Source organism: Stenella coeruleoalba (assembly GCF_951394435.1).
Source record: "Stenella coeruleoalba genome assembly, chromosome: 8".
NCBI lineage: Eukaryota > Metazoa > Chordata > Mammalia > Artiodactyla > Delphinidae > Stenella > Stenella coeruleoalba.
Window position 1 is genome coordinate 62,916,125 of NC_137154.1, and position 72,089 is coordinate 62,988,213.

General features: G+C 37.5%; 1 protein-coding gene across 2 annotated transcripts; it reads left to right on the forward strand.

Moving 5' to 3' along the window:
- Positions 1-21,780: 21,780 nt before the first annotated feature.
- EED (embryonic ectoderm development) lies at positions 21,781-55,834 on the forward strand. 2 transcript variants are annotated; one of them, XM_079928302.1, is made up of 13 exons: positions 21,781-21,945; positions 27,185-27,337; positions 29,298-29,390; positions 32,697-32,762; positions 34,034-34,159; positions 34,809-34,890; positions 39,802-39,893; positions 41,696-41,829; positions 44,317-44,422; positions 45,586-45,660; positions 52,911-53,069; positions 53,798-53,871; positions 54,288-55,834. In XM_079928302.1, the coding sequence occupies exons 1-13, from the start codon at positions 21,832-21,834 to the stop codon at positions 54,412-54,414; spliced, it is 1,401 nt and encodes a 466-aa protein (XP_079784428.1). In that variant the 5' UTR covers positions 21,781-21,831; the 3' UTR covers positions 54,415-55,834. The 2 variants fall into 2 exon arrangements, with proteins under 2 accessions (XP_079784428.1, XP_079784429.1); XM_079928303.1 differs by lacking the exon at positions 45,586-45,660 and having other exon boundaries at positions 21,784-21,945.
- The last annotated feature ends 16,255 nt before the right edge of the window (positions 55,835-72,089 follow it).

The following is a 72,089-nucleotide window of genomic DNA, read 5'->3' on the forward strand; positions in this document are numbered from 1 at the left end:
CACAGTTGTTGGTTTTTTTTTTCAATTAATAGGACTCATTACTTTTATTTTTTTATATATTTTTGGCTGTGTCGCTGTGCATGGGTCTTCATTGCTGTGCACGCAGGCTTTCTCTAGTTGCGACGAGCAGGGGCTACTCTTCCTTGCGGTGCATGGGCTTCTCATTGCGGTGGTTTCTCTTGTTGTGGAGCACGGGCTCTAAGCATGCAGGCTTCAGTAGTTGTGGCACGTGGGCTCAGTAGTTGTGGCACACGGGCTTAGCTGCTCCGTGGCATGTGGGATCTTCCCAGACCAGGAATCGAACCCATGTACCCTGCATTGGCAGGTGGATTCCTAACCACTGTGCCACCAGGAAGTCCCAGTTTCACAGTTTTTAAATAGTAGAGCTGGAACTATAACAGGTCTTTTATAGATCTTCATTCCACCATGCTGACTCTAAGTTGCTTATGATTCATAGATATACAGACTAGCAAAACCAGGAAAGCAGATGTGGGAAAGAGATGATGCTAGTACATTATCAACCTCCCTCAATAACCCCGATTCCCAAGTTTTTTATACAGTAGGAATTTAAGGCTCGGAGAAGTTACAAAGACACTGTGGGCCTTCCCTGGTGGCGCAGTGGTTAAGAATCCACCTGCCAATGCAGGGGACACGGTGCGAGCCCTCCACCAGGAAGATCCCACATGCCGCGGAGCAACTAAGCCCATGCGTCACAACTACTGAGCCTGTGCTTTAGAGCCCGTGAGCCACAACTACTGAAGCCACCGCAATGAGAAGCCCGCGCACCGCAACGAAGAGTAGTTCCCGCTTGCCGCAACTAAAGAAAGCCTGCATGCAGCAACGAAGACCCAACGCAGCCAAAAATAAATAAATTAAATAAGTAAATTTATAAAAATATATATATATATTAAAAAAAAAGACGCTGTGGACTAAGGATGCCATACCAGTAAACAAAGGATATTGTGTCCATCAGGCCATCATGTTACAGCCCCCCTCCCCACGCTGAAGGTGAGGCCTGAGGGAACTTTGGATGGGAAACAGCCGAATACTGGCCCTAGACAGCTAAGGTGAATATCAAAGGAACGATTTCAATGAGCCAGACTCTTGCACCTTCCCACAAATAGAAAAGTTCTAAATTCTTAACTTGAGATGTCTGGTTTTCTTTAATTAACAGTAACCTTTTGATGTTCCAATTACCTGGTTTTTGTTGCAAAACTCCTATATATCCTGGCTCTTCCCTTACCTCTTCAGAGCAGTCCCTCAGAGCTATCTGAGAGGCTGACTCGGAGGCTTGAAGTCCTCAGAATGTCCGCCGAATAAAACATAATCTTCAACTTTTAGATTGTACATATTTTTTTTAAGTTGACAACACTGATACTGGGCAGGGCCCTGTGGCACTCCTGGGCACAAAGCCTTTCTCTGTCCTCCATTTCTTTGATTATAGGGAACAGCCTTCATTCAGCCTCCATGACCTTCCTTGGGTTCCAATGGCAGATTCAGGCAGTTGCTAATTAGGGAAGGGAGGGGATGCAGACCAGGGAGAAACAAACAGTCAAGAGTAGCCTTGGGGCAAGGTCCTGTTTCACCATCAATAGAACACACAAAAATATCTTTGAGTTATTTTGCAGATGTTGAAACCCCCTCTAGGTGAGAGAAGTTAAGGATTCATGATGGTATGCTGCCCACAAATATGTAGACCCCAGACCAGTTGGACTTGAAGGTTGATGATGCTGACTCCTACTTACCTCACCACCAACCCATGAGAAGAATGCATGACTATTACTACCTTGATCCTTATCGCATACGCCTGACCACGAGCCCCGACTGTAAGACCTCTCCCTGTTCCCCAGGGAGGGGAGCACAGTTCTTGAGGCACTAGCCTACTGTGCTCCCCCTTTGCCTGGCAAAGTAATAAAGCTATCCTTTTCTACTTCACCCCAAACTCTGTCTCCGAGATTTGATTCAGCATTAACACCTTACCTTAAAACTCCAATTCTTATCAAAAATTACCTAAAACTCCAATCCTTTAGCATTCACAAGCAAAAAGGCATTAACGGTTTGCATACAAATATATGTGCTCAGAACATAAACTAAATAGCATCTTTTCTATATTATAATCAGTACAGCACAAACTATGGGACTTCTTAAGGCCTTGTTCTACCCCACACAATGTTCTTTATTTCATGCAAATGTACTGGCCATGGGAGATACCCTGTGTTGTTTTCACTAGCATGACATGAATGAGTGATAGAGATAAGTAAACCATCTCCTTATGCAACAGGGAAGAGCCAATTCTGACTCCATGTTGGATCAGTTTCTTTTACTTTAACCTTTGCTTTTCGTTGCTTTTGTTATTATAATCACTGTCTATAGCTGTAAGAATACATAATGGCCTGTCACAGGGAACCCTACCCCTCTCCCTGACTGTTAAACTAAAGTGTCTTTGTTCAGCTCACAGAAAGATATTCTGACCCTGCCCACCTGTGAATGGCTGCAGAAAAGAAGAAATTAACACATCTCCTCCCCGATGCAGGCCTTGCGAGATGTTTTGTAAGATAAATAGCCTTTTTACTTTACTTCCTCACCTCCTCCCCTTCTCTGTTCTATAAAAGAAACTGGCATCCAGGCCTCTATAAGATGGCTTTGGGGGGACCCTAGTCTGCCATCTTCTCGGTCTGCAGTCTTTCTGAATAAAGTCGCTATTCTTTGCCTCAACACCTCATCTACTGATTTATTTGCCGGTTGTGCAGAGAATAGGGGGAGCTTGGACTCGGTAATACCTATAAAGATATTAACACAGCATTATTATTATGGACCTGCAAAAGCTTAGAAATACTTTCACTATAATCCACCCTGTGATAGTGAAAAATTGTTTCCCAGGAATTTGACCTGAAAGAACAGAACTTGGTCATCAAGTTTCAGCACAGATCTTGTGGAAATGAAACAGGAGGGAAGGGGGCAGGGCACAGCCTTTAAAAGAATGACATAGCCGTTGAGGATATGACATAAACTGGTTAGAATCGGTTAGGTCCAAGATGTCAGAAGATTTGACTTTCAGTAGAAGTCAAATTGAGCCTCATTATACACTCATTGTAATACATTAGCATGCTAAGTGACACACCCACGGGTGCCATAATAGTTCCCAGGCCGACAATAAAAGGCCAGAAAAGTGGGCGGTGGCCCAAATTCTGGAAATCCCCGCCCCTTCTCCAAAATACTTAGAATAATCCTCTCACTCGTTAGACTATGAAATTATGCAGCCCATAAAAACTAACCACCCATATTTCTGGGCCTCTTACCCTTCTGAGATGGCCCACACTCTGTCTGTGGCGTGTGCTTTTCCCAGGGCTGCTCTCGCCTTTTGAGACGGACTGCATTCTGTCTATGGAATTTGTATCTCTCTAAATAAATCCACTTCTTATCTATCACTTTGCCTCTTGCTGAATTCCTTCTGCACTGAGACATAAAGAACCTGAGCTTCATTAAGTCCTGAGACCAGGTGTGCGATTTCCATTAAAAGACAATGGGTGTGGGCTTCTCTGGTGGCGCAGTGGTTGAGAGTCCGCCTGCCGATGCAGGGGACACGAATTCGTGCCCAGTCCGGGAGGATCCCGCATGCCGTGGAGCGGCTGGGCCCGTGAGCCATGGCCGCTGAGCCTGCGCGTCCGGAGCCTGTGCTCCGCAACGGGAGAGGCCACAAGAGTGAGAGGCCCGCGTACCGCCAAAACAAAAAAACCATAAGATACCATTACATACCCACCAAAATGGCTAAAATTAAAAAGACTGACAATACCAAGTGCTGAGAAGGATGTAGAGTAAATGCAACTCTCATACATTGCTAGTGGCAATAAAAATATGGTACAACCACTTTGAAAATGGTTTGATAGTTTCTTATAAAGACAAACATACATTTACCACATAACCAAGAATTCCACTCCTAGGCATTCATCCAAGGAAAATCAAAACATACGTCCACACAAAAACTTGTCCGTAAATATTTATAGAAGCCTTATTCATAATAGCCCCAAAGTATAAACAGCCCAATTGTCTATCAACAGGTATATGGATAAACAAATTATTATGTATCCATACAATGAAACACATACTCAGCAATAAAAAGGAATGAAGTACATATGCATGCAACGACACTGCTGAATCTCAAGAAGTATGTATGTGTAAAAGACTACATACTGTGTGGTTCCATTTATATAAAATTCTAGCAAATGTAAACTAATCTATAGCAACAGGAAACAAATCAGTGTTTGCATAGGATGGAGGTAGAGGAGGAAAATGAGTGCAGAGGGGTGCTAGGGAACTTTTGGGATAATGGAAAATTCTATATCTTGGTGGCAAGGGTTACACTGGTGTCAAAACTCATTGAACGGTATACTTTAAATAAATGCAGTTTATTATATATAAATTATACCTCAATAAAGTATAAGAGATACTATGCATGCCAGGTGCAATGTTAGGGCCTTGTGGAACACACAGATGATTAGATATTACAGTTCCCTAGGCTTCCCAGCAGAAAATGAAATGTGCATAGGGTTCAGTAAAGATAGAAGTTTGTTTTCTTTATACTGTCCCTCCTAATTCACCTATCCAACAAATATTTTTTGAAGTCCAATTACATGCCAGGCATTTGGCTCAAAGTTAGAAGTTTACAAAGTCATGTAAACAATCTTCACAAGGTCCCTGACCTCCCGGAGCCTCCAGTTTCAAGGGGGAAATGGCAATGTGAACTACAATCTACAATGATGATTTCTGTGATTGGGAGAATATAGGATGTCAGTGAAGTGCATTTGTGTGGTTAGCGATGACTGCCTGGAACAGTTAACATCTAAGCTCATGTTGAAAGAGTGAGTTTTAGTTAACCAAAACAAAGCTACCTGTCACCCCAGAAATGTCATCCCTTTCAGTATCAACAGTGACATACAATTTTTTTGTGTATACTGTTTTGGATTAATGCTTCCCCAACTAACCAGTTTTTCAAAAAGTTTTTCAAAATTGGGGGTAATTTATCCATGCTTTTAGTTTAATACCAAAAATGTACATGGGTGTTAACCAAAACCCTAGTGGTTTCATGACTGAAGTCCTCACCCAACTTTGCATAACTATGTATATAGTTGATTTACAATACTTTGGGTGTATAGCAAAGCAATTCAGTTATACATATATACATCTATTCTTTTTCCGATTTCTTTTCTTTATAGATTATTATAAGGTATTGAATATAGCTCCCTGTGCTATACAGTAGGTCCTTGTTGTTTATCTATTTTATATATAGTAGTCTGTATCGTTAATCCCAAATTCCAAATTTATCCCTTCCCCGCAGTTTATATGCTAAACCTTATTTTATATAGTTTAATTGCAGATTTACATATTACTTACTGTGAAATAATCTGATACAATTAATTACACCGTCAAATCAGAAAAAAAAAAAGAAAGTAATAGTCTGCATTTGAGATATAGTAAAAGTAACCTTATTAAATCTATTTCTTCCTCTATAAGAGAGTGGGGAGTGGTTCCTAATGAAGAACCCTACCCTCAGGTGTTTGGAAATCTGAGGGATGGTTTTGTCACAATGACTGGGAGAGCTATTTGCATTCAGAGGTTAAGGCCAGGGGTGCTAAATGCCCTGCAATGCTCAGGACAGTCTCCCACATACCAAAATCACTCTGCCCTCAACGCTAATAGCATCTGCATTGAGAAATACCATTAGAAGGTCTCCAATGGCCTTTCCAGATCTAAAAGTTTTTTTAGTGAATTCTAGTCATTCATTTCCACTGGTATTGCTTTATTATTCTAAATATCAAATAAAATAAGCAGACAACATCAGCCAACTAGGCATCTGTGATGATTAATTTTACATGTCAGCTTGGCTTGGCAATAGTACGCAGATACACAGTCAAACATTATTCTGGATTAAACATGTGAAGGTGTTTTGGATGAGATTAACATTTAAATCAGTGGACTTGAGTAAAGCAGATTGTTCTCCATAATGCAGGTAGGCTTCATCCAATCAGTTGAAGGCCTGAATAGAACAAAAAATGACCACCCACAAGAGAGAGAAAATTCTGCCAGCAGATGGCCTTTGAACTTGAACTGTAGATTTTGAACTTTCCAGCCTTCATAACTGAGTGAACCAATTCCTTTAAACACCACCCCTCATACACACACACACACACACACACACCCCTACTGCTTTTGTTTCTCTGGAGGACGCTCACAAATATAGCATCCTTGTTCTTTGTCATAAGATTTAGGAAATGTGGAATGGATAAGTGAAGTTAAGGGAAATTATCACGTTTACCCTAGATATGGATGGCCATGGTCTCATTAAGTGCACACCTCAAATCTGAAATATTTCAAGTATTTGAGTTCTAGACTGCCCTTGAGCATTTTACAGAGAATGTTTTCCTCTACACTTTTAAACTCATGGGCACTTCGAGGAGTGTAATCCATATGTTTCTGATTCATTTATACTTAACTCATCAAAATCTCTTTTCACAGTTGTCAATCTGAGCTTTCTGAAGGCTTTAGCTCTATCAAGTCTTTGTTCTAAGAACCACAAGTCACCTTTTGCTCAAAGAAATGAAATAAAGTCAGAACTCAAGTTGGAGTAAAATTCGAAATGTACAATTTGTTTTAATTTAATTTTTTAAAATTTTTGGCTGCGTTGGGTCTTTGTTGCTGTGCACGGGTTTTCTATAGTTGCAGTCAGCAGGGGCTACTCTTTGTTGTGGCGCGTGGGCTTCTCACTGTGGTGGCTTCTCTTGCTGCGGAGCATGGACTCTAGGTGCACAGGCTTCAGTAGTTGTGGCTCTCAGGCTCTGGAGTGCAGGCTCAGTAGTTGTGGCGCATGCGCTTAGTTACTCCACAGCATGTGGGATCTTCCCGGACCAGGGCTCGAACCTGTGTCCCCTGCACTGGCAGGCAGATTCTTAACCACTGCGCCACCAGGGAAGCCCAAAAGGTACAATTTTTAAATTAGTTCTTACCCCCTTTTTAAAATCACATTTATTTTTGCTTATCACATCTTCACTAAGCAAAAACTGCCTTGTATCTAAAGCCTATTGAAGGTTCTCAGGCATATTTTTAAATACACACAGATCTTCAAAAGAAGCAAGTAGTTTTTGTATCAAGCATATTTACATTAAGTATATTTCTTTTCTTGCCTTGGTTATATATACTGATGGTGGACTGTTCAGTGAATCCAAGGATACGCTGTTCTAGAGGCTGTTTTTTGTTGTTTTTTGTTCCCAAGTGCTCATGTTTTTTGCAAAGTCCATGTAATTTAATCTATGTAATTACCTTTTCAACACAAAAACTTCCGTGATGTTGTCTTATTCCAACAAAAATAGCACTATCTGATCCAACAGATTAACACTCCTGAGGCATCATACAATAACAAGCCAATGTGGGCATGGGAAAAAGGAAAACGAAATATTGGCAAAGAAATTAGAAATACAATTTTGCACTTCTACGGTGCTAACTCACATTTTTAACTTAAACATCAGATCTCAGGACTGTTTGGGCACTGACTAACTTATAGATAGTAGTGAATTTCTTAAGGCTGATTAACAGTCTTTCAGACAATTTAAAGATTATAAATGTTAAAAAAAAAACAACTCCTGTTTCTCTGGCTTTGATAGCTAAACTTTTATTTCAGAATTGTGCATTTATCTCTAATATTCCAGACTCTAAGATAATGACAGTTAATTAACCTGGCAATAATTGTAGTTTATTTTTCAGAGAATTAAGCACACAATATGAACCACGTGCCAGACAAAACCTGGTCTTCAAACAGCAAGGTACTTAATGCTTAAAATCAAAATTAGATACAGAGGTGGTTTTTTTCAGAAAATGAATGAGAATTGGGCTATTTAAAATTAATTCATTTAGCTGATTGCTTTTTAAATTAAAATAACCTTTTTTTCTCAATCCCAAAGTAATACATGCTTATTACCAAAAACACAGAGAAGTAGAAAGAAAGAAATAAAGGATATACTCAGGTCCACCCACCCAGAGATAAACATGTTGACATTTCAGTGGGAAGCCATACGGTGCAGAGATGAACTCAGGTTCCAGCCTTAGGCTGTGTGCATTCAAACCTAGCTCCACCACTTACCACCTCTGTGAGCTAGTAATTTAATTTCTCTGTCTCATCTTCCTCATCTGCAAAATAGAGGTTCAAGGATGTGGTGAAGATTATGAGATAAATCATGCAATGTCCCTGGCATATAGCAAACTTTCAATGAATGTTAACTCTTTGTTCAACTTTCTAGATTCTTTTTGTCTTAGCATTTTCATCCAGGGACATCGCTGGGTTTGATTTACATTTGAAAAGAGCACTGAGTGTCTCAGAAGATAGTCACTGAAGATAGTTATAATCAGTAGTGTCTCAGAAGATAGTTATAATCAAAATATGTTTTTCTTCATACTTCTTTTTTATTTTATAAGGGGAAAATTGTAGATAAAATCTTGCTATTCCTAAAATCAAGGCTGGTGATTTTAAAGCACAAGCAAGCTTTTCTTTCATAAAACAAAACAAATTTATCATTCAACAATTTTTCATGCAATACAAATATTTCAAGCTCTTCCACACAGATTGTCTCATTTAATGCTCATACAAAACTCTTTTGAAAGCACAAGACATTAGAATTAACTCCATTTTTTGAGCTAACTCTTCCCTTAGATTAATGATAGGTCATTGTCATTTCCACTTGCCCTTGAAGACTATATTTAGATATGGGGAGAAGTAAAATTACATGTCTCTCTGCTCAACACTAAAAGTTAAAAAGTCCACCTGCTTTTCCTCCCTTTTTTCTTATTTAGAGATACCACCACTCAGGAAGTCAGCCAAACTATAAACCTGTCACTCTATGGCCCTCTCTCTTCATCCCTCACAGTCCATGAATTACAGAGTCCAGTTGATTATATTTCTTAAATACCTCTGGAAACAACCCTTTACTTTGCACCTTCATTGGCACTGTCTGAGTTCAGGTCTGCAGTGTTGCAGTGGCCTTGGAGTTCCCCTCCCTGCCTCCAGTGTTACCTGCTGATATCTGCCAAAGGGAAAACTCTTCTTTGACCACCCATTACCCACAGACTAATGGCAGAAGGCTTTTCATAATCCGGCCCCTTCCCAACTAACAAGATACCTATTTATAAACCATCTACCCAAGTATTAACATTATGCTGTGAAATATACCTCTCCAAGACTAAAATACGAATATCCACTCTTTAGGGCACTCCCTTCCTGTTATCAAGGAAACCAGAAGGTTGAACTAGCGATCATAAGGTAGTACTTGGTAAGCAAAGTCACTGCATAATCACGAGGGAGATTTTATTCTGGCTATAATTGATCCCAATACACTTTCCTTTATCCACAATAGAGTGTGCTTTTCCAGTGTTTGGAATACAGTATTTGCATCCACTGTGTTGTCTCTGTCTCTCAGACTCTATTAGGAAAGACTGATAAAAATGTATTTTCCTAGCTAATTCCCACCTCTTTATGAAGCCTTCTCGTATTTCCACCCAGTTAAAATTACATATTCCCCTGCCCATCCTATCCTAGTCCCGTATTCAGTGTTGGGTATTTCTACTATAGGACTCGTTAGTATTTTTATCACTATAGTTATTTATGAAGGTTGCTTTCTCCTAGAAAGCTGCGAGTGTTAGTGATAAAAAGGACTAGCACTTGGGTCAACCAGATGTGGGTCTGAATTCTGATTCTCCCACTTACTTGTTGAGTGGCCTTTGTCTAGTCCCTTAACGTCTCTGAGCTACTGTTCCCTCATCCATAAAGTGTAGATAATATAGTACTAGCTTCACAGAGTTATTGAGAGAATTAAAAGACAAACTGCATGGAAAACAATTTTCACAGTACTGGATGCATGGAAAACACTCAATAAAGTCAATCTTACTGATCACCTTTGCATTCAGCATGGCAGTGAGGAATCCTGTGACTAGGATGGGATCGATTATACAGCCTTGCTTTTACTTTTAGTGGTTTATCGATTTGGGAAAGCAAGAGCATTTTCCCTTTTAAAACATTTTGTCCATCATTGAGTGAAGAGACTTTCTCAGACAGTTAGAAATATTCATTTGGTTTACCTCTGTCTTCTTACCAGACTGTAAGTTACTAGAGGAGAGGCAAGATGTTTTGTTTTGTTTTTGGTGTTTTTTTTTGTTTTTGAATCCCCAGAAACTAGAAAGTACCTGGCACATAGCAGGTCCTTAAAAATATGTTTACTGAATGAATAGATAAATTTCTAGAAGCTGTTCATAAGACAGTTCTGAGTTTATCATCTAGACCAGTGGTTCTCAAAGGTGGTCCTTGAATCAGCTGCTCGGGCATCACCTTGAGTTTGTTAGAAGTGCACACGAAGGGACCCCACCTCAACATAGCATATCAGAGGTTCTGGGGTGGAGCACAGCCAACTGTGACTTAACAAGCTATCCAGCTGCTTTTATGCCTGTTACAGTTTGAGAACCACTGACCAGATAGTTAACACCATTCTATAAATCTCAAAAACATTATGCCAAACAAAAGACATCAGAGACAAAAGAATTATTCCTTTCACATGAAGTTCTAGAATAGGCAAAACCAATATAAGGTGAAAGAAACCGGAATACTAGTTGCCCTGGAGGGTGGGGTAAGGAGTCGGGGTAGGGATTCAAACAGAAAAAGGCATGAGGAAAGCAGATGGCATGGGTTTATGCCTATGTCAAAACTCATCAAACTGTTTACTGAAGACCTGTGCATTTTGCTGTATTTAAATGCAATGCCAACAAAAAATTAAAGTAATGCCCTTTGAATTCTTTCTGTATAAGTCTTAACAGCAGGAGATCTATTTTTACATTGCAATCTTAAGATGATCTGCAAGGTCCTGCATGATCTGACCCCCTACCTACATTTTCTAGCCTTATCTGTCACCACTGCTTCTGTCACTTTTTCAGTCTTTCATCAACATTGACCTTTCACTTTCCCAATGGCATGTATTTCTATCCTGCTCCAGGGCCTTTGCACAGGTTGTTACTACTCCCTTGAATGTTTCTCATTCTTCCTTTTTACCTGGTTAACTCCCATTCTTCTTTGGTTCTCATTTTTTTGTCTGTTCCTCAGGGAAACCCTACCAAATCTCACTTTGTTGTATGTCCATGGAAACTTTTGTAGGGTTGCTGTGTACACTTGTTCAGGTTGTTCATCTTAACAATGGTTCCCAGCTGAGGTAATAGTGGCTAAAATCCAATTTGTACTCTACTTACAAAGACTTACACATGGAGCAGGGCTGTGTTGCCTAGGAAAGGGCTGCCTTTTTCTAATTCATCAAAGGCATAGTCTGCTTGCCAAGCTGTGCCTACTTTAGGTTGCTTCTGTCTATTGAAGTGCCCCTTAAAATATAGCACAAAGATACTACACAGGCTAGCAGCAGCCCTGGCCTTGTACTTCCTCTTCATAGTATTTCACAGTTGTAATTTTACATTTATTTGTGTGATTATTTGGTTAATATTTATTTCCCCCACTAGACAGTAAGCTCTAGTTTTGCTTATCAAGTATTTCCAGCACCTAGAACAGTGCTTGGCACAGAGTGAGTACTCAGTAAATATTTATGAAACGCATGAGACATTTTTTACTGCTGGAAGAATATTATGCTTTTTGAAGGTAGAGTCTGTATCTTATTTTCCCTTTTTCCCTCCTCCCCCACTCCACCCCTTACAATTACCTTACTGCTTTGCACATAAATGGCATTCAGTAAATTCCTCCTGATTGATTTAAAAATGTTCAAAGAAGCCATAGATGTTCTATTCACAGAAAAGTGGATCTGCAAGCATATGATTACACACTGCCTGGGTGATGATGAACAGCTGCTATTTATGAAGCAGAAGAGACAAAAATCGTTGAATGAATGAGAAATAGACTTCAATTGAAATGATAAGGATTTAATTTAGCTTTTGAAACTCATTTCCTGATATGAAGTTTACAAGATACTAGAAGACAATACAAAGTGAGGCTGTGAATTTTCTTTTTCTTTAAAAATACATGATCTTTGAGAGTTTCCCAAGATAGATCAACTACTTGTTTAAGGGCTAAGGGGTATTTCTTTTTTTAAAAAAAATAAATTTATTTATTTTTGGCTGCACTGGATCTTTGTTGCTGCGTGTGGGCTTTCTCTATTTGTGGCGAGCGGGGGCTACTCTTTGTTGTGGTGTGTGGGCTTCTCATTGCGGTGGCTTCTCTTGCTGCAGAGCACGGGCTCTAGGCATGCAGGCTTCAGTAGTTGTGGCATGCGGGTTCAGTAGTTGTGGCTCACGGGCCGTAGAGCGCAGGCTTAGTAGTTGTGGCACACGGGCTTAGTTGCTCCGCGGCATGTGGGATCTTCCCGGACCAGGGCTTGAACCTGTGTCCCCTGCATTGGCAGGCGGATTCTTAACCATTGCACCGTGAGGGAAGCCCTAAGGGATATTTCTGACTTGCGTTCTCAACAATCTAAGATAGACTTTTTTTTTAAATAAGGTTTTTCGTAGGGGATAATTTTACAGAACTGTTGCAAAGTTTCTCTCATTAACATCTTACATCACCATGGTACATTTGCCAAAATTAAGAAATTGAAACACATAACTATTAACTAAACTCCAGACTTTATTTGGATTTCCCATTTCTCCAGTTATGTCCTCTTTCTGTCTCAAGTGAGACAGCTTTTTGATGTTCTTCAGTGGTGTATAAAAGATTGGGTACTCTAAATATCAAGCTCTGAATAGAAATCCATAAATCTAGAGTGGCCTGTGTCCTTCATCTTGAGGCAAAAGTACTTTCCAATCAACCAGACTTGAATATGATCCCTAGCTCTGCCACTTTGAAAAGCTGTGTGCCTTTGGGCAAATCGTTTAATTACACTAAGCAATGGTTTCCACATTTGTAAAATGGAGGTGGTAAGACCTCTCCAACTGCGATGGTTTCTGAAATCTTTCACAGTAAGGGAATTCAGTGTTGAAAAACATGACTTTTGGGCTTCCCTGGTGGCGCAGCGGTTGAGAGTCCGCCTGCCGATGCAGGGGACACGGGTTCGTGCCCCGGTCCGGGAAGATCCCACGTGCCATGGAGCGGCTGGGCCCGTGAGCCATGGCTGCTGAGCCTGGGCGTATGGAGCCTGTGCTCCGCAACGGGAGAGGCCACAACAGTGAGAGGCCCGCGTACCGCAAAAATACAAAAAAAACAAAAAACTTATGACTTTTTATAGGTAACTAATCTTTTGCATTTATTAAACTAATACCATAAAAATATCACTCTAAATAGCATACCTGTGATGTTTTATATATGTTAAATTAGAAGAGGGCTGGGGGGAGGGATAAATTGGGAGATTGGGATTGACATATAACACTACTCTATATAAAATAGATAACTAATAAAGACCGACCATATAGCACAGGGCACTCTACTCAATACTCTGTAATGACCTATATGGGAAAACTATCTAAAAAAGAGTGGATATATGTATATGTATAACTGATTCACTTTGCTGTATACATAAAACTAATGCAACATTGTAAATCAACTATACTCCAAAAAAATTAAAAAAAAAAAAGAGGGCTCAGAGGATCCTGACTAAAGACTCCTTAACCAAACTTTAGTCAGGCTCCTATGAGCCCTGTTCTCAACTAGACCTTATCCTTCGACCTGCCTCGTTCAGTTGTAGCAAGAATTCTGCTAAGTCAGTTTAGAAAGAATCCTCCACCTTTGATACCTGATAACCCTGGCAAGTCAGTTTAGGAAGAATCCCCCTACGTTTGAGGTCTCCTCTAATAAATTTCCATCCATCAACCCCCCTGTAGGGGTGGAAAGACTTTCCCTCTATCGTCCTATGTTTGAAAGCTGTATCTATGAAATAAACCAAAAACAAGCTAGTTAACAGGAGAAAATGTTTACAAATTTATTTATTTTTAATAGTGTATGCACAGGAGCATTGCCAGGGGAAAAAAGTGAATATCAAAAAAAGCAGCGATATTTGAGAGTTTACATCATCTCAGTAGGGAAAGGGGAAAGAGGATGTATGCCGCTTAGAGGAGAGTAATGTTTTGGAAAGATGAATGGGCCCATAGACTAGAAGGGAGACAATGGTCATTTGTGACAAATTTTCTCTGGATGTGGTGTTGAGTTCTGACTTCTAGTCTCCTCTTCCATGATAAGAGTCAATCTTCCCTGGTTGATGAAACTGCTGGAGAGGGGATATATGAGAGTTGAGTTCCTTCTGGAGGATCTATCTTTAGGCAGATAAGTGGAGCTCAGAGAAGTCTGTGTTTCAGGTGCCTTCAGCTCAAAATAATTAGTATGCCAGACTACAATTCTGCAGCCTGTGGAACAAAAACCACATTGACAGAAAGATAGACAAGATGAAAAGGCAGAGGGCTATGTACCAGATGAAGGAACAAGATAAAACCCCAGAAAAACAACTAAATGAAGTGGAGATAGGCAGCCTTCCAGAAAAAGAATTCTGAATAATGATAGTGAAGATGATCCAGGACCTCGGAAAAAGAATGGAGGCAAACATTGAGAAGATGCAAGAAATGTTCAACAAAGATCTAGAAGAATTAAAGAACAAACACCTAGAAGAATTAAAGAACAAACAGAGATGAACAATACAATAACTGAAATGAAAAATACACTGGAAGGAATCAATAGGAGAATAACTGAGGCAGAAGAACGGATAAGTGACCTGGAAGACAGAATGGTGGAATTCACTGCACAGAACAGAATAAAGAAAAAAGAATGAAAAAAAATGAAGACAGTTTCAGAGACCTCTGGAACAACATTAAATGCAAAAACATTCACATTATACGGGGTCCCAGAAGGAGAAGAGAGAGAGGAAGGACCCAAGAAAATATTTGAAGAGATAATAGTTGAAAACTTCCCTAACATGGGAAAGGAAATAGCCACCCAAGTCCAAGAAGCACAGATAGTCCCAGGCAGGATAAACTCAAGGAGAAACACACCAAGACACATAGTAATCAAACTGACAAAAATTAAAGGCAAAAAAAAAGTATTGAAAGCAACAAGGGAAAAATGACAAATAACGTAAAAGGGAACTCCCATAAGGTCAACAGCTGATTTCTCAGAGAAACTGTACAAGCCAGAAGGGAGTGGCATGATATACTTAAAGTGATGAAAGGGAAGAACGTACAACCAAGATTACTCTACCAGCAAGGATCTCATTCAGATTCGAAGGAGAAATCAAAATCTTTACAGACAAGCAAAAGCTAAGAGAATTCAGCACCACCAAACCAGCTCTACAACAAATGATAAAGGAACCTCTCTAAGTAGGAAACACAAGAAAAGAAAAGGACCTACAAAACAAACCCATAACAATTAAGAAAATGGTAATAGGAACATACATATTGATAGTTACCTTAAACATGAATGTATTAAATGCTCCAACCAAAAGACACAGGCTTGCTGAATGGATACAAAAATAAGACCCATATATATGCTGTCTACAAGAGACCCACTTCAGACCTAGTGACACATACAGACTGAAAGTGAGGAGATAGAAAAAGTTATTCCATGCAAATGGAAATCAAAAGAAAGCTGGAGTAGCAATACTCATATCAGATAAAATAGACTTTAAAATAAAGACTGTTACAAGAGACAAGGAAGGACACTACATAATGATCAAGGGGTCAATCCAAGAAGAAGATATAACAATTATAAATATATATGCACCCAAAATAGCAGCACGTCAATACATAAGGCAACTGCTAAAGGCTATAAAAATGGAAATATATAGTAACACAATAATAGTGGGGGACTTTAACACCTCACTTACACCCATGGACAGATCATCCAACAGAAAATTAATAAGGAAACGCAAGCTTTAAATGACACAATAGACCAGATAGATTTGATTGATATTTACAGGACATTTCATCCAAAAACAGCAGATTATGCTTTCTTCTCAAGTGTGCATGGAACATTCTCCAGGATAGATCACATCTTGAGTCGCAAGTCAAGCCTTAGTAAATTTAAGAAAATTGAAATCATATCAAGCATTTTTTCTGACCACAATGCTAAGAGATTAGAAATCAATTACAGGGAAAAAAATGTAAAAAACACAAACACTTGGAGGCTAAACGATATGTTACTAAATAACCAAGAGATCATTGAAGATATCAAAGAGGAAATAAAAAAATAGCTAGAGTCAAATTACAATGAAAACACGATGATCCGAAACCTATGGGATGCAGCAAAAGCAGTTCTAAGAGGGAAGTTTATAGCTATACAAGCCTACCTCAAGAAACAAGAAAAATCTCATAAACAATCTAACCTTACACCTAAAGGAACTACAGAAAGGGGAACAAACAAAACCCAAAGTTAGTAGAAGAAAAGAAACCATAAAGATCAGAGCAGAAATAAATGAAATAGAAACAAAGAAAACAATAGCAAAGATCAATAAAACTAAAAGCTGGTTCTTTGAGAAGATAAAGAAAATGGATAAACCATTAGCCAGACTCATCAAGAAAAAGAGAGAGAAGACTCAAATCAATAAAGTTAGAAATGAAAAAGAAGTTACAACAGACACCGCAGAAATACAAAGCATCCTAAGAGACTACTACAGGCAACTCTATGCCGATAAAATGGACAACCTGGAAGAAATGGACAAATTCATAGAAAGGTATAACCTTCCAAGGCTGAACCAGGAAGAAATAGAAAATATGAACAGACCGATCACAAGTAATGAAATTGAAGCTGTGATTAAAAATCTTCCAACAAACAAAAGCCCAGGACCAGATGGCTTCACAGGCAAATTATATCAAACATTTAGAGAGGAACTAACACCCATCCTTCTCAAACTCTTCCAAAAAATTGAAGAGGAAGGAACACTCCCAAACTCATTCTATGAGGCCACCATCACCCTGATAGCAAAAGCAGACAAAGATACTACAAAAAAAGAAAATTACAAACCAATATCACTGATGAACATAGATGCAGAAATCCTCAACAAAATACTAGCAAACAGAATCCAACAGCACATTAAAAGGATCATACACCATGATCAAGTGAGATTTATCCCAGGGATGCAAGAATTCTTCAATATACACAAATTAATCAATGTGATACACCATATTAACAAATTGAAGAAGAAAAACCATATGATCATCTCAATAGATGCAGAAAAAGCTTTTGACACAATTCAACACCAATTTATGATAAAAACTCTCCAGAAAGTGGGTATAGAGGGAACCTACCTCAACATAATAAAGGCCATATGTGACAAACCCACAGCAAACATCATTCTCAATGGTGAAAAACTGAAACCATTTCCTCTAAGATCAGGAACAAGACAAGGATGTCCACTCTCACCACTATTATTCAACATAGTTTTTGGAAGTTTTAGCCACAGCAATCAGAGAAGAAAAAGAAATACAAATCAGAAAAGAAGAAGTAAAACTGTCACTGTCTGCATATGACATGATACTATACATAGAGAATCCTAAAGATGTCACCAGAAAACTACTAGAGCTAGTCAATGAATTTGGTAAAGTTGCAGGATACAAAATTAATGCACAGAAATCTCTTGTATTCCTATACACTAATGATGAAAAACCTGAAAGAGAAATTAAAGAAACACTCCCATTTACCATTGCAACAAAAAGAATAAAATACCTAGGAATAAACCTACCTAGGGAGAAAAAAGACCTGTATGTAGAAAATTATAAGACACTGATGAAAGAAATTAAAGGTGATACAAACAGATGGAGAGATACACCATGTTCTTGGATTGGAAGAATCAATATTGTGAAAATGACTATACTACCCAAAGCAATCTACAGATTCAATGCAATCCCTATCAAATTACCAATGGCATTTTTTTACAGAACTAGAACAAAAAATCTTAAAATTGGTATGGAGACACAAAAGACCCTGAATAGCCAAAGCAGTCTTGAGGGAAAATATGGAGCTGGAGTAATCAGACTCCCTGACTTCAGACTATACTACAAAGCTACAGTAATCAAGACAATATGTCACTGGCACAAAAACAGAAGCATAGATCAATGGAACAGGATAGAAAGCCCTGAGATAAACCCATGCACCTATGGTCAACTAATCCATGACAAAGGAGGCAAGGATATACAATGGAGAAAAGACAGCCTCTTCAATAAGTGGTTCTGGGAAAAATGGACAGCCACATGTAAAAGAATGAAATTAGTATGAAATTAATACCATACACAAAAATAAACTCAAAATGGATTAGAGACCTAAATGTAAGACTGTACACTATAAAACTCTTAAAGGAAAACATAGGAAGAACACTCTTTGATATAAATCACAGCAATAGCTTTTTTGATCCATCTCCTAGAGTAATGGAAATAAAAACAAAAATAAACAAATGGGACCTAATGAAACTTAAAACCTTTTGCAAAGCTTTTGCAAAATCATAGGAAACTACAAACAATATGAAAAGACAACCCTCAAAATGGGAGAAAATATTTGCAAACAAACAACTGACAAATGATTAATCTCCAAAATATATAAACAGCTCATGCAGCTCAATATTAAAAACAAACAAACAACCCAATCAAAAAATGGGCAGAAGACCTGAATAGACACTTCTCCAAAGAAGATACACAGATTGCCAACAAACACATGAAAGGATGCTCAACATCACTAATTATTAGAGAAATGCAAAGCAAAACTACAATGAGGTATCACCTCACACCAGTTTGAATGGGCATCATCAGAAAATCTACAAATAATAAATGCTGGAGAGGATGTGGAGAAGAGGGAATCCTCTTGCACTGTTGGTGGGAATGTAAATTGATACAGCCACTATGGAGAACAGTAAGGAGGTTCCTTTAAAAATTAAAACTAGAACTACCATATGACCCAGCAATCCCACTACTGGGCATATACCCAGAGAAAAACATAATTCAAAAAGAGACATGCACCCCAATGTTCATTGCAGCACTATTTACAATAGCCAGGACATGGAATCAACCTAAATGCCCATTGACAGATGAATGGATAAAGAAGATGTGGTACATACATACAACAGAATATTACTCAGCCATAAAGAGGAAAGAAATTGGGTCATTTGTAGAGACGTGCATGTATCTAGAGACTTATACAGAGAGAAAATCAGAAAGAGAAAAACAGATATCGTATATTAACGCATATATGTGGAACGTAGAAAAATTGTTCAGATGAACTGGTTTGCAGGGCAGAAATAGAGACACAGATATAGAGAACAAACGTATGGACTCCAAGGGGGGAAAGTGGAGGGGTGGTGGTGTAATGGATTGGGAGATTGGGATTGACATATATACAGTAATATGTATAAAAGTGATAACTAATAAGAACCTGTTGTATAAAAAAATAAAATAAAATAAATCAATATTCCAAAGCAGCATACTGCAGGTGGCATGTCCTGAACTCTTTCACCTCCCACCCCGCCACTCTTCTCTTTGATTATAAATCCCCACCTATCCTTGCTGTATTCAGAGTTGAGCCCTATCTCTCTCTCCTACTGTGATAGTCTTGACACTTATTACAATAGTCCTAAGGTTCCTTACTGTTTTAACAAGTGTCAGAATAATTTTTTAACATTAGCAATAATGAACATTAACTAATTTCCATTTATTATCCCTGACTCATCAGACAAATTTTTAAAATATCTCTCCTAGTTTTAATAAAACTAAAATATTTTTTGAAATATTTTTGCTTTGTTATGGATAACATGCATGCTGAAAGGCACTTTCCTTCCATATGTCCTTTATCCAAATGTTCAGCACTTTTCTGATTTTCTTAGTAGAAGGTGACTCCCACTGATCCCAGATACACAGAGTAATTTGGATTGGAAACGCTTTAGTTAATTATCCTTTATTTGTAGAACTATATTCACAAACATCCTTATCAACAGATAAGTGGGGTATGTTTGTCTCTGTCCGTGAAAACGTCGTACCAAAGCACATCTTACTTTCTCAGTGGTGATTCCATACCAGTCTCATCTCTCTCTCACCAACTGAGGAGTGCTTAGCAGCGCCTGGCAACTAGGAGTTCAACAAACAAGGGCAATTACTATTATTAAGATATGAACTTTAATTTTTTCAGCTTCGCTATTTTTCCTGAGTCTTCATTGCAAAAACTTCTTATTCTGCCCTGCGTTTGCTTTACCTTCCCTTACTCATTCTCAACTGACTTCTCTCCTTATCCCCAAGAGTGACTTGCAATCTGCAGTTAATGAAACAGAGATAATGGTATTCTCTGTGTTAAGGCATCATGCAGAAGTAGTTCTAATACACTAGAATTTTATCGTGGGTCACTCTATACTGTTTATCCAATGGGTGATGTAATGAGGTCTAAAAGACAAAAAAATAATATCAAGTAAGTGATCAAGAAGTATTAGGTGCCTTCCCAAAGCTTCATTTTTACAGATGAGGTCCAGAAATATGTTGTCACAGCTAAGTTCCAAAAAAGGGGGAGGGAGGGGGAACTGGCTTTTATTTCTTGTCATAGTTCTCCTTTTCTGGGCTATTCATTTGGTTATGTGTCTTAATCACCCATCTAACAAATCCACGAGGCTCACCCGTGTATTTGGCACCTGTCAACCGCCCAGATACGGTAACACAGCAAACATTTTGGTGAAGCATAACAGTTTGTTGCCTTCCCCTAGAATTTTATTGTATCTGGTGTGCCAAAAAATATTGTCCGTCATTTGTCTCACAGTCGCATACATGCTTGGAGATGACCATTGACTCTTAGGCCTTGTCGTTCAGGGCCTTGATAATCCTTTAACAGGTAAAAGAAGCACTCTGGAATGTAACCCATTGGAGTCTAGAATTATAATTTTAGTATATTCCTACCTAAACCCTACCCAATATTGGTACCAATTGGACGAGGATAAACATTCATCGCAATAAACATTCACTAGAATAAATATTCATCAAGAAACTAGGAGGCATTCAGGGATTATGATTTTGTAGCGTTTAGAAATCCATCCCGGACTACGGAAACCCGGTGGAAGACTACCTGGTTCACAAACAAGATTTCAAAGAGGAGGGGCTTGGAGGAGGCGGGTCCGGACAACCAAGCGCGAGAATACGCCCCAGCGCATGCGCACCCATTAGCGGGTAACTCCCATTTGCTAGGTAGGGGAGGAAAGTGAGAAGCAGTCTACAATTTAAAAATTTCTCTTCGCAACCGAAAATTAGATTGTGATCAGTTCCGTGAATAATATGAGAGCGTTATTCTCCGAGTTCAAGATTAAGGACCCTTGGCATACACCGCTAAATCAAGAGGTGACTTCTCGTCTCGTCCCCCGTCTCCTGGGACATTGATAGGCTAGTCCATTCCACAGACTTTCGAGTCCTTGCAGCGGGTCGGGGATCGAAGGATTGGGCCAATAGCGGCTGAAACGTCTTTGGAAGGAGGAAGGGGGTGAGGGGGCATCCCTCTGAGTTCCGCCTCTCCTTTTTCGAGGCGGTCGTGGGGAAGGGGGACGTACGAAATATTGCCCTCGAAAGCCAAGGATCACACCTCTCCGTGCAAACTGCCGGGAGGGCGGCGGGAAAAGGGCAAGACGGGAGTCGGGAAAGGGAAGGATCCAGGAAGCCGCGCGGGAGGGCGCGCGCGCGCGCCCCTTTTTCAGCAGTGTGGCGGGGTCGCACGCACGCCCGCCTCGGCGGCTGGGCGCGGTTTGCGACAGTGGGGGGAGTGGTGGAGGTGGCGGCGGCAGTGGCAACTTTGCGGCAAGCTCCGGACGGGCTTGCTTGACGGCGGTGTGGCGGAGGCCCCGCCCTAGGCGGCAGGAACCTGGAGGGAGGCGGAGGAATATGTCCGAGAGGGAAGTGTCTACAGCGCCGGCGGGAACAGACATGCCTGCGGCCAAGAAGCAGAAGCTGAGCAGCGACGAGAACAGCAACCCGGACCTCTCTGGAGACGAGAATGTGAGTGCAGCGCTGAGCAGTCCGGACGGGACTTTGGAGTGAAAGTTTCAAATTCTTTTTAAACTGTAGGCGCGGGGGCGGGCAGGCGGCTGTGGGGGGAGGGAGAGGTGTCACCCTCTACTCAGGAAAACGCGGGCGTGGAGGAGAACATCGAACTTGTTTCTACGGGGATTTTGAGCTGCGGCCGAGAGCGAGCGGAAACTTGACGAAGGAGAGTGGTTTTAGAGAGAGCGTGGTGGTGGAGGTCAGAGGGCTCTGAGATCTTTTTGCGTGCATGCGGAGTGTCTGGGCCTTTAGGCAGATTTTGGGAGAGTGCGGATCTGAGATTCCAGTAGTTTAAAAGGCAAGTTAGAGGTTTTTCTAAGACAGTTGGAAGGAGGGGCCAGCATGTGTTAATGGACTTTTAAAAAGGAATTTAGGGTCCGTGTCACTCGTAGACCCTTACCGACTGTCCAGGATGGGAAGATTAGCTCTTAGACGTAAGAGATTTCGGTGACTCTTTTAAAGGGGCTTTTGTGTCCGTTCCTGTCTTGTGCGTGGAGAAGGGGCGTGCCTGACAGTCGGCTTCTCTTCGGGAGGAGGAAAATTGAGAGGGTCGTCTACTGACTTGGAGGGGGAAACGACCCTTGAGGAAGGAATGAGAAGGGACAGTTACTCTTTTGTAAGTTTTCACTGAGATAAAGGGGATGACCTGGAAGATTTTAGGCCGCTGTGGTCAGGGTAGATGTCTTTAGGTGTGGGCTCGTGGCTTCGCATGTGTAAGGTGTTTTGGAATCAGATTTTTTTTTTTTTTAACTCTTAAATGGATCTTGGTAATGCTCTAGTTCGTCCCAACAGTTGATCCCCGTGTTTTTAGGTGAGACGCCAGTAATGACCGAACTGACATTAATTTTCAGTTTCATGCTTTAAGTTTATATCCCATAAGGTCAGCAAAATGTCTTCACAGTTCACTCAACGAATTACTACTCTGAAATGTGAACCCTCCGAGGTAACAACATCTGATTATCTTTTTTAAACCTTTAAAGTGTTATAGGAAGGTGGTGTAAGTTGTTCTTTTTCTCAGTTTAGCTAGTTTTAAGAATAGATGTTGTACCTTACACACCCAGTTCCTAAGTTCTACATCACTGCATCACCGACTGAAGCATGTATATGGCATGGTGTCAAGACCAGAATTTTCACTGAACAGATGGGAAAGAATTCTTTTTGCAGATAGAAGAAAGATATTTGGCAGATTGTCTGTTTGTGGGATTTGGACTTGAAATTTCTGGAAGGCTTAGGTGGTGAATGTTACTTTAAATCTGTTTTTTTCCTGTTTGTGCTTCCCAATCTTATTATATATTGGGATCTAACATGTTTGACCCTCTTCATTCCAGCCCTTGGTGTCTGTTTTATTTCCACCCCTTCTTAAATTTCTCTAGGCAGATTAGGTTAGTGACTAGGAGCACAAACTGGATCTCTTAGGTTAAAATCCCCACTCTACTGCTTACCGGTTGCTTGATCTTGAGCAAGGTGCTTGACCTAGTTGCCTTAGATTCTTATCTTAAAAATGGGGATAATAACGGTATTTACCTCATGGGATGTTTGTGAGGATTAAATGAGATAATATAGGTAAAGTGCTGAAAAGAGTGCCTGCCCCTTAATAAGTACCATACAAGTGTTAATTACTATTACTTCTTTTGTAATCACATTGTCTAGACTTATGTTTCTGGCCCTTCCACATATTAATCAGGCTGAAATGTAATGAAAATATCAATAACCTATTAGACTGAGGAAAATTTCAGGGAACCAAATAAATTGAAAGGTTATTTTCTTTTTACAGACCCTTAAGAGGAATGTACTCCTTGATGCATACTAAAGCTATTCAGAACTAGATGATTGGACTAAGCCGTTGTTTTTGTTCCTCCATTTGGCTGGGACTTTTAACCTTTATTGTGCTTTGGACACCTTAATAAATCCTGTGAAACCTTCTCAGAATAATAGTTTCAAATGTATAAAATACAATATATAAGATTACAAACAAAATCAGTGATAAAATTATAAAAAAAGTTACAGAATTTTAAAAAACAAATTTAAGATTTGTTTTAATAAAGTGCTTTAATATCAAGTGCTTCTTTATTAGCACATTAAGTAACTAGGTCTGCAGTGACTCTGATAGTTATGATGGGCATAGACAATTTTTGAGATCTGCAGCAACTATAATGTGATATAAAAATACCTGATTTCATTGGTGAGAAAGTCACAGCTACAGTAACATTAGCATGTATGCTGCCTGCATTATAATAGAAGGAAGTAATAGATTTCACTTAAAGAGAGTGAAAATTAAAATGCAACTTTAAATTTATTTATGTATTTGTTTATTTTGCCGCTTAAGTTCACAGGTCCTTTGAATTTCATCCAGGGACCCAGATCTAGGACATAGGTTAAGGGAAGCGAGTAGAGAACTCTGTATAAAAATGAGTTCAGAAAAAGCTAACAAGGGCAGGTGGTTTTACTCTTGAGGGAGCCAAATAACGACAGGAAGGCCAAAAGCAAGTGGAGGAAAGAATGTGGTGTTTTTGAGTTGGAGTGAAGGTAGTCTGAGCGCTTGCTACGGTTAAGGTGAATCAAAGAATTGAAAGGACATTAAAATTTTTTTCAATTGAGGTATAATTGATTAATAACATTATATTATTTCAGATGCACAATATAATGATTCGATATTTGTATACATTGCAAAATGATCAGCACAATAAATCTAGTTAACATCCGACCTATTTTAAGTTTGTTTTATATGTATCTGCCATTCTATTAACTTTTTAATATGACTGTAGAGTAGTTAGCTTATGGAAGAATACTAATAGTTGTCTGGTACTGAGATCAGAAGGCTGAATCTGGAGACATGTCTTTTGCTTAAGCAGCCTGTGGCAAGATTAAGGGCCAAATTACTATCCCTGTTTCCTTGTTGAGCAAATGCAGATGGTAGTGCCATATATGTTGCATAGTACCATTCTGTATTTTGAGGAGGGGCCAAGATGGAAGTCAGTTTGTACACATATTAGATACTTAGGAAAGGTTTGAATTTAAAGATAAAATGAAAGCATTGTGACTGTATTTCATTTCCATTTGACTGTTTGATTTCCATTTGGTCTTGATTTGCCTGTTTGAGGAGATGGGTAAATTAAGTGGTTAAAAGTTTATACACATACACACACACGCATACACATACATGTAATGTGCCCCAATTATTAACAATGTTTTGTGGGGCTTCTTGATTAGCAGTTGAATTTTTAGAATGGAAAGAAGAATTTTCCAGACTAGGAAGAAGCTAGTGAATAAATGTCTAACCGTTTTATCATTTCATTTCTCTAGTGTTGAAAGATAATTTTCAGAAAAAGAATAAATTTTCAGAAACATTTTATTTTACTCATATGAGGGAACTGGGCAAGTGTAAGTCAAATGGTACAAATGTATATGGATTAAAGGAATGTAGAGATGAAATTGCAAATGGAGACAAAAACTTTTCTTCAGCGTGAAAGGGAAGACAGTTTGAACCTCTACCTTTGGATTATGCACAGTGTAAGAGATGTAAGATTGTTCAAAGGCAGTGAAGGGGGTTAGAATCTGATAACACGGAGGAGCGTGCAGTAGTTATATAGTTTTCCAGTGAAACACAAAATTGTTTTCTACACTAGGTTTTAACTGTGTAAATACAACTGAAAGGTAGGGAGAAATAGAGATTAACAGTGATTTCAGGACTTCCCCAGTGGTCCATTGGGTAAGAATCTGCACTTCCCTTGCGGGGGTCCAGGTTTAGTTTCTGGTCAAGGAACTAGATCCCACCTGCATGCCGCAACTAAGACCCCGGGCAGCCTAAATAAATAAGTAAATATATATTAAAACAACAACAACAAAAAAACCCCCAGTGATTTCAACCTAGGAACTGAACTCTAAAGTTTTACATTTCTATATCTATAAAAGCTGATTATATTTACATTAAATTACAGTCTAGATATTGAGCATTACTATGTGCCATCTATCCACTTCATTCTCTTTCACCCTAGATAACCAGTATATTTTAGAATGATTTGTGTATTTTTTTTTAAAGCGTTCCATTTTGGTAGGAACCATTCGTTTTGAAAAACCACCCCTAAGAACTACTGTATAATACCATATAGTTTTTAAGGAATTAATATGAATTTTTAATATACTTTCTGATACTCCAGTTAATTTTTAATGTTCTGTAATATCATAAAACCAACTTTAGGAAGCAGTAATTTAAAAATAACCTCTAAGACAATGGTTCCTAATATGTGTTCTCATAGGTGTTAATAGGCACTCCATGAAAAAAAGGCTTCCTCTGGAATGAATTTAGTAACTACTGCCCTAAGGTGATATAGGTTTAAATAAATCTCTTTATTCCAAGGAACACTTTGGAATATGTAATCAAAGGAGGTAGTGAAATCCTCTTCTCAGAGTAGAGGACCATTAATATAGCTTGTGGACTGGAGACAAGGTATAAGTTAGGTGAGTTTTCAAGGTTTCCTGCAGTCATTTCTACATTTGGAAGGATTTTACTTTACAGTGAGTTTCTGGAGCTCTATTATATGATTATTTTAGAGCTATGAGTCAGATTTCACTTGTATATAGCACATAACATGTAGAACCTAAAAAAATTCTAAATGGTTTAAGTGTTATAAATAAGCAGAGTTTGAATGATAATCAGGATTTTCATCTAAAGTAGGAAGCACTAACACTGTAGCCTCAAACGGCCACCCACTCCCATGCTCCAAACTGAGCAGCAGTCAAATGAATTATGAAGACATGTAGGTCAGTCAGATTTAGGAGTCATAGCTTTTGGTTTTGAATACCAGCAGCCCTAACCAGCAAGACACCATTTAGGCTCTCTAAGCAACACTTCCTTATCTAACAGTACCTTGTATGAAGAGCAGTAAAGATGAAGTGAGGCAATGTAGTAAAGTGGCTGGCACAGACCAGTGCCTTATTATTTAAAGGCAGTATTATTCTTACCATTAGCATCATCATGGTTAGCTTTTTTGTTTATATTTTTGCTGAAATATCAAATATCCACAAATCCTAATGTGTTTGTGTTTTATTTTTATTTGGAGACAAGAATAAATTTCTTCATTTCTTGCAGGATTTATTAATTCTTTTAGGCCAGTCAGTAGCTACCCAGTATGAACTCATTTCCTAAGTACAGTATTGCTGTTTCATATAATTTTTTCTGATTTGCTGCTCATAGGATGATGCTGTCAGTATAGAAAGTGGTACAAACACTGAACGCCCTGATACACCTACAAATACGCCAAACGCGCCTGGAAGGAAAAGTTGGGGGAAGGGAAAATGGAAGTCAAAGAAATGCAAATATTCTTTCAAATGTGTAAATAGTCTCAAGGTATGTACAGAAAGACACAGTCTATGTGCTGAATGATGGGCTCCAGAGTTATTTCTCAGTGGTAAACATTTTATGCTCAAGATATTCGGTCAAGTTAAAAATATTATAAAATTATAATAATCTGAAGTTTTGTTTGTAGGGCAGACTGCATAGTTATTATAATCCATTCCACATTTGTTTAGCTTTTTTTTGTTTGTTTTACATTAAATGAGTAGTACCTAGTATTGCATCTGGTTTTTCTTTACTGTTTTTATTGATTTTGAGAAATGTTACTCTTCATATTTTGGTAAAACTTAAAAGCATAAGCCACTTTCTGGTACCTGTTACTGAAAAAAACTGAATGTGACTCATTAACTTTGAGTTAGCATAAATTGAAACAGATGTCTTTGTGCAGTCTTTAAAAATATAACTCTTTTATTTGTAATTGTTTTCAAAGAAAAAGGTAGAAACTAAAAATTTTTTTGAATATTCAATATTTGGAAAAAATAGGTTGGAGTTATTTAGATTACTACCTTCCTCAATAGTGTTTTTATTTTTAAAAAGGATTACTGGTATTTACTTTAAATGTTTTACATGTATTCATTTCCTGTTTTTTAAATTTGGGGATGTTTTTCCTGTGCTGAGCAAAAATATACATTATGTTATCTTATACATATGTTAGATAGATTCTTTTAAAAATATCTAAATATACTTTAAAGTCTTCGGAAAGCATAAGAAGCTATGGCTTTATGGAAATTATTTTCCTGTCTATGTAGCAAAATGCCTTGCTCAGTGTGTCAAATTATATTGTCTTAAAAGGAGGGAAATTAATCTCAGTGGTTGTTATTTTTTTTTTCCTTCTTCTAAAGCAAAGTGTCCATTGTAGTTTCATGTTAATATTTAGGTATATTAACCTATTTTTTACGTAGTATATCTGGAAGGTGGTTTTAACTGCCATTTGGATATTTTGATTAAATATTTCCAAAGCCTAAAGCTATGGCTTTTTGAAGGATAAGAAATAAATGTTGTTATACTTTAAAAGTGAAATCAGTGCCTTAAAGTGAATATGAAAGTTACTACTAAACACCAGGAGATTGCCAGTATAATTAAGGCTGAAAAATAACTTTGTGAACAAAACTGAATACTTGTAGCACAGGGAACTCTGCTCAATATTCTGTGGTGGCCTAAATGGGAAAAGAATTTGAAAAAGCTGCATATGTATGGCTGAATCACTTTGCTGTGCACCTGAAACTAATACAACATTGTTAATCAACTCTACTCCAATGTAAAATAAAAATTTAAAAAAACCTGAATACTTGTTTTTTGTACATCTCCTTATAGCCTCCTGGTAACTGTGAAGTTACAGCCCACTGCCTCCCCTGGCCCCCACTGTTCAAGTATTCTTGTTCATTATAAAACTTCTTGGGTTGTTTTTCTTTTAGGACCCAAATTCAAGGTTACTTAAAGTTGTTTCTATAGAACTGTAGAAAGCAGTGATTTGAATGGAGTCTGATATGCTTCACTGTACGAGGGAAATTAAACCTAATAAAATTTAATGAGTACTGGAGAAACTATATTAACTGTTAGGTTATTTGTTATTTCAGAAAAATAAATTGTGTCCTTATGTCGTAAGGGATTAAATGCCTTTGCCACAATTACCCATTTTATTTTGATTCAGAAGCATGCAGTTGGGTTTAAGGATATAGAAGGCAACTATCAAAGTATTTTCATTGATGAGTACTTGTTACCTAACCTTTGATTTAAATCTTTAATTGTTATAAAGCTTTATCATGCGCCAGTATTTTAAAATGTGAAAACTGGACTAACAGATACCTTTTAAGTGTCAAAAGTCAGTTTATGTATGATATATAAAACTGCAACTTGCATTTTGGAAAAAAGTTATAATGGGAATGGTCAGTTTAGTACCATTTTTTGGTCTCTAAAATATATTAATTTTTCTTATTTCTTGGTTATTTTATAGGAAGATCATAATCAGCCATTGTTTGGAGTTCAGTTTAACTGGCACAGTAAAGAAGGAGATCCATTAGTGTTTGCAACTGTAGGAAGCAACAGAGTGAGTGTTAAGGGGACTGTTTGGCATTTGGCTTACCAGAGTGTGGTGTTAATATAACATTGAAGTGTAATGATTTTGAAGTAAACTTTGTATAGGTGGTTTGACAATATTGTTCCTTTATGTAAAAGTGAAGCATTCTAGAAACTGACAAAATTAAAAGTAATATTCATGACTGAAAATATATCTTAATTTCATATATACTCCCAATTGTTCATGAAACAGGTTTCTATTTACATTTTGTACTCATAAATATTTTGTTTTGAGTGGCTGAAAAAATTGACCTTGCTTGTTAGAAGTGACTGTGATAGTTGTTTGTCAATTTAGGGTAAGAAGTCTGTTTCTTTTTTGTTTGTTTTTTGGGTTTTTTTTGTTATTTCTTAAAAATAATAAACATAATTAGTTGCTCTCTGTAAATGGAAGGCGTAAATCCAGTGGATTTATGTAATAGTTACTGAAAATATTTTAATTATATGCAGTAAACATTTGTTTTGAATTGTTTTTAGGAAGCCAGAGTATCTTGAACTGAGAGAATGCATAGAAAAAACCATGCTGGGCATGTTTTGATGTAAATGATTAAACTTTTTAGTTAAACCTGGGGCTGAAAAAGTGGATTGCACACACTTGTTTATTTCCATTCACTTCTAAATAAATGGGAAAAAGGAAGATTCCCTAGTGCTTACCAGGGAGAATCAGGAGTTTTCTGTTAAGCTGAAATCACTTCGGAAAAATTGTCCTCCTGATAAGTCTTTACTGTATTAGCTGACATTCTGCTTATTCATTAGTACTGTACTAGGAGTTATGAGAAGTAACAGAGAAACAGATTGACGTATTTGGAAAAAGAAAGACGGAGGAAGTTGACTACTTGGTATGGATTGACAATAAACAAAGTCACTTTCTTTACCTTTAGCACAAGAGGGTAGGGGAAGGAGGTGAATCTGAGAGGTGTTCCATAAATTGTTACTTTAATTGAGTGAAATTAAATTTATGCTTCTTTAGTAATTGTGCTAAGCTTTTTAGAGAAATAAAAGACCATGATTTTTAATGCATGCCGTTTCCTATATTTGTTTGCTGTTTTAGTGTTAGTATTCTGTTCTCAATCAAAACTAACTTGGGAGTTGTCAGCTGAGTATTTTTCAAATGTCAGCATATTTCCAAGCTTTTTTCCTTTTTTATTCTGGAAGTTTGAGGATCATACAAACACACATGCATCTATTCTGGGCTAGAACTTTGCTATTCCTGTTTTCTAAAAAGTAAAATTTGGCTTTAAGTAATTTCCTGGAAGTCTTTAAGGAAGTTTTAATTAAATTTAAGGCTCTGTTGCTTTTACTGGTCATTGAAGTTCTGAAAATTTGAAACTCTATACTCAAGTTGATAACCTGGGATAACAGCTTTTTTTGGTGTTTAGCCAAATGTAGGTTGTGATATGTAGCTTGAAAACAACAATGCAGAGGGAAATTGATGTAGTTTGAAGAAGAGATTAAGGTTATTTTTTCCGAAAATTGGGAACATAATCCATTAATTCATTTGTATCCACTTTTCAGACATCACTATAAGCCTGATTATACTTCACTAACTTCACCATCATATTAGTATAATTAGAATTAGTATAGTTTGTGCTCCAGTATGCTCATTGTAATGTTCCAGGCTTTCTAACCAAAAGAATCCCTGTTCTCATTTAAAATGACATTGAATTATACGTTACTGAATTATAAAAAGGTCTGCTGTTTGGACTTCTTTTTTTAAAAAAAGAAAGAAAATAAAGCAAAATAATCTCTTAAGACAACCTAGTTAGCATCCATATAAGGAATTTTTTTTAGAATATTAATGTAGCGATTATCTTGTTAATAGGTGATGATAGATGATTTAAAGGATCTTTATAGAGTTCTTATAGACTCTTATTAAGATTAATAACAGGTTATTGCTAACATGACTAAGCTGTAAGAAGAATGGAAAGAAATTTATAAAAAATATAGTATTATAGAGTAAGCCCTCTGTATCTGTGGGTTCCACATCCACAGATTCAAACAAGTGTGGATCAGAAATATTCAGAAAAGAAAATTCCAGAAAGTTCCAAAAAGCAGAACTGGAATTTGCTTCGTGCTGGCACCTATTTATATAGCATTTACATTGTATTAGATGTCATAGTGGTCTAGAGATGACTTAAAGTATATGGGAGGATGTGTGACGCTATATGCGTACACTATGCCATTTTATATAAGCAACTTGAGCATCCTCAGATTTTGGTATCTGTGGGGAGTTCTGGAAGCAATCCCCGGCAGATACCAAGGGACAACTGTACATAATTGAATAAAGTGTATATATTATTAATTTTAGAATATGTGACGAAAAGGCCACTGTACATCAGAAAGTTAATATTTGATGAGCAATGTCCATGAGAAACTTATTAGGCAAATTTTAGATTTTCTTTTTTTTTTTTAATTTAATTAATTTATTTATTCATTTTTGGCTGTGTTGGGTCTTCGTTGCTGCACGTGGGCTTTCTCTAGTTGTGGCGAGGAGGGGCTATTCTTCGTTGCGGTGCGCGGGCTTCTTATTGCAGTGGCTTCTCTTGTTGCAGAGCACCGGCTCTAGGCACATGGGCTTCAGTACTTGTGGCACACGGGCTTCAGTACTTGTGGCTCGCAGGCTCTAGAGCGCAGGCTCAGTAGTTGTAGCGCACGGGCTTTGTTGATCCGTGGCATGTGGGATCTTCCTGGACCAGGGCTCGAACCTGTGTCCCCTGCATTGGCAGGCGGATTCTTAACCACTGTGCCACCAGGGAAGTCCTAGATTTTCTTATATGTAATTAATAATGTTCTAAAACTATCCAAAGACTTTAAAGCTTTAAAAGAGGATAAACCACGGGAATTCCCTGATGGTCCAGTGGTTGGGACTCCCTGCCATAGGTCTGGGTTCATTCCCTGGTCAGGGAACTGGGATCCTGCAAGCCTTGTGGTGCAGCCAAAAAAAAAAAAAAGATAAACTACAATTTTAGGGAGTAGTTATACTTTACTGTGAGGCATTCAACTTTATTTACTTGGAAGAGTTGGTGCAATTACATGGATGAGATAAAAGTTGAAAACATTGGAAATAGAAACCATTATTATTACTGTAGTATTTAATATATTCTGAAAATTATGTAATGCATTAGGCTTTATAATAGCTTCCTTAAGTTTAAAGGAGCTCTTTTAAAGCAGTAGTTTCTGTAGCATCTTTGAGATACATTTGTGACTAAAATATGTTCAAAAGCTGAAGAGTGTGTTTCTACATTTGAGATAAAATTTACTGTATTTTTGTTTTCATTAGGTTACCTTATATGAATGTCACTCACAAGGAGAAATCCGGTTGTTGCAATCTTATGTGGATGCTGATGTATCCTTTCCTGGGTTTTCCATATTGTTGGCTAAAGAAATTGACTTTCAATAAGTACCCCAAAACTTTTGGAAATTAGTTCTCTAAAGTTATATTGTCCTTTCTTAACTTTAACCAATGCTATCTTTCACTGTCACCCAAAAGATTCCTAGTATCTAGTTTTCCTGATTCCTAGAAAGCCATTGTAGGGTGGATATGAAGGAGGACAGTGTGGGTATCTGGAGATGAGCATTGGAAATCCTGTAATAGAAAATGAAAGCAGAAACTTCCTGTTTCTTTGACCTTGCTTGGAATTTTATCATTTCAGGGCAGTTATATTGGTGAACTTGGGTTAATCAGAAGCTGTGCCTGGCAGTCATACCAAGTATTTGGTCATCAAAGCCTACAGAGAAAAAATAAACATTTGCAGTTTGTTTAGGAAATACTGTAAAACATGGGTTTATAAAGAAAAAGCTTTAAAAAGCCAAAGGGTACAACAGTCAAAGCTTGGTGATAAGATTTCTTCCAGATCCATTTGAAAAAGCTAGCAAATAAGAAAAAACAGGAACATTTAGTCTTCCCTTAGGTGATAAGAAAAAAAGTAACCTGTAGCCGTACTGGGAAGGTCTCACACAGGAAAAGGTGGAAAACTGAATAGTTATTGATCTTTATCTAGAGGCACGTAGAGTTACTGAGACAGAGCCAGGATCAGCAAATTAGAGCCTATAGAGCTGGCCACCTGTTTTTTGTTTGTTTGTTTGTTTTTGCAGTACGAGGGCCTCTCACTGTTGTGGCCTCTCCCGTTGTGGAGCACAGGCTCCGGATGCGCAGGCTCAGCGGCCATGGCTCATGGGCCCAGCCGCTCCGCAGCATGTGGGATCTTCCCGGACCAGGGCACGAACCTGTGTCCCCTGCATCGGCAGGCGGACTCTCAACCACTGCACCACCAGGGAAGCCCCTGGCCACTTGTTTTGTAAATAAATTTTTATTTGGGACACAGCCATGCCCATTCATTTACACATTGGCTATGTCTGCTAAAAAGACAGGTAAATAGTTATGCAAACAGCAAAATAGTAATCAAAACTGAGTGGAAGGACTGGATTTGTTTCATCATTTGGTATAGATTTTAGACCTAAAATCTCCATTGGTTAAACCTGGTAGTGTAAAGAAAAATGGGAACTTCTTTGTTAAAAACTTCAGCAGTTCTTTGGAGGTTTTTGTGTATAGTATTGTGATCATTGATGTGTTTACTTTTCAAAAACAAATTATACTTCTTAACTGGCATTTCGTAGGCTGATGAGAACTTTTACACTTGTGCATGGACATATGATAGCAATACAAGCCATCCTCTGCTAGCTGTAGCTGGATCTAGAGGCATAATTAGGATAATTAATCCCATAACAATGCAGTGCATAAAGGTGGGTTTTCTTGTTAAATTATAGATCTGCTTTTTTTTTTGAATGCACACCTGCAAAAGCTTGTCATGTTGAATTTAAAACAGAGTCAATGTCTGTGCAATTTCTAATTTGGTTTGTACTTTGCCTATTGCTTCATTTAGACAAGTCTTTTGAGACCTTTGTCACATTTGGGTAATGCAAATTAAGGAATAAGTGAGAAAATTTTATCATTTGAACTATTTTCTTTTAAAATAATTTCTGTCCTTTTGTCTTGCTTTAGTCTGAGAGGCTTTAAATGAACAATAAGAAAAGAGTGAGCTCATTTTCCAAAATCCCCTAAATAGGGGGTGTAGAGTCAAGAGCACCTTGTAAAGAACTGAAAAGTGAAGCCTTGGAAGTTGATACTAAAAAAATTTCACAAATCACATTAACCTTGGGGGTACATTAGAATCACCTGATAATCGTTTAAACCCTTGCTGTGGCTCAGAATATCTGCAAATGGGACTTGAACATCTTTTATTTTTCCTTCAAGTTGGATGCTTTTAATATGCAGCCAAGGTTGAGAACCACTATTTCAAGTGAAACTATTTTTCCATTCTCCTAAGATTAATGAAAAAGAATTTATTGATTTTTATATGGAAGTTGAAGAAATGTTTTAAATTTATTATAGCACTATGTTGGCCATGGAAATGCTATCAATGAGCTGAAATTCCATCCAAGAGATCCAAATCTTCTCCTGTCAGTAAGTAAAGGTAAGAGAAGCAAATGTTTCTTTAGTTCGATTATTTGGGAGTGAGTATTTTATTTTAGGGACAAACTGTTCTAAGGAAAAAAGCCAAATTTAAAAAGAAGTAAGTTTTAGAAAAATCTTAGCCTACATTAGCATCTCCAAACCAAGAATTGGAGGGTGGGACCTTGAAATACACTGTTAACATACGATGTAAATAAAATAATTGGTACTGAGGATTAAATGTGTATTACCCTTATTTACCATATTGCATTATGATAGTTTTAGAACTTCATGTGCAATTGAATTTTCATATTAAGCTTCATTAATTTTAAGTGGCAGATCACCAAAGTTATGACATTTTTAATAGTTTGAAGGTAGTTTTGCAAATCATCTTACCATTCTTTCCAATCATGTAGTAAGAAATAATGCATCTGAAGATCGATATTGCTTTCTTTTGACTCTCTCTATGTAAAACTTTTGTTTTATAAAGGACTCCCTGTAGAATTCCTTAAAATGCTAAGTTATCCAGTGTAAGCTCTTTGAAATTTTTCCCTTATTTATAAAGAGAAAGCATTGCTTTGCTCTGTATGGCTGTGTCGGCATTATAAGTTTATTCTGGGTTCAGACAGTGCTCTTAATCATTCTTAATCATTTCTGAGCTCTCTAAAATGATTTGGGTTGTTCTTATCTCTACATTCTGTTTTCGATTGCCCTTTCTCGTTTCATTTCTACATTATTATTCTAGTCAAGTTTATTCTTTTAAACTTGTCACACTGATAACCTAACCCCCACAGTCTGCTCATATTAAAAGATGTCCTCAAATTAAAACTCTTACATGAAACATGTTTCAGTATGATTTTTCTTTAACTATCAGGCTTGTTTAGAAATAGACACCTAAGAAGAGAACTAATAACTTTTTCTCTTCTTTTAATAACATTAGCTGGGCTCAGGTATTCCTTTACAAGTAACATAGGCCATAATGTGTTACTTGTTCTTAGTGTCACAACTTTTTAACCCTGTTCTTCCCCCACTGTGTCAGTAAGAGCATTTTTCAGACAGCTTTTCAAAATGAATAGGAATTTTTCCATAAGTAATGCTCAAGGAAGGAAAAGACAACCTATAGAAAAGGAAAAAATATTTGCAAATTATGTATCTAATAAGGGACTTGTAACAAGAGGTCATACAGCTCAGTAATAAAAAGACAACCAGATTAAAAACAGCCAAAGGTTTTGAATAGACATCTTTCCAGAGAACTTGCACAAATGTCCAATAAGCACATAGAAAGGCACTCAGCATTATTAATCATTAGGGAAATGCAAATCAAAAACACAGTGATACAGGCGAATTCTATCAAACATTTAGAGAAGAGCTAACACCTATCCTTCTCATACTCTTCCAAAATATAGCAGAGGGAGGAACACTCCCAAACTCATTCTACAAGGCCACCAATCATCCTGATACCAAAACCAAAGATGTCACAACAAAAGAAAACTACAGGCCAATATCTCTGATGAACAAAGATGCAAAAATCCTCAACAAAATACTAGCAGACAGAATCCAACAGCACATTAAAAGGATTATACACCATGATCAAGTGGGGTTTATCCCAGGAATGCAAGAATTCTTCAATATACACAAATCAATCAATGTGATACACCATATTAACAAATTGAAGGAGAGAAACCATATGATAATCTCAATAGATGCAGAAAAAGCTTTTGGGTTTGACAAAATTCAACACGCATTTATGATAAAAATTCTCCAGAAAGTGGGCATAGAGGGAACCTACCTCAACATAATAAAGGCCATATATGACAAACCCACATCCAACACCATTCTCAATGGTGAAAAACTGAAACCATTTCCTCTAAGATCAGGAACAAGATAAGGTTGCCCAGTCTCACCACTATTATTCAACATAGTTTTTGGAAGTTTTAGCCACAGCAATCAGAAGAAAAAGAAATATAAATCAGAAAAGAAGAAGTAAAAGTGTCACTGTTTGCAGATCACATGATACTATACATAGAGAATCCTAAAGATGCTACCAGAAAACTACTAGAGCTAATCAATGAATTTGGTAGAGTAGCAGGATACAGAATTAATGCACAGAAATCTCTTGCATTCCTATACACTAATGATGAAAAATCTGAAAGAGAAATTAAGGAAACACTCCCATTTACCACTGCAACAAAAAGAATAAAATAACCTAGGAATAAACCTACCTAAGGAGACAAAAGAACTGTATGTGTAAAACTGTAAGACACCGATGAAAGAAAGATGACACAAACAGGTGGAGAGATATCCTATGTTCTTGGATTAGAAGAATCAACATTGTAAAAATGACTGTACTACCCAAAGCAATCTACAGATTCAGTGCAATCCCTATCAAACTAACAATGGCATTTTTCACAGAACTAGAACAATAAATTTCTGAATTTGTATGGAAACAAAAAAGACCCCAAATAGCCAAAGCAATCTTGAGAAAGCAAACTGGAGCTGGAGGAATCAGGCTCCCTGACTTCAGATTGTACTACAAAGCTACAGTAATCAAGACAGTATGGTACTGGCACAAAAACAGAAATATAGATCAATGGAACAGGATAGAAAGCCCAGAGATAAACCCACACACCTATGGTTACTTTATCTTTGATAAAGGAGGCAAGAACATACAGTGGGGAAAAGACAGCCTCTTCAATAAGTGGTGCTGGGAAAACTGGGCAGCTACATGTAAAAGAATGAAATTAGAACACTGCCTAACACCATACACAAAAATAAACTCAAAATGGATTAAAGACCTAAATGTAAGGCCAGACACTATAAAACTCTAGAGGAAAACATAGGCAGAACACTATGACGTAAATCACAGCAAGATCCTTTTTGACCCACCTCCTAGCGAAATGGAAATAAAAACAAAAATAAACAAATGGGACCTAATGAAACAGAAGCTTTTGCACAGCAAAGGAAGCCATAAACAAGACGAAAAGACAACCCTTAGAATGGGAGAAAATATTTGCAAGGGAGAAAATATTTGCAAACGAAATAACTTACAAAGGATTAATCTCCAAAATATCCAAGCAGCTCATGCAGCTCAATATCAAAAAAACCCAACCCAATCCAAAAGTGGGCAGAAGACCTAAATAGACATTTCTCCAAAGAAGATATACAGATTGCCAACAAACACATGAAAGGATTCTCAGCATCGCTAATCATTAGAGAAATGCAAGTCAAAATTACAATGAGGTATCACCTCAAACCGGTCAGTATGGCCATCATCAAAAAATCTACAAACAATAAATGCTGGAGAGGGTGTGGAGAAAAGGGAACCCTCTTGCACTGTTGGTGCGAATGTAAATTGATACAGTCACTCTGGAGAACAGTATGGATATTTCCTAAAAAACTAAAAATAGAACTACCATATGACCCAGCAATCCCACTACTGGGCATATACCCTGAGAAAACCATAATTCAAAAAGAGTCATGTACCACAATGTTCATTGCAACACTGTTTACAATAGCAAGGACATGGAAGCAACCTAAGTGTCCGTCGACAGATGAATGGATAAAGAAGATGTGGCACGTATATACAATGGAATATTACTCAGACATAAAAAGAAACGAAATTGAGTTATTTGTAGTGAGGTGGATGGACCTAGAGTCTGTCATACAAAGTGAGGTAAGTCAGAAAGAGAAAAACATACCGTATGCTAACACATATATATGGAATCTAAAAAAAAAAAAGGTTCTGATGAACCTAGAGCAGGACAGGAATAAAGAAACAGATGTAGAGAATGGACTTGAGGACACGGGGAGGGGGAAGAGTAAGCTGGGATGAAGTGGGAGAGTAGCATTGACATATGTACACTGCCAAATGTAAAATAGATAGCTAGTGGGAAGCAGCTGCAAGGCACAGGGAGATCAGCTCGGTGCTTTGCGACCACCTAGAGGGGTGGGATAGGGAGGGTGGGAGGGAGACGCAAGAGGAAGGGGATATGGGGCCATACGTATGCATATAGCTGATTCACTTTGTTTTATAGCAGAAACTAACACAACACTGAAAAGCAATTATACTCCAATAAAGATGTTAATAAAAAAATACCACTTCATGCCTACTAGGATGACTGTAATCAAAAAGACAATAAAATATGTTGATTAGGATATGGAGCAATTGGAACCCCCCTCATCCATTGCTGGTGGGAATGTAAAATGTAAGGACATTGGAAAACAGTCTGGCAGTCCAAAAATGTTGAACATAGAATTACCACTCCTAGGTGTGTATGTCTTCAAGAAAAATGAAAATATGTCTGCACAAAAACTTGGACACAAATTGGAATCAAGAAATCATTTTTGTAGCAATGTTAATTTCCACTACTAACACAATATATTACTGCCTCTTAGTGTTACCTATGTAATATGTCAATATTCATGTGCAGTATGGACATTGCTATATTTCAAGCTATATTTATGAGTATTGCTGTCTATTTTATTGCTGATGTTTAGTGGAAAATTAGATTGCTCAAATTACAGTTAATAGCATGTTTGTAAGGTCTATAATACTCTAAAATTATGTCACTGTGAATGTTTCAATCCTATTTTGGGATTTACTATAGAAATCTTATAATTTGTCCTCTTCAGTTTGTAAATGTGGATATGGTAGAGAGAAAAGCTAGTACCTTGTTCTATGGCATATGCAATAATCAAATTTAGGACCAGAGAAATATTTCTTTCTTATCTTGAAAGTATGAGCTCATACCTAGTTAAATCTACAGGTGATATAAATATTTTAAGTTCCTATATGGTATGGATTCCTCCTTAATCTTTACTGTGAGTAAGCTTAGTCCAAACTTTGGTAGCTTTTTCTTCTTTAAAGAGCTTTTGAAAGTCCACAGTAAATGAATGATAAAAGTTCATATTAATTTTTTTATGTCTGTACTAGATCATGCTTTACGATTATGGAATATCCAAACGGACACTCTGGTGGCAATATTTGGAGGTGTAGAAGGGCACAGAGATGAAGTTCTAAGTGCTGTAAGTTGAAAGCTACAGGGCAGTGACCTTCAGGTGTACAAAGCTGTGAACAATACCCATAGAACTCTTTCCTTGTAAGAAAGCATGTGGTTTGTTTCACCTAGTCTGGCAGACAGTTATTTCATTTACTTGTGACAGAGAAGGTTTTAACTTACAGATGAAGAAGTAAAGCAAAAAGCCTCTTTGTGTTTTATCTGTACTCTGCCTGGATTCTCATGAACAAATACTATGAACTTGTTCTTTTCCTTTTTTAATCTAAAATCACCAAGTTAACTTTTGTTGTTTCTCAGTTATTAAAGGAAAAGGTTAACCTACTTGGCAATTAAGAAACTTTTTCATCTTTTATTTGAAGTTGAAATATAAGTTACTCATTTCTAGGAAGTGTTGTTCACACTGAGTTTTAGATAACTCTTCCCTTTGATGGCATGATGTTATCTTTATACTTATGTATTATAATCTATTGATCTATTGTAATGATATAAATGTTTTTAGTCAAGTTTCAGATTTTTATGTTATTTCAGATTTACTTGTGTTTCGTGTAGAGCTTACTTATTTAGTAGTCTTATAGCTCATTTCTTTTCTTTTTTTTTTAAACTATTTAAAGGGGCACCATATTTTGAAGCATGTGACATTTTAATTGGAGGTACTAACTATTCCTATAGTTAGGGTTTGTATACTTTTGTGAGAATTATACCTACCTTAAAGGGTTTTCTAGAACTTGCAACTTGGATTTTCTAGAAGTTGCAATAGCAATCTCCACCTGGTTCTATGTGTGAAAAGACTACTGTCCTTCGTTAAAGACTAATGAGAGCTCCTGGCTCTAAGGGTGTCTTGTTGCTGTTGACAGTGAGGTTATTAGGAAAAGAGCAGCTACAAGACTTGTGGATTCAATAAACACCAAACCTAAAGTTCTCAGGCTGTGTAAAACAACGTTCATGATTAATTTAAAGGTTGGATTAACAGAATATCTAGTTTAGTGAGGAAAATACTCTCCTTAAATAGAACTCTCTACTGTTATTTCTCTAAATGAGAGCAGGAGTCTGTATCTCTTCTCTGTAACAATAGGAGTTCACTGCTAGAAGGATTGATGTGTGAGATTTTCCTTAACAAATGTATGTACCATGTGCTAGATTAAATATCATCTCTGTGCCTCAGTGTCTCATCTATGTAATGAGGTGGAATAAGGTTATAATGGATGATCTGTTAGGAGCTTAGTAAAAATTAGTAAACAGCAAATGAAAAAGTTTAAATATGGTATTTCCTTTTTTAGACATTTTTTCCTTTATTCTTTTAAAAAGTGAACTCTAAAACCAAGGTACCTGAAGTCTTGTGACTTAGGTGTACAAATAAAGTAAAATTTCAATTGTTTAAGGACTCATAATTTCACATACAGATGTCAGTTTCATTGCTTGATCAGGGTTAGACAAAGAAAAGTAACATAACCATTTAGGTTTTTGTGTCATAGAATAATTGTTTTACCTCATCATTCAATTCATCTTCAAAATCAAGCAAAGGAAATATTTGAATAAAGATAATTGAATAGATAAAATTAAATTCAGTTTACTTTTTTGCCTTCCGTATTGTATAAGCTCATATACTGTGGTGGTGACACATCAGTTAAAATAAATCTCAAAAGCAGTAAAAACTTTGTGGCTTATGGCCTACATATATGAAACCCAAAATGTTAGTATGGTGGTTTGAAATACAATTTTCACAATACTGGACATCAGATGAAAATTAGATAGCATAATTTGGGGAAATAATTTATATATTTAATTTAAGCTTTTCTGTTTTACATACAGGATTATGATCTTTTGGGTGAAAAAATAATGTCCTGTGGTATGGATCACTCTCTTAAACTTTGGAGGATCAATTCAAAGAGAATGATGAATGCAATTAAGGAATCTTATGATTATAATCCAAATAAAACTAACAGGTAACAGTTGTAGTGCTTAAAACAATTTGCTATCTCATGCTGTTGAATAGCGTTTCACTTTTTCCAAAATTATTGTATAAGTCTCCAACACTGATTTTAGAATCGCCTTTTAATAACTTTAAGGTATAACTTACATGCCATAAAATTCACTGATTTTAAATGGAAGGCCTTTATTTTTGTCTATATGTTTGTGGCTTATTTTTCAAAATCCCTTTCAGTTGTATTTTTATCTTAATTTAGTAGCACATTTCACTTATTTTTATTTAGGTATGCATGTGCTAATGTTATTAGCACTGCTTGTCAATACTCTAAGTTCTAATTCAAGACAGTAATGAAAGAGCTTTATTTTCAGTCCTTAAATTTCATATGCCTTGAAACTATTATATTGATTATGTTTCTAAGAAAATAAATTATTTGAAAACTCACACATCTGTGGAAGATGATTGTATAAACAGAAGAAGTAAATCATAATTTTAAATTGGGTTCTTAGCTTTAATTCATGATAAAATAATGCTTTCCTTTAAGTGATACTCACTTCATTAAATGGAGAAAATTCAAAAGCAGGAGATTTGAACCAAGGGGAGGGACTAGCTGTGGGAACTTGGCAGTTTTCTTAGTATAGTTTTGAAAAACCTCAACTCTTAATTCATTTACTATCTTTTTCAGAATCTTATCAAGCTATTATTAACACTTTCACTGTGACTATCATATGTTTGTAAATGTTAACTTTGTTTGCACTTTTCATTTTAGCAGAGTTAATTTTCTGGTTATCAAGCCAGATTATTAATAGATTGGTAGTTGAATTTGTAATTATCAGTAAATATTTTAATAGACATGCATCAGATCTCAAGCCTCTAAGAATTAGTATGACTTTCGATTTTTATTTTAAAACACCAGGGCTTAGTGTAATATTCAGTTTATGTTTTTATATTTTCTAGAGCTCTGAAATAAATAGAAGTTATACTTTACAGCTTACAGAAAATAACAGTGAATTATGCTGATCTTCTTGAGAGAGGTTTAACCATAGATTATAATACATATTTGGCTGAAAAGTAATTAATAAAATTATAGCAGTTAAGAATTTATATCAGATCATTAATAGCGTTTTAATGTTTTAATAAAGAAAAAATCCAGGAGTTCCCTGGTGGCCTGGTGGTTAGGATTCCCGGCTTTCACTGTCGTGGCCTAGGTTCAATCCCTGGTTGAGGAACTGAGATCCTGCAAACCGCAAAAAAAAAAAAAAAGAAAAAAGAAAAGAAAAGATCCTAGAATTTGAATTGGAAAGAGTATTTGAAATGATTCAGCCCAACATCCTTTTTACATATGAGGGAAAAGCAAAGAGAGGACATGTGAGTTGCCCAAGACACAACTAATTCATGGTATATGATACTTCTGCAGTTACTTCAGTTTAAAAACTGAATCAGGGGCTTCCCTGGTGGCGCAGTGGTTGAGAATCTGCCTGCCAATGCAGGGGACACGGGTTTGAGAACTGGTCCGGGAGGATCCCACATGCCGTGGAGCAAGTAAGCCCGTGAGCCACAACAGCTGAGCCTGCACTCTAGAGCCCACGAGCCACAACTACTGAGCCCGTGTGCCACAATGCCTGATGCCCACACACCTAGAGCCCGTGCTCCGCAACAAAAGGAGCCACCACAATGAGAAGCCCATGCACTGCAATGAAGAGTAGCCCCTGCTCATCGCAACCAGAGAAGAGCCCGCGTACAGCAGCGAAGACCCAATGCAGCCAAAAATAAAATAAAAATAAATAAATAAAACTGAATCACTTACTAGATTAGAAATATTAGGTATACATTTAATTAACTTCAGAATTGGTAGCAACTTCTCTAGTTTATGGTCTTCTCACAAATATCTTTAAGGAAAAGTTGCGCCATATTTTACTTTTCTAAATACAGGAGAAGTTCTAACTAATAAATGTCAAATTGTTGTCAGATATCATCTTCAGAAATTGTTCTAGGAAGGATTCTCACCTAACTTTACCTTTAGCAGACTTTGAAATGATGTCATTGTTCCTAAAAGATAATTATCTTTTGAAATAATCTAGATGTGTTTACTTTCATAGACCATTAATGCTTAATTTTAAAGGATTGAGTAGGTAGCTTAGTATTTTCTATGAGAAATTTCCAGCTCTGTAATCAAGTGTCTTTGGTTATTGGTTAGATAGCCAGAATTGAAGTGATTAATTTTGGCCTATATGTAGTAAGGCAGGAAGCTGCAATTTTTATAAATGAAATTTCATAGGATGAATACAAAATTCAGTTGAGAGCTAATAATGGAGTAAATGTAGAAACAAAAATGAAATGAGATTTTAGCTCTGAGTAAACAGATAAGAAGGTATTTAGTTTTGTAGAAACAAAGAAGAATTAGTATTCATATATTTTATTTTTCAAAGTTTTATAAATCCAAAAAGGAAAATTAGTGAGCTTTTGCTACACGTTTTTCTCTTAACTTTTGATATTTCCATTTCAGGCCATTTATTTCTCAGAAAATTCATTTTCCTGACTTTTCTACCAGAGACATACATAGAAATTATGTCGATTGTGTGCGATGGTTAGGTGATTTGATACTTTCCAAGGTATGGTAACTGCTGTTAAGCTGTATTTCCATTGTTTGTGTGAGTTGGAACTTTGCAGGGAGCACAGTTTTTTATGCAGTTGGTAAATTGGATAACAGATGGGAAATTGCTTTTTTTTTTTTTTAAGTCTTATGATAACTTTGAAAGATTTGGAAATTTGTTTTAGGCATAAAACATCCTGATGAATTATAATTTGTGTTCCAATAAGATGAAAAATGTTACCTTGCAAGTTGATACTGTTCTCTGATATCCAGTGTTACTGTAAAATAACCAATATCTAAAGCCAGTAGTGTGGTTGTTTTTTGTTGTTGTTAATGTTTGTGTTCATTTCAGTAAACTTACATGTACAAAAACAGATGGATGGAGTTGGTTCATGGGATGTAGTTTGCCAACCCCTGCTCTAGTATGTTGATACATATGTTTATATATATATATTTTACTGATAATTTAGAGAAGTTGGTGGTGATGTCATCTGAACATTTAGGATTGTCAAATTTGGAGAAACTGCTATCTAGTTTCTTTTCTTGATACAGGTTTCAGGGCATTTCACATTTTCTTGGGCAGAGCCTGATTTATTTTTTCCTTGGCCATGAGGGTATAGTTTTACCTTTCTATTTTTTAACTTTTGATCTTGAAATTAGATTCACAGGAAGTTTCAAAGACAGTTCAGAGAGGTCCCATATTGCCCTTCACCCAATTTCCCCCATTGGTTATTACATCTTACATAGCTATAATACAATATCAAATCCAGGAAATTGACATTGTACAATGTGCGTGTGTAGTTCTATGTCATTTTATCACATGTGATTTTGTCATTTCAAGAATGTTATGGTATGGGACCTTTTAAGATTTTTTTTTTCACTCAGTGTAATGCCATCCAAGTTGTTGTGTGTATCAATAGGTCTCCCTTTTTACTGCTGAGTAGTATCCCATGGAATGGGTGTACCACAGTTTATTTAACCTTATGCATCTATTGTAGGACATTTTGATCCTTTCTAGTTTGGGCCTATTACAAATAAAGCTGCTATTGAACAATCGTGTATAGGTTTTTGTGTGGACTTACTTAAGTTTTCACTTCTCTAGGATAAATGCCTAGAAGAGCAATTGCTAGGTCATGGTTAAGTTCGTTTAGTTTTTTAAGAACCTGCCAAACTATTTTCCAGAGTGGCCGTGCCATTTTACATTCCCACCAGCAATGTATGAAAGATCCAGTGTCTTCGAATCTTCGCCGGCATTTGGTATTGTCACTATTTTTTATTTTAGCTGTTCTGATAGGTGTGTAGTGATACATCATCGTGGTCTTAATTTGCATTTCCCTGATGGTTAGTGGTGTTGAACATCTTTTTCATGTGCTTATTTACCATCCATATATCCTTTCAATGATGTCTCTTCATATCTTCTCATTTTCTGATTGGATTGGTTTTTGTTTTGTTTTGTTTTTTACTGTGTTGAGTTTCGAGAGTTCTTCATATATTCTAAATATAAATCCTATGTCAGATAAATAGTTTGCAAATATTTTCTTCCAGTCTGTAGCTTGTCTTTTCATCCTCTTAACAGGGTCTTTTACAAATGTTTTTAATTTTGATAAAGTTCAATTAATTTATTGATTTTTTAAAAAAATTATTATTTTATGGATCATGCTTTTGATATTGTGTTTAAACGCTCTTCACTGAGCCCTAGGTCCTAAAGATTTTCTCCTGTGTTTCCTTCAAAAAGTATTGTAATGGTTTATGTTAAATTTAATGGTCCATTTTAAGTTAATTTTTGTATGAGGTTTAGGTAGAAAGTTCATTTTTTGCCTATAGTTATCCAGTTGTTCCAGCTCCATTTGTTGAAAGCCTATCTTTCCTCCTTTGAATTGCTTTTGTACTTTTTTCAAAATTGTTTGGCCATACTTGTATGAGGCTGATTCTGGTTTTTCTATTCTGTTCCCTCTACCAGTACTACATACACAGGCTCGGTTACTCTAGCTCTATAATTAGTCTTGGAGTTGGTAGAGTGATTTCTTCCACTTTATTCTTTTTCAATATTATTTTAGCTATTCTAGTTGCTTTGTCTTTCCATATAAATTTTAGAATAATCTTGTCTACATTTACTAAAAATCTCGCTGGGCTTTTTTTGGGGGGGCAGGGAGATTTTGATTGGAATTGTGTTAAACCTGTATATCAGTTTGGTGGGGAATTAATATCTTTACTCTGCTTAGTCTTCTGGTCCTTGACTATGGTATGTCTCTCCATTTAGAGTGACTGTAATAAATGGTATTTCTGATTTCCATTTCTTTGTGTTCATTGCTAGTAGATAGAAATAAATTGATTTTTGTGTATTAATCTTGAATCCTTCAATCTGTTTGAACTACTTATAGTTCAGGAAGGTTTTTGTTTGTTTTTGGTTAATTACATGGGATTTTCTACATAGATCATAATTTCATCTGCAAATAAGGACAGTTTTTATATCTTCCTTTCTGAACTGTATTTTTCTTAATTTCCTTTTCTTGTCTTATTTCACTGGTAAGCTTCTAGTCCTGTGTTGAATAGCTGTGTTAAGAGCAGACATCCTAGGCTTGTTTCTGATGTTAAAGGGGAAAAGAATTCAGTCTTTCACAATTTTGTAGATGTTCTTTATCAAGTTGAGAGCTTTCCTTCTGCCTAATTTTTTCAGAGTTTTATCATGAATGGGTGTTAAATTTTGTCAAATGCTTCTTCTGCATCAACTGATATGATCACTGGTTTTTCTTTTTTAGCCTGTTAATGCAGTGGATTGCACTGATTGTTTCTGAATATTGTATCACTGGAATAAGCTTACTTGGTCTTGCTGTATAATTCTTTTTATATGTTACTGAATTCTATTTGATAATATTTTGTTAAAGATTTTATATGTATTAATGAGATATGATATTGGTCTGAAGTTTTCTTATTTATATTGCCTTTGTCTGGTTTTGGTATCAATAATACTGTCCCCTAGGCCTAGAAATTTTTGAGGAGGAGTTTAAAAATTAAACACTCAGTTTCCTTAAAAGTGAAAAGGTTATTCGAATGAACTGTTTCATATTGAGTGAATTGTGGTAGTTTGTGCTATTTGAGGAGTTGATGCATTCCATCTAGTATAAAATTTATGTGTGGAGAGTTGTTTGTAGTATTCTCTTATTATCCTTTTGATATCTGCAAGGTCTCTAGTGATAGCCCCTGTTTCATTCCTGAAGTTAGTAATTTATATCTTCTCTTCTGTCAGTCTTTTTAAGGGTTTGTCAAATTTTCTTCTGTTATCTCCTGTCTTCCTTCTTTCCTTTAGTTTGCCGTGAGTTGTTTTTGTTCTTCTATTTTTACGACGGGAGCTTAGATTATTTAGTTGAGACTTTTCTGATGTAAGCATTTAGTGCTATAAATTTCCCTGTCAGCACTGCTTTAGCTTCATCTCACAAAAATTTTGATATGAAGTGTGTTGTGTAGTTTCTAGGTGCTAGGAAATTTTCTTGTTGTCGTTCTCTTATTGATTCTAGTTTGATTCCATTTTGGTCAGAATATACTCTTTATGATTTTGATTCTTTTAAATTTTTTGAGATTTGTTTTATGACCCTGTTTTGGGTATGTTCCATGGGAGCTTGAAAAGAATGTATATTCTGCTGTTCAGTGGAGTGTTCTATAAATGTCAGTTAGATCCTGTCAGTTGACAGTGTGGTTGAATTCTTCTATGTCTTTGTTGATTTTCTGTCCACTGTTTTGTCTAATAATTAATAAATTATTGAGAAATAAGTGTTGAAGTCTTCAACTATAATTGTGGCTTTTTCCCTTTCTCCTTTTAGTTCTGTTACATTTTGCAGCTCTGTTGGTTGGTGTATACACATTTGGTATTGCTTTGTCTTGGTAGCTTGACCCTCTTATCATTATGTAAGGTCCATCTCTGTCTCTGGTAAAGTTTTTGCTTGATGGATCCTTTGTCTTACAGTAGTAGAGCCATTCCTGCTTTCCTTTAATTAATGGTATATCTTTTTCAAACCTCTGTTGTTGTCGTTTATTTATTTTTGACTGCCTCTGGTCTTGGTTGCTGTGCCTGGGCTTTTTCTAGTTGCAGCGAATGGGGGCTCCTCTTCATTGCAGTGCATGGGCTTCTCTTTGCAGAGGCTTCTTTTGTTGCAGAGCATGGGCTCTAGGGTGTATGGGCTTCAGTAGTTGTGGCACATGGGCTCAGTAGTTGTGGCTCACGGGTTCTAGAGTGCAGGCTCAGTAGTTGTGGCGCACGGGCTTAGTTGCTCTGCAGCATGTGGGATCTTCCCGGACCAGGGCTCGAACCTGTGTTCTCTGCATTGGCAGGTGGATTCTTAACCACTGCACCACCAGGCAAGTCCCATCTTTTTCAAACCTTTTACCTTTAATCTACCTGTATTGTTACACCTGAAGTGAGTTTCTTTTTTTTTTTTGCGGTACGCGGGCCTCTCACTGTTGTGGCCTCTCCCGTTGCGGAGCACAGGCTCCAGACACTCAGGCTCAGCAGCCATGGCTCACAGGCCCAGCCGCTCCGCAGCATGTGGGATCCTCCCGGACCGGGTCACAAACCCGTGTCCCCTGCATCGGCAGGCGGACTCTCAACCACTGCGCCACCAGGGAAGCCCCGAAGTGAGTTTCTTAACGATAGCATATAGTTGGGTCATATTTTTTTAATTCACTTTGCCAAACTGTCTTTTAGCTAGTAAATCAGACCATTTATATTTGAGCCTTAACTTACCAATTATTACATTACGTTTACTATTTAATTTTTTTTCATTCTTTTCATTTCTCTGGGTTTTTTCGCTTATGTGCACATACTTTAGAATTCCAATTTGATGTATCTATACTACTTTTGAGTATATTTCTTTGTGTAGCTTTTTTGGCATTTGCTCTGGGTGTTACTATATATATATATATATGTATATGTATATATGTATGTATATGATATATATGTGATCAGTCAGTATATCAGCATTTTACCACTTCAAGTGAAGTATAGGAAGCTTACCTCTCTCTTTCTCCTCCACTTATAATTGTCTCAAATATTCCCTTTACAATTGAGAACTTCATCAAAGAGTATTACAATTTTTGCTTCAACTGCCAAACAGAATTTTAAAACTCAAGAAGAAGAAGAATGTTGTGTTTACTCATTATGCTTTTTCTGTTGTTCATTCCTCCTTTCTGATATTCCAAGATTCCTTCTTATATCATTTCCTTTCTGTTCATCAAACTTCCTGTAGCCATTCTTTTAGAATGGTGACAAATTCTTTTAGTTTTTCTTAGTCTGAGGATGTCCTCATTTCCCCTTCATTCCTGAAGCATATATTCACTGAATATAGGATTTTGTGTTGATGGTTCTTTTCTTTAAACATTTGAAAAATGTTGTTCCCCCTCTTTCTGGTCTCTGTCATTTGTAATGAGACATCTGCCATCATTGAATTGTTTTTTTTCCTATAGGTAAGGTGTTCTTTCTGTCTTAACTGCTTTCGGGATTTTTTTTTCTTTGTCTTTAGTTTTCAGAAGTTTGAATGCGATATGCCTGATATTGATTTCTTTGAGTTTATCTTTTTTGGCGTTCACTCACCATCTCTAATCTAGTAGGTTTGTCTTTGGGGACATAATTTGTCCCAAAATTGGGAACTTTTCAGCCATTATTCAGATTCTTATTTAGCCCCACTTTCTTCCCCCTCTCCTTTAGGAACTCTAATGATGTGAATATTATGTTTTTTGTTTGGTCCCTGAGACTCTGTTATTTAGTAAGTCTGTTTTCTTTCGTTCAAATTGGGTAATTTCTATGTTCTAACTTTAAATTTACTGACTCTTTCATCTCTCTTTTTTTGCTGGTGAGCCCTTCAGTTGTTTTTTATTTTAGCTATAGTTTTTTTAGTTCTAAAATTTACATGTGATTCTTATCTTTTATTTCTTTGCTGAGACTTTTTTTTATTGTTTTAAATGTGTTTGTAATTTCTCATTGAAGCATTTTTATGGTAGCTGCTTTAAAATCCTTGTCAGATAGTTCTAACATCTATGTCATCTCAGTGTTGGTACCTCTTGATAATCTTTCCTCATTAAAGTTGAGATTTTTACATTTCTTGGTATGACAAGTGAATTTTGATTAAGATATCGATATTTTGGTTACTGTTACAAAACTCTGGATCTTACTGATATTTAAGCAGGCTTCCTTTGATAAATTTTCAGCTGGGGAAGGGGAGTGCTGCTTCATTATTGGCAGGTGGCAAGGGAAGTTCAGGTTCCCCACTTGGTTGACTTGGTGATTTTGTCTCTTTACTACTGGGGTGGGAGTTCAGGCTTTTCAGTGGGCCTCAGGTGATAGCACCCTGGCAAGAGGGGTTGGGAGGCCTCAGTACTGCTCCCCGAGTGTCTCCACTGACACTGAGAGTGGTGGGTGGTTGTGAACATTCTGACTCTCTGCTAGGCTTCCTCTAATACCACCCCAGGCAGAGGGTGAGGAGGAGAGTCACCTCATTACCATGAGGGGTAGGGAGGAGTCAGGGTGTTACGTACTTGAAGTGTTTAGTTATCACCTGAGAAGGGACCCCACTGGGACTTTGCTGGTCTACATGTGTGGATGGGTCCACTGTTTTTTCTGTGGTATTAAGGGTTTACCTAAAAATTTTCTCTCATGCTAGGTTGCCACTTTCCTGGTCCTTTGCAGAGAGTAGGCTTTTGTTGGGGCTTTTTTTTTTTTTTTTTTTTTTTTGTCTTCACTTGTTAGCTTTGTTGAGTTGCTACCTTATCTAGCATCCAGTCTGGGATACATAAAGAGGCAAAAGAAAACCAAGCAACTCAATGTTCTTCATGTTCCAGGGCCCCTAACCAGTCTGCCTCCTCCCTAGCCTTCAGACTTTTAAGCTGTACTTAACGAGATAAATAGGAAAAAGTACCTCTACTTCATCTGTTTTGGAAGCAGAATTAAAAAAGGAGTAGCTCTAAAATTTCTGCTCTTAGAACTTAATCAGATAATAGGAAAGGATTTCTGCATTTTAGGTGGGAAGCTGAACTGAATATTGGTGGTCTCAAATCTGGCTCCACATCAGAACTATTGGGAGGACATTGTAAAAATAGATTAGGTTTCATCCCCAGATATTCTAAATCTGGCATAAGGACCTGGGAATTTGTAATGTTTAAAAACTCTCTAGATGATTTTCTAGTACAGCCATCCATCAGTGAGATTATTTAGTTCTCCATGAGGGAACTCTATTGATTAAGGATCCTTTACCAATACAGTCAGTAGGAAGCACTTGAAGAAGTATTTTACAATTCTGCTGCTTTGGCCTCCCCTCTCAGAGTTTGTGATCAGTAGGGTTGGGGTCAAGATGAGTATTTAAAGAAAGCTGTACAGTCTATATCAATCCAATTGTGTACTTAGTTAAGAGTCATCAGCCTAGGTGATCTCTAAGATACTTTATAATGAAGAACTTGTGTAACAGATCCATATCCCTGGGATTTTATATAATCCAAAAAGGGCAGAGAAGAAAAAAAGCATACTGTCCACTCCCTAATCTCCATGTGACCCCACAGAGCTACCACATGTGGTTGTTAGGCTGTGTCCTGTAAAGTTCCAGGAGGCATTCTTCGCCTACACCAGGATTTCTCAATCCTGGCCCTGTGGAAGTTGGGTAAGACAATTCTTTTTTGTGGGAGGAACTGTTCTGTGCATTGCAAAGTGTTCAGCATCTCTGGCTTCTATTAACTAGAAGCCAGAGACATTGCCAAATATCCCTTAGCAAGCAAACCACACAGGAATATAAATAGTGCCCTCTGTCTTGCATTTTTTCCTCCCATTCTATTCTTTACCACTTGCTGCTTAAATAGAATGTATGTAAAGGTTCAGTGTTGCAGGATAGGAAGGTGTAACTCAGCCTATTTTAATCCCATCCCCTTATCAGTGTCTTGATATTGAACCACTGCTTTTATTGCCTTCTGTATAATCTGACCTCTAAGGCCCCTTCTATGAATTCATTAGCTTTCCTATGACATCTCTTGAGCACCTATCATGTAGTGCAGACAGGAGGATTAATAGTTAACCAGATATAAAGGGAACCACGGGGGTTTAGAAGTGGAATGGGGAAAGATGAAACTAGCGAAGTAAGCAGGGGCCATATTGAAGAGCTGTGTATTCTAATACAGTGTTTGTAATTTTACCTTTGCTATAAAATACTTCAAGTCTCTGGATGCTGAAGTATCTAAAGCTGAATTTGTTTTGGTTTGGAAGGGAAATTGTGACTTCAAAAATGAATATTCTAGACAGTGTAATGCTTTTGTATTGTTAAAATCTGTTGATAATCAGACTTCTTGTCCGTAAGTGTGGATACTGACTCTGTAAATATAAATGAATGTATATCGCTGGACTCAGTAGATGGATAACCAGGTTCTAAGAGCTGTGAGTTCTGAAATGATAGTAGAGAAAAAGCTTTGTTTTTAATGTTTAAAATTCAGTTCTTTGATTAACATTTCTTTTTTTCTCATTTCTGTCTTTTTTAAAGTCTTGTGAAAATGCCATTGTATGCTGGAAACCTGGCAAAATGGAAGATGATATAGATAAAATTAAACCCAGTGAGTCTAATGTGACTATTCTTGGGCGATTTGATTACAGCCAGTGTGACATTTGGTACATGAGGTTTTCTATGGATTTCTGGCAAAAGGTAGCAACATATTTTTACATTTTGAAATTATTTGACTTAAAACCATGGCAATTTTAGTTTTCCCTGTAGTGTATCTGTATTCTATTACCTCTAAGTTTAAGCTACCTTGATTTTTTTGTATTAATTGCTTTGGCCTTTGATGTTATTTATTCTACCCTTGTGGCTCTGCACACCATCTGCAGTGCTTATTATAAATGAAATTGACAGGTGTCAATGGTGGCAGTTAGGTGTTTACTTTCCGTAACATCTGTTACTAAGATTTAATGTTTTGGATTAGAGTGTTAATCTTTTTATATAGAAAACCAACATGGAAGATAGAGACAAAATATTAGTTATCTAAAATTTTTTCAGAATTTGGTGTTAGAATTTTGTGATAAATTACTTGGGTATTTATTTCTATATGAAAGCTTTGGAAATTTCCTATGGCTTTTACTACAGTTCTTTAAGGCAGAATAAAGAGTACATGCTAACTATGTAAATAAATTGTAAAGTTCTTCGTAAATTTACAAAATAACCTCCTTATTTTACTCAAGACATCTTTGTGATGCATTAGTTGCTCTTATCCTCATTTACACAATATAAGAAATATAAGATGCAAAGAAATAACCAAGAGCGTTGCCATAGGCTGGAGCTGAGGCTTTTCTGAAATAAGAAAGATGTCTTAGGATTGTTTGAAATCTTTATAGCTTGTTTTAATAATTTGATTTGTTTTTAATATGTTTATACAGATGCTTGCATTGGGCAATCAGGTTGGCAAACTTTATGTTTGGGATTTAGAAGTAGAAGATCCTCATAAAGCCAAGTAAGTGTTTAGAAATTCCTCTTCATAATTTCTGACTTTTCCTCCAAAGCGTTATGTCAGCATAGAGGAAGTAATTGATACTTGCAATGCCAACCTTAAATCATTTGTAACATTTACATTCTCAGAGTATTGTAAAGTATTTCTTTTTTATTCTAATAATGATAGTTTTTCCCAAGTACTTTGGTAATAAGTTATTTCTCTTTTTTTAATATAAGTTATATAGTACCTCTTGGATTTAAAGTATACCCAAATTTTATGAAATTTGAGATTGGGCTCTTAGTGAACTGTATTCTGTTTTCAAGTGCTTTCTATATGACTTGGAACATCTATTCATTTTCTGACTCATTGTTTTAAGTTAGATACTGACAGCATTATATATGCATGGTATTTAACCTGTTGTCATGTTTTCTCCCTAGATGCACAACACTGACTCATCATAAATGTGGTGCTGCTATTCGACAAACCAGTTTTAGCAGGGATAGCAGCATTCTTATAGCTGTTTGTGATGATGCCAGTATTTGGCGCTGGGACCGACTTCGATAAAATACTTTTTCTCAATCAAAATTAGAGTGTGTTTTCTGTGTACAGTAGAACTAACGTATCTTGCTAGTAAGGGCACATAGAGCATTTAGAGTTGTCTTTCAGCATTCAATCAAGCTGAGCTGAATGTAGTGATGTTTACATTGTTTACACTCTTTGTACTGTCTCCTGCTCAGACTCTACTGCTTTTAATAAAAATTTATTTTTGTAAAGCTGTGTTGTATTTTAGTTTATTTTGTTTTGTTCATTGTGATGAAAAGAAATGTTGAAAGTAATAAAATTACACCGTATCTTTTTGCAGTGATTATTATTGTTTTATTTGTGTAACTGGAGAAAGCTATATAATATAGTGATTAAGTATAAGCTCTAGAACAAACTGAATTTTAATCTTGGCTCTGCCACTAACTGACCTTGGGTAAGTAAAAGGATCAAGTGATTTAATACATGTGAAGCAATTAGAACAGTACTTGACTACACTAAACCCTTACCTTTATTGGAAATTGTATTTCCTATGGTTTTATATTTCTTAATGATTTCTTCTATAATAATTTTGTAATAAGTAAATTCTATAAGAGTTGTGACATGTAATGTTTTAATAACCTATCTTTATAGTTAAAAAATATTATTGGGCTTCCCTCGTGGCGCAGTGGTTGAGGGTCCGCCTGCCGATGCAGGGGACACAGGTTCGTGCCCCAGTCCGGGAGGATCCCACATGCCGCGGAGCGGCTGGGCCCGTGAGCCATGACCACTGGGCCTGCGCGTCCGGAGCCTATGCTCTTCAGCGGGAGAGGCCACAGCGGTGAGAGGCCTGCGTACCGCAAAAAAAAAAAAAAAAAAAATATATATATATATATATATATTATTGCCATTCGATTTACAACTTGGTCATTAGTAATCTTAGTGGAAATACTATCAGTAGAGCAAGGGAGGAGAGGACAAAGAAGCTTAAATGCAGTGGGTTGAAAAATGAAAGAAATGGGGAGTATGTTTGTATATTGAGTTATTGCCCCCTTTTCTAGAAGTGTATTGGTTAAGAGAAATAAGTAAATTGAGGATATCATAGGGTTGAAAGTAGTTGGTGGGTTTTCCTGGTGGCACAGTGGTTAAGAATCTGCCTGCCAGTGCAGGGGACGTGGGTTTGAGCCCTGGGCCGGGAAGATCCCACATGCCGTGGATCAACTAAGCCCGTGCACCACAACTACTGAGCCTGAACTCTAGAGCCTCTGAGCCACAACTACCGAGCCTGCGTGTCACAACTACTGAAGCCCGTGCGCCTAGAGCCCGTGCTCCGCAACAAGAGAAGCCACCACAATGAGAAGCCCACGCACAACAACAAAGAGGAGTAGCCCCCGCTCGCCACAACTAGAGGAAGCCCACGCGCAGCAACAAAGACCCAATGCAGCCATCAATCAATCAATAAAAATTTATTTTAAAAAAAGTAGTTGGTGATTTTTGTCCCAAACATAGGGTGCTTTGTGCACAGTGGCAAGAACAGAATTAAAGGGACTTCCGTGGTGGCGCAGTGGTTAACCTGTTGTGATTTGTAGAAAATGACTATCATTTTGGAATTGAACTGGTGGATTTCTAAAGAGATTCTTGGTGTTTTGTGGTTATTTTCTGATGCAGAGCAAGACTTCAGATGAATAAAAGCAGACTCATTTCACCTTCCATGCTTCAGTTACTCCAGGCTGATGTGAAATGTAAAACAGGTGATTTCTGTTACGTTTTGTGTAATGAGTGAGTGTGTATTTGTGTTTAATTCTAAAACCATTTAATCATGGGTTGTCAAAATCATTGTGAGTAATGTATAGCACTCTATTGGCCATTATTTGATTATTTTGATGCAAAATTACTTCTTAAACCACTAAAATTTTGTATAAAAAATGTTTATCATTCTGAAAGACTGATTGCAAATCAAGGTTTTAATAATCCCAGTTCTGAGTAGCTACCTATGTTGCTGTATTGTTTCCCTCAAATCCCTGAAAATAGCTGGCTGCAACAGGGTTTGTAACTCTTGGAAGTCAAAACCCTTTGTGAAGGGCCTTCTAAAATAATTTATTACCTTTGCCTTAAAATGTGAGCTCCTAGTAGACAGGAGACAATCACTCATTTATAAACTTAATTGGCCAGGTGTGCAAAGCATTGCATTAATTAGGTCCCTGTATAAACCTGTGCCGTGCAATGGTTCCCAGATGCTGGTCAGTGGAAAGAGTGAGTGCAGCAGAATCATTAGCATATGACTGATCTCTGGGCCCCAACCTGAGAGATTTGAATTCAGTATTTTTTTAAAAACTCACCCAGATGATTCTGCTGCACAGATTATGCTTATCTTAACCCAGCCCCATACAACTTTCCACAGTCATTTGAAACTTCCTCTCTGTGGCTAACTAGTACCTCTCAAACTCATGTTCAAGGCTACTGGTGGGAGTGGTGGAGAATTCTTAATAGTTCTTCTGTCTGTTGGGTCACCTCTGTGTCTGGGATTTAGCATTGTTTCTGTCCCAGTTCTCAGATTGGGGCCTGATTCAGCTTCTTGCCAGGCCTCCCCTCTTTCTACGGCCTTTCTCTGTAGTCTTCTGGGCCACAACCAAGATCAGGACATCCAAGAGAGACAGCTGTGAACAGACTGGGACTTGACAGGGACTGTTCAAGACCCCACATAGACTGGAGTCTTTTCTTCCTGGCCAGGGCCCCTCACTTAGCCAATGCCCTTTCTCTTTTCTTCTGGTGGCCTTGCCAGGCTTTGGCAGACGCTTTCCAGGTAGCTAAGCTGTTTTCTGTATTCACATTGTAGGGGCTCAGTTAAATGTCCTCTGGAAAGAGTTTCTACGTTTCCCAGTTACTGCCTTTTTTCCACTTCCCTTCATAATATCTCTGGTAGAAACTCATTTTAGTATCCCACTGAAACGCATGCACTGTTGTGTTTTCCTGTTATGAAATCAGTGCCAGAGTAAGAGCTATTGAAACACAGAAGTGTTTCCTTCTGTTTTTAATCTCAATCTCAACACACTGGCTCACAGTAGGCACTCAGTGGGATGTTGAATGAATGAAAAATGAGCTAAGAAATCTTTTCTTAAATGAATTTCTGATGGGTTTCGGGCATATGGACTACAAACACACACACACTGTGAATAGAGAGATGAACACCACTAAGCCTTACGTAAAGCTGTCCTGGGAAAAGGGAAGATTTGTGCCTTATTGGCCTTGATATTCTTAACCCCTAGCACATACAGTTCCTGGCTTCTTATAATATTTTCTTTAGTAGTGTTTTCCAAATTCTAACATGCATCAGAATCATCTGGAAGGTTTGTTAAATCACGCCTCGCTGTGCCCCATCCCAGAGTATCTGATTCAGTAGGTTTGGGGTGGGGCACAGAGAATCTGCATTTTTAACAAGTTCATGGGTCTGTTGATGACACTGGCCCAAGGACCATACTTTGAAGACCACTGAATTTTCAATAGTAGCTATACTAGTAGTTGAGTACTGACCATTTTATTCCCTACCAAGGAACTATGCTAAGTTCCTTATATGAGTGATTTTATTTACCATTCAACAACTCATGAAGTATAAATTATTGTCCCAATTTTACAGAGGAGGAATCTGAGGACTAAAGCTGTTAAATACCTTGCCCAGTGTCGTAAGTGGCAGGGCTGAGATTTGAACTAATTTCTAACTGCAGGGTCCCTGTTTATAGCCATGGTGATGGTCGAAATAGTTTATGTGTCTTAAGTAAATACCTGACAATGTGCAGGGCAGTAACTTCTCAGATGGATGACCAGTCATATCTGCCCCCAGACAGCCACTAAACATAAGCTCTGAGAGCAAGGGGCCTGATCATCCTTATTTCTTGTTTTATCTCTAGAGCCTAGAAACAAGCTCTCACATAGTAAGTGCACAATAAATGGATAATTGTCAAAAAAAAATAGTGCATATTTAAAGTATCTAGTTTTGAGAAAAAACCCTTTTGTGAATGAAGGAGGAACATGTTCACATGTACAGACTGAGTGTTCAGATTCTTGAGTTGAGCTGGCGGGTATTCTTTCCAGCTTAAGACCTCTGCAGAGCTCCAGTATGTAAGAGATTATACAGGTCAGTGTTTCTCAAAGTGGTTCCTGGACCAGCAGCATCAGCATCTCTTGGCAACTTGCCTAAGGGCTGTCAGACTTAAAGTACAGGATACCAAATTAAATTTGATATTTCAGATAATAATGCAATACTTGGGACATACTTAAAACAAAATTATTCACCATTTAACTGAAATTCACATTTAAGATATACGGGGCATCGTGTATTTTATTTGGCAACCCTAACTTCTTAGAAATTAAAATTCTCAGCCCTACTCCAGACCTACTGAAAAACTCAGGTGAGGCCCAGCCATAAGTGTTTTAACGTACCCTACAGGTGATTCTGACAAAGTTTGAAAACCACTGCCTTAGGTAGGGCCTGTTTACCTAAAGCAGGGCTCAGCCAAATCTGGCCAGCTGTCTGTTCTTGTGGGTTTTTTTTTTTTTTTTTGGCTGCGTTGGGTCTTAGTTGTGGCACGTGGGATCTTCACTGCAGGATCTTTCGTTGCAGCACGCGGGCTCTTTGTTGCAGTGCGCGGGCTTCTCTAGTTGTGGCGCACGGGCTCCAGAGCACATGGGCTCAGTAGTTGCAGTGCACGGGGTCAGTGGTTGTGGTGTGTGGGCTCTCTAGCTGCGGCACATGGGCTCAGTAGTTGTGACACACGGGCTCTCTAGTTGTGGCTCATGGGCTCTAGAGCACGTGGGCTCAGTAATTGTGGCACGTGGGCTTAGTTGCCCAGCAGCATGTGGGATCTTAGTTTCCTGACCAGGGATTGAACCCATGTCCCCTGTATTGGAAGGTGGATTCTTAACCACTGGACTACCAGGGAAGTCCCCGTCTGTTCTTGTTAATAAAGTTTTTAGGACAGAGCCACAGCCATTCCTTTTACTTATTTTACTTATTCTTTTATGTATGTACTTATTAAGTTTCCTGCCCTCTTGGAATTTTTATTCTAGTTGTGGGTGGTTAATTATATCTTCAGCTATAATTAACAATGAAGCCAGCTAAAACTGGCTTAAACAATAAAGGAATATATTATCTTGCATAACCAGAAGTACAGAAGTAGGGCAGTCTCCCAGGGTGGTTGGTTCTACAATTCTTGGTGTTATAAAGGCATGTCAGCACAGAGACCTTACGGCTTAGGAAGCCCAAAACATGTACTATCTGGCCTTTTACAGAAAACATTTGCTTGACCCTGACCTAAAGAGAACTTTCTCTGTTTATAGAACATGTTCTCAGCTTTCTCTAACAGGTGCTGGAAGCTGGGACAGGACAGACACAGAGGTTCTGAATGTGGAAAAGCCCCTTCTCCTGGGCTTCCCCATAGGCATTGCTGTGGTCTTTAGCTCCTTGTGGGGAACGTGGAGGGGAAGGTGGCAGAGGAGAGACTGGTGAGCCGATAAAGGAGAGTGCCTAGCGCCCAGAACACCTAGTTGTGTGCACCCCCTGCTGGAAAGTTGGCAGAATTCAGTATCATAGAACATTTATTCAACAAACGTGTAGAGAGGATCTACTGTATGCCAGGTACTTGGGAGCAAACAGAGTCCCGTTCTTTTTTTTTTTTTTTTTTTTTCAGAGTCCCGTTCTTGAAGAGCTCACAATCAAGAAGAGTCAGGCTCCCTAATTAGATGTTTATACTATCTAGTCAAGTGTCAACCGCAGATGTATTTAATGATCATTGATAGACTTTCATTCATTCAGTAAATAACTATGAAATGCTTACTAGCGGGTAGATGCTGGGCTTGGCACTGGAGATACAGTAGCAAACAAAACAGACATGGTCCCTGCCCTCTCGGAGCTTATATTCTAGTAAGAGTTGTGTTAATTATAACATCAGCCATAAATAACAACAAAGTCAATTAAAATTGGCTTAAGCAATAGAAAAAAATACATTATTTTGCATGACCGTAAGTACAGAGGTAGGACATTGGCTCCAGGGCTGGTTGGTTTAACAGCATAAGACATTAATAAAGACTCAAGTTATTTTCATCTCTTTGCTCTTCCTGAGTGTGCTTTTTTTCTTAGGTTGTTCTCAGGTTGTTTCAAGATGATTGCTACAACTCTAGGTGTCACTTTCAGATATATCAATGTAGAGGGAGAAAGTGACCATCTTTTCGTGTGACTTTCTTAAGACCAAGAAACTTTTCTCAGAAGCCCCCAGCAGACTTCCTCCCAAGTGCCACTGACCAGAATTGGGTTATGGGACTGATCCTAAACCAATCACTACCAAGGGAATGGAAATTTGTTGATTAGATTAAGCAGGGTCTTCTTCTGGGGCTCCTGAGTCTCATGGAGGAGGGGTGCCTTCCTGAACAAAATTGGGGTTAACAAGAAGGGGGGAAATGGATATTAAATAGATAACTACCGGTATTTGTTACAGGGAAGGAAAATTAATAAAATGTAATCACAGACAGTGAAAGAACTACACAGAAGTTAGCTTTTGCTGCATAACAAAACATCTCAAATTTATTTATCTCATGATTCTATTTGGGCTGAGCTCAGCTGAGTGGTTCTTCTGGTCTTGACTGGGTTCATTCATGTGTCTGGTAGTCAGGTAGCTCCGCTCCGGGGGTTTGACTGGTTGTTGGCTGAGGCAATGGGGCCAGGTGTCTCTCATTATCCAGCAAGCTATCCTTGGCTTGTTCCTGTGGTAGACTGGCAAAGTTCCAAGGACTAGAGAAGCCACTTGCAAATATTTTTGAGCCCTGGGCATGGAAATGGCACAACATCACTTCTGTTGCATTCTTTTGGTCAAATCAAGTAAGAAGGCCACGAGGGTAAAGAAACAGAGTCCATCTGGAAAGTCACACTGCAAGGTCATGGACACAGGGAGAGGAAGGATTTGTGTTATTTCTGCAATCTACCACAGATGATAAGATGAGTAACGGGAGAAAGCCATTCAGATCTCCCTTCAAGACAGAACTATCATTTCGAAAGTTTCAAATCACCAATATGTCTTTTTCTGAGCTGAAATTCTTGTACCGTATGATTGTTATTGATTTTCTGACAGCATTGGTTAGAAGAGGATTTTAGCTATCTACACTTCCTCTTCCTTTTCTCCCATCTTCCTCTTTTTAAATTTATTTTATTGAAGTATAGTTGATTTACAATGTTGTGTTAATTTCTGCTGTACAGCAAAGTGATTAAGTTATACATACATGCATACATATATATGTATATTCTTTTTCATACTCTTTTCCATTGTTCTTCCATCTTCTTAATGTAGTTAAATAATTTCTAGTTAACCCACATTTGGAGTTTTTATTAAGATAGTGTTGGGAGGCTAAATAATGCCCTTCCCAAATAGTCAGGACCTGTGAATGTTACTTCACATGGCAAAAGAGATTTTACCAATATGATTAAGCTAAGGATCTTGAGATATGGAGATTATTTTTAATTATTTCGTTAGACTTTAAATGCAATTACAAATATCCTTATAAAAGGGAAGGAGAGTGATATCTGACAGAGAAGGCAAGGAGAGGACTGAAGCAAGATGCTACACTGCTGACTTTGGAGATGGAATAAGCCAAGAACTCAGCTCTAGAATCTGGAAGAGGCAAGAAAACAGATTCTCCCCTAGAGCATCTGGAAGAAGTGCAGCCCTCATGGCAACTTGTTTGCAGCCAGGTGAAACTGATTTCAGACTTCTGAATGTGTGCTGTTTTAAGCCACGAAATCTGTGGCATTTTGTTACAGCAGCCATACGGAACAAATACATTCATGTAAATATTGTTCTGTGCTAAGTCATTTTATTGGCACTGGCCTAAATAATGGCCCCTTTTTCGGCTTTAGTTTGAATATCTGACTTAGGCTAAGTCTTCATCCATCCAGCAGCTCCATGAAACACCTCTCTGTATAACTTTGCATGTTGTCATACATGTCAAATAATCTATTCTTTTTTTTTGAGGATTCCTGAATTGGGTGCTCTTTGCATTATTTCCTGGGACTTCTTTTTGCCATTACCTTTGAAATTCTATCACTCTCCTTAGTGGAATCTCTTGTGTTCTGAATCTTGTCTCATGTCGCCTCTTTATTGGTTTATTCCCTTGTTTGGAAGGAGCACATCCAGTAACTTACTGAGAAAGGACATATGGAAGGTAATTTTTTTTTCTTAGACTTTGCAGGTCTGAAAATATCTTTGGTTTGCCCTTTACTTGATTGTAATTTTGGCTGGATATTGAATTCGATATAGGAAATAATTTACACTCAGAATTTTGAAGGCACCTTTCCTTTGTCTTTCAGTGTTCAGTGTTGCTACACAGAGGTCAATTCACTTTGGCCTGCAATCATTGTACATAATTTTTTCTTTTAGCTTCATGGAATCTCTATTAGGTTCCATATTCTGAAATTGCATGAGGATGAGCCTTGGTGTGGGTTTTTTATTCATATTGCTGGGTAGTCCGTGAGCCTCTTCTTTCTGGAGACTCATGTTCTACAGTTCTGGGATTTTTTTTTTTTTAAAGAAAATAGTATTTATTTGACAATTTATTGTCCAGTGTTTTCTTTATTCTCTCAGGAATTCCCACTAGGTCAAATATTGAACCTCTTGTATTGATCTTCTAATTTTATCTTTTTTCTCTTCATTTCCCTCTCTTTCTTTCCCTCACTTCTCTGGGAGAGTTCCTTGACCTTTTCTTACAACACTTCTAAACTCTAAAAACTGTCTTTTCAGCCCTCATATTTTCAAGTTCCATGGGTTCTTTCTTGTTCTCTGATTTTCCTTTTATAGCATTCAATTTTTGTTTCAATGACACACTCTATTTCTCTCTCTGGATAATACCTACAGCGTTTTATTTTTTTTGCTCCTTGTACTGTTTTGTTTCTGCTGAATTCATTCCCCTGCCCCTGCTGCCCCGACTATTTATTTGCCTTGGTCTTTCTCCTTCATGATAGTGACTTTCCTCAAATGTGTGTTGATCCTTAGTAGCATGTTCCATTTACAAGCAAAAAATGTGGGGAATTCCATGATGGTCCAGTGGTTAGGACTCTGCAGGGGACGTGGGTTCAATCCCTGGGCGGGGATCTAAGATCCCATAAGCTGCACAGCACGGCCAAAAAAAAAAAGCAAAAAACTGTGAGGAGGCTGTTACTTGTGAATAGCATGTTTCACTATTATTAGGCAGCCTGTCAGTTTTGTCACTGGAGATTTCAAGATATCTGTAGCTCTGGGGTGTTCACTTTTTCCTGAGAAGGATGCTTCAGTCTCCTACCTGGCAAATATGAGCCTTGATGTTATTGTTGTGGAGGAGGCGGAAGACTTTCATGTAATCCCCCTGTTCCCACTCCAGCACTACCCACTTGCTCATAGGTACTTTTGCATGAGTTTTTTTTTTTTTTGATACTATTGTAAATGGTACTGATTTTAATTAATTAATTAATTAATTTCTTTTAAAGTGAAAGAAGGTTTATTCAGGGAGATACATACTCCACAGACAGTGTGGGCCATCTCAGAAGGTGAGAGGCCAAATGGTACTGATTTTAAAAATAGTTTTCTTGAAATATAATTCACATACCATACAATTCATTCAAGATGTATAATTCAGTGGTTTTTAGTATATTCACAGATATGTGCAAACATCACTAGTGTCAATTTCAGATCATTTTCATCACCTCAAAAAGTCTAGGGGAGGGGGAATAGGGCAATTGTTCAACAGGCATAGAGTTTCAGTTTTACAAGATGAGAAAATCCTAGAGATCTGCTGCACAACAAGGTGATATAGTTAATACTACTGTACTGTACACTTAAAAAATAGTTAAGATGGTTAAAAAAAAACCATACTCTTTAGCTATCTATCACCCCCATCTCCACATCCTCACCTACCCCAGCCCTAAGCAATCACTAATCTACTTTCCGTCTCTATAGATTTCTCTATTCTAAATATTTCATATGGGTGGAATCATATATAATAACATATGAATAATTTTCCATTGTACGATATACCACATTTTGTTTATCCATTCATCCATTGATGGACATTTGTCTCCACCTTTCGGTATTATGAATAATGTTGCTATAATCATTCATATACAAGTTTTTGTGTGAACATCTGTTTTCATTTCTCTTGAGTATATACCTAGGAGTAGAATCACAGGGTCATATGGTGGCTTTATGTTTATTTTATTTATTTTTTTATAATCTTTATTGGAGTATAATTGCTTCACAATGCTGTGTTAGTTTCTGTTGTTCTGGATACAAGTCCCTTATCAGATCTATGGTTTGCAAATATTTTCTCCCATTCTGTGGTTGTCTCTTCGCTTTTTTGACGGTTTCCTTGGAGGCACTAGAGTTTTTAATTTTTATGAAGTTCAGATGATCTATTTTTTTCTCTTTTTTGCTTATGTTTTTGGTGTCATATCTAAGAATCCTTTGCCAAATCCAAAGTCATGAAGATTTATCCCTATGTTTTCTTCAAAGAGTTTTATAGTTTTAGTTTTTACATTTAGACCTTTGATCAATTTTGAGTTAATTTTTATATATGGCATGAGGCTTTTCTTTTGCATGTGGCTATCCAGTTGTCTCGGAATCTTTGTTGAAAAGACTCTTCTTTCCCCCATTGAATGGTCTTGGCACCCGTGTTGAAAATTCAGCGGACCGTAGATGATATAATTTATTTCTGGACTCTCAATTCTATTCCATTGATTTACATATTTATTTCTGTCTCAATACTACACTGTCTTCATTATCATTGCTTTGCAATAACTTTTGAAATTGAGAAGTGTTAATCATCTTAGTTTGTTCTTTTCTTTTTTTCCCCAAGATTGTTTTGGCTATTCTGGGTCTCCCTTCTTATACATTTTAGAATCAAGTTGTCAATTTCTACAAAAAGTCAGCTGAGATTCTGATAGTGCATTGAATTGATAGACCAATTTAGGGAATACTGCCATCTTAACAATGTTAAGTCTGCAGACCCATGAACATGGGATGTTTTTCCATTTACTCAGATCCTTAATTTCTTATTTTTTATAGTTTCCAGAGTATGAGTTTTATGATTTCCTTCTTAAATTTATTCCTAAGTGTTTATTTTTTGGTGCTATTATTAATGGAATTGTCTTCATATTTTTATTTTTGGATTGTTCATTCTAAGTGTTTAGAAATACAACTGAATTTTGTATATTGATCTGGTATCTTACAACCTTGCTGAATTGTTTATTACTTCTAATAGTTTTTAGTGGATTCCCTAGGATTTTCTCTATGCAAGCTCATGTCACAAATAGAGATAGTTTTATTTCTTAATTTCCAATCTGGATGCCTTTTCTTTTTCTTGCCTCATTGCTTTGGCTGGAACCTCCAGTACAATGTTGAATAGAAGTGCCTGGAGAAGACATCTTTGTTTTGTTACTGATCTTAGGAGGAAAGCATACAACTTTCACCATTAAGTATGATGTTAGCTGTGGGATTTTTATAGATGCTCTTTATCAGGTTGAGGAAGTTCCCTTCTATTCTTGGTTAATTGAATTTTTTTTTTTAATCATGAAAGGGTTTTGTATTATTACATGAGTTTTTAAAAAGTGACCCTCATCCCTTATGGATGACTTAATAAGAGATATCCCTCTCTGCATGGATGCTATAGAAAAAGGCACCCCCATCCTCCAAGTGGATGTTTTAGAAAAGCCACCCCCACTTTGGGTGGCACAGTACTACGTTAGTGTGTTTGAGTAGGTGAGCAAAATGCTCCTCTCTCACCTGGGCACTCTTATTCAGGACCTAATCTGTACATGGTGGCCTTGCTCCACGACCATTTTTTTTTCAGTATCTGGTTTCCTAGTGCCTGGGGCCTCTCTGATTCACTTTTCTTCCAGAGATTTCATACCAATGGCTGAGGTGTTGATGAGAGTCAGACACAAAATCTTACATCAGTTTTAAGCAATCTACATGTTTCAGTCTACTGCCTTACCCCTGCCTTCTGTGGCTCCTGGTGTCTCCAATTCCTGAACTTCTCTGGTACTTATTATCTTTCTCTATAGGTACTTGAGTTTGACCTTCTTCTGCTCTGCTAAGTCACTTGTCTTTCTTCTATCCACTTTCCATTGATATCTTTGTGATTTGGAGTTATAGATATCACTTAGGTCAAAGAAGATAGAGTTTGTGCTCTTATTTCTTTCTGCTTTTTCTTAATTGTATTTTTAAATTTTTTAAAATTTAATTTTATACAGCAGGTTCTTGTTAGTTATCATTTTATACACATCAGTGTATACATGTCAACCCCAATTGCCCAATTCATCACACCCCCACTCCCCCCCCCCACAGCTTTCCCCCCTTGGTGTCCATATGTTTGTCCTCTACATCTGTGTCTCAATGTCCGCCCTGCAAACCGGTTCATCTGTACCATTTTTCTAGGTTCCACATATATGCGTTAATATATGATATTTGTTTTTCTCTTTCTGACTTACTTCACTCTGCATGACAGTCTCTAGATCCATCCACGTCTCAACAAATGACCCAATTTCGTTCCTTTTTATGGCTGAATAATATTCCACTGTATATATGTACCACATCTTCCTTATCCATTCGTCTGTCGATGGGCATTTAGGTTGCTTCCATGACCTGGCTATGGTAAATAGTGCTGCAATGAACATTGGGGTGCATGTGTCTTTTTGAATTATGGTTTTCTCTGGGTATATGCCCAGTAGTGGGATTGCTGGATCATATGGTAATTCTATTTTTAGTTTTTTAAGGAACCTCCACACTGTTCTCCATAGTGACTGTATCAATTTAAATTCCCACCAACAGTGCAAGAGGGTTCCCTTTTCTTCACACCCTCTCCAGCATTTGTTGTTTTTCTGATGATGCCCATTCTAACTGGTGTGACGTGATACCTCATTGTAGTTTTGATTTGCATTTCTCTAATAATTAGTGATGCTGAGCAGTCTTTTATGTACTTCTTGGCCATCTGTATGTCTTTTTTTTTTTTTTTTTTTTTTGTGGTACGTGGGCTTCTCACTGTTGTGGCCTCTCCCATTGTGGAGCACAGGCTCCAGATGTGCAGGCTCAGCGGCCATGGCTCACAGGCCCAGCCACTCCACGGCATGTGGAATCTTCCCGGACAGGGGCACGAACCCGTGTCCCCTGCATGAGCAGGCGGACTCTCAACCACTGCGCCACTGAAGCCCCTGTATGTCTTCTTTGGAGAAATGTCTATTTAGGTCTTCTGCCCATTTTTGGATTGGGTTGTTTGTTTTTTTAATATTGAGCTGCATGAGCTGTTTTTATATTTTGGAGATTAATTCTTTGTTTGTTGATTTGTTTGCAAATATCCTCTTCCATTCTGAGGGCTGTCTTCTCATCTTGTTTATGGTTTCCTTTGCTGTGCAAAAGCTTTTAAGTTTCATTAGGTCCCATTTGTTTATTTTTGTTTTTATTTCCATTACTCTAGGAGGTGGATCAAAAAAGATCTTGCTGTGATTTATGTCAAAGAATGTTCTTCCTATGTTTTCCTCTAAAAGTTTTGTAGTGTCTGGTCTTACATTTAGGTCCCTAATCCATTTTGAGTTTATTTTTGTGTATGGTGTTAGGGAGTGTTCTAATTTCATTCTTTTACATGTAGCTGTCCATTTTTCCCAGCACCACTTATTGAAGAGACTGTCTTTTCTCCATTGTATATCCTTGCCTCCTTTGTCATAGATTACTTGACCATAGGTGTGTGGGTTTATCTCTGGGCTTTCTATCTTGTTCCATTGACCTATGTTTCTGTTTTTGTGCCAGTACCTTATTGTCTTGATTACTGTGGCTTTGTAGTATAGTCTGAAGTCAGGGAATCTGATTCCTCCAGCTCCGTTTTTCTCCCTCAAGACTGCTTTGGCTATTTGGGGTCTTTTGTGTCTCCATACAAATTGTAAGATTTTTTTGTTCTAGTTCTGTAAAAAATGCCATTGGTAATTTGACAGGGATTGCATTGAATTGGTAGATTGCTTTGGGTAGTATAGTCATTTTCACAATATTGATTCTTCCAATCCAAGAACATGGTATATCTCTCCATCTGTTGGTATCATCTTTAACTTCTTTCATCAGTGTCTTATAGTTTTCTGCATACAGGTCTTTTGTCTCCCTAGGTAGATTTATTCCTAGGTATTTTATTCTTTTTGTTGCAATGGTAAATGGGAGTGTTTCCTTAATTTCTCTTTCAGATTTTTCATCATTAGTGTATAGGAATGCAAGAGATTCCTGTGCATTAATTTTGTATCCTGCAACTTTACCAAATTCATTGATTAGCTCTAGTACTTTTCTGGTGGCATCTTTAGGATTCTCTATATATAGTATCATGTCATCTGCAAACAGTGCCAGTTTTACTTCTTCTTTTCCAATTTGTATTCCTTTTATTTCTTTTTCTTCTCTGATTTCCATGGCTAGGACTTCCAAAACTATGTTGAATAGTAGTGGTGAGACTGGACATCCTTGTCTTGTTCCTGATCTTAGAGGAAATGCTTTCAGTTTTTCACTATTGAGAATGATGTTTGCTGTGCGTTTGTCATACATGGCCTTTATTATGTTGAGGTAGGTTCCCTCTATGCCCACTTTCTGGAGAGTTTTTATCATAAATGGTGTTGAATTTTGTCAAAAGCTTTTTCTGCATCTATTGAGATGCTCATATGGTTTTTACTCTTCAATTTGTTAATATGGTGTATCACATTGATTGATTTGCGTATATTGAAGAATCCTTGCATCCCTGGGATAAATCCCACTTGATCATAGGGTATGATCCTTTTAATGTGTTGTTGGATTCTGTTTGCTAGTATTTTGTTGAGGATTTTTGCATGTGTATTCATGAGTGATATTGGTCTGTAATTTTCTTTTTTTATAGTATCTTTGTCTGGTTTTGGTATCTTTTTAATTGTATTTGTCTCACCTTTTAAAAAATTATTTATTTGTTTATTTATTTATTTATTTATTGGCTGTGTTGGGTCTTTGTTGCTGTACTTGGGCTTTTCTCTAGTTTCGGAGAGTGGGGGCTACTCTTTGTTGCAGTGCACAGGCTTCTCATTGCAGTGGCTTCTCTTGTTGCTGAACATGGGCTCTGGGTGAGCGGGCTTCAGTAGTTGTGGCGCGCAGGCTCTAGACTGCAGGCTCAGTCGTTGTGGCTCACGGGCTTAGTTACTCTGAGGCATGTGGGATCTTCCTGGACCAGGGATAGGAACTGTGTCCCCTGCATTGGCAGGGGGATTCTTAACCACTGCACCACCAGGGATGTCCCTGTGTTTTTATTTCTTGTTCTCCTTGTTTTGGAGAGGAAACTTTCCTTAGGTGAAGAGAAAAAATATTTTTGCTCTTGAAATCAGAATTCAATGCCCTCATTCTAGAAGTGTGAAAACCTAATGCCTATAAGGATAAAATAAATTACTTCATCCCTAGGCTAGTTAATGGAAGAGTCAAAACCAGTATTCAGTTCGTGATTCCCTGGCCAAAACTGAACTATGATTTGTTCTTTCTCCACAGAAGCAAATGTAGTCTGAGAGCTGGTAGGTACCTTTGAGGTCCTAGGTAAATTTTCCCAAGTTTTCCATGAATCTCCTTAACAATACAAGTGGATTTCAGCTTTGGTTAAAATATCAATGTGAATGGGAGAATTCACTATTCTATATCTACCTATTCTTATTTCAGAGAGCTCTGATTATGGGAGACATATTTTCCTCTGAAACGCTTTTCTTCACTTCCATACATTGTATCTATTTCTGCTCTCTTTAGTTACAAAGAACTTTTGTATTTAAAAATAATATAGTTTGGTGAATAGAAGTCTGGCTTTCATAGTCTGGAGAAAGGATACTAAACTCACTGCCTCCAATTCTTTGTCCAACCTGAAGAAAATATTTGAGCCAGTTGGGAGGATGTAAAAAATTTCCAGGTGAATATTACAGGCAGATAAAACAAGTTGCATAAGCACAGAAAGGTGGAAAAATACAAGTTGCTCAGAGAATACAAATACATAGAATACATAGTTACAGTATGTAAAGGAAAAATCCCTGTCTTCTTCCCATGTTTCTCCTTTACTCTCACACTACTACTGTACTCACAATACTTCTAAAACCAGATGTGTGTGGGTTTTCCCTACACTGAGCAATTCTGTGACACCAGCTTGGTGTCCTACAATTGAACTCAATCCTGACACTGTCAACCTGGAGACAGCACCTGGAGATAGCATCAGATCCCACAGGTTAAGGGCTCAGTCCCACAAGACTGCCCCTACTTCAGTTGCCAACTGCAAGTAGTTAAGTGCCCAGGTTACCTACAACTTCTGTCCAACACAGCTATAATTGGAGGTTCCCATGACCTCCCCCCCTTAGATTTGATTATTGGGTAGAACAACTCACAGAACTCAGGGAAACATGTTTACCAATTTATTAAAGGATATGATAAAGGATACAGATGAACCATCAGATGAACAGATACATAGGCAAGGTCTGGGAGTGCAGGAGCTTCTCTCCTGGTGGAGTTGGGGTGCATCACCCTTCTGGTACGTGGATGTGTTCATCAAGCTGGAAGCTCTCCAGACCTCATACTCTTGGGATTTTATGGATGCTTCCTCATGTAGTCGTGATCAATTAACTCCATCTCTAGCCCCTCTCCCCTCTCTACAGAATGTGGGGAGGGGCTGAAAATCCCAAGCTTCTAATCAGGCTTCATCTTTCTGGTGACCAGCCCCCATCTAGGAGCCACCCAGAAGCCCACCAGCGTCCCCTCATTAGAACAAAAGATGCTCTTAGTGCTCTTATCACTTGGGAATGTACAGGGGTTTCAGGAGCCCTGTGTCAGGTACATGAGGCAGAGACCAATATATTTATTTACTATGTCATAGTAAGGTGGGTATGAAGACATGAAAAGTTAGTCAGGAAAAGTAATAATGCTAAATGCTAACAGTTTATTAAGCTATATTCTGGCTACTACTTAGTACTTTACATGTAATAACCTTCATTACAACCTTATTATTATCCTGTTTTACAGAGGGGGAAAAGGAGGCATGGTAGTGTTAGGGTAACTGGCCTAATATTATACAGCTAATAAATGACGGAGATGGGCTCTGAATCCAGGCAGTTTGTCTGCCCCTCATGAAATGGTCTCATAATGAGTGGCCTTTTTATTTTGAAGATTCTGGGACTTCTTAGGTAGAAAGTTGGAGACATTGGTAGGAAGATCCTCTTCTATCTATTCATCTTTGGCTTTCTCAAAGGAGTATCTGAGACAAGATAGGTGGTCCAAGTTTATGGAGCCAGAGTGGAGACCAGAGGACTGTTCCAACATTCTGATCTTCCACATATAACCTGGGGTTAGGAGGACAGACTTGCTGGTGGCTGGTGGACTAAGCTCAGATATTTCAAGTTGGGCAGAGACCTTCAGGGAGGAGATATCTTACCTTCCTATCAAGAGGAAAGGGAACTGAAGCTGTGAAAGGGAGAATGAGTACTGTTGGCAGTCAGTACTTGATGCCAGTTCTTCTTTTCTGCAAATGCATAGAGGAAAAAAAGACATTTTACAATTAAACAGCCATTAGTTAAGTACTGCCAAGTTCTAAGTGGTTGTTTATAAATTCATCTGAGCCTCACAGCAACCCTAGGGGACAGGCACAATTATTATTCTTATTTTACAAATGGCGCAATTAAAGCACGAAGATATTATATAACT

Excerpts from the sequence above, each read along its gene's own strand:
- EED (XM_079928302.1), top strand. The coding sequence starts at position 21,832 with ATGTCCGAGAGGGAAGTGTCTACAGCGCCGGCGGGAACAGACATGCCT. Across the intron at positions 21,946-27,184 it reads ACCTCTCTGGAGACGAGAAT|GATGATGCTGTCAGTATAGA; the intron begins GTGAGTGCAGCG and ends TGCTGCTCATAG. Across the intron at positions 53,872-54,287 it reads GAAGATCCTCATAAAGCCAA|ATGCACAACACTGACTCATC; the intron begins GTAAGTGTTTAG and ends TTTTCTCCCTAG.